This window comes from Mustela putorius, unplaced genomic scaffold (assembly GCF_011764305.1).
Source record: "Mustela putorius furo isolate JIRA1106 unplaced genomic scaffold, ASM1176430v1.1 tig00000081_pilon_pilon_pilon, whole genome shotgun sequence".
NCBI lineage: Eukaryota > Metazoa > Chordata > Mammalia > Carnivora > Mustelidae > Mustela > Mustela putorius.
The window spans coordinates 348,373-404,662 of NW_025421272.1; the positions used below are offsets into that span (position 1 = coordinate 348,373).

General features: G+C 52.4%; 3 protein-coding genes across 10 annotated transcripts; 1 reads left to right on the forward strand and 2 right to left on the reverse strand.

Moving 5' to 3' along the window:
* Positions 1-531: 531 nt before the first annotated feature.
* On the reverse strand, positions 532-20,808 carry SF3A1 (splicing factor 3a subunit 1). The gene is made up of 16 exons (XM_004766440.3): positions 20,648-20,808; positions 17,797-17,918; positions 12,823-13,030; positions 11,489-11,746; positions 8,635-8,709; positions 7,760-7,910; positions 7,263-7,456; positions 6,281-6,398; positions 5,815-6,000; positions 5,047-5,168; positions 4,698-4,943; positions 3,928-4,135; positions 3,301-3,455; positions 2,203-2,304; positions 2,008-2,079; positions 532-1,223 (listed from the first exon to the last, which is right to left on the reverse strand). The coding sequence occupies exons 1-16, from the start codon at positions 20,708-20,710 to the stop codon at positions 1,122-1,124; spliced, it is 2,382 nt and encodes a 793-aa protein (XP_004766497.1). The 5' UTR covers positions 20,711-20,808; the 3' UTR covers positions 532-1,121.
* A 45-nt stretch (positions 20,809-20,853) lies between these two features.
* CCDC157 (coiled-coil domain containing 157) lies at positions 20,854-39,827 on the forward strand. Of its 7 annotated transcripts, XM_013063500.2 has the most exons (13): positions 20,854-21,126; positions 23,879-23,990; positions 26,436-26,694; positions 28,901-29,072; positions 29,780-30,058; positions 30,245-30,425; positions 31,117-31,194; positions 31,525-31,715; positions 32,926-33,102; positions 33,242-33,410; positions 34,494-34,633; positions 35,040-35,128; positions 35,218-39,827. In XM_013063500.2, exons 3-13 carry the CDS (start codon positions 26,447-26,449, stop codon positions 35,465-35,467), a joined length of 1,974 nt encoding a protein of 657 aa, XP_012918954.1. In that variant the 5' UTR covers positions 20,854-21,126; positions 23,879-23,990; positions 26,436-26,446; the 3' UTR covers positions 35,468-39,827. The 7 variants fall into 7 exon arrangements, 6 of the variants coding, with proteins under 6 accessions (XP_012918954.1, XP_012918951.1, XP_044919238.1 ...); XR_006601594.1 differs by having other exon boundaries at positions 29,780-30,425; positions 33,242-33,424; positions 35,218-35,271; XM_013063497.2 differs by having other exon boundaries at positions 23,879-24,008; positions 29,780-30,425.
* On the reverse strand, positions 37,145-44,118 carry RNF215 (ring finger protein 215). 2 transcript variants are annotated; one of them, XM_004766444.3, is made up of 9 exons: positions 43,737-44,118; positions 43,323-43,466; positions 42,818-42,889; positions 42,652-42,737; positions 42,074-42,230; positions 38,605-38,724; positions 38,385-38,528; positions 38,049-38,151; positions 37,145-37,957 (listed from the first exon to the last, which is right to left on the reverse strand). In XM_004766444.3, exons 1-9 carry the CDS (start codon positions 44,019-44,021, stop codon positions 37,935-37,937), a joined length of 1,134 nt encoding a protein of 377 aa, XP_004766501.1. In that variant the 5' UTR covers positions 44,022-44,118; the 3' UTR covers positions 37,145-37,934. The 2 variants fall into 2 exon arrangements, with proteins under 2 accessions (XP_004766501.1, XP_004766503.1); XM_004766446.3 differs by lacking the exon at positions 38,605-38,724.
* Positions 44,119-56,290: the final 12,172 nt, after the last annotated feature.

Here is a 56,290-nt window from a genome sequence, read left to right on the forward strand (position 1 = left end):
TCTCCACTGCCCACTGGCCCAGAAACTGCATCATACTTGTCCTTGTTCTTCTGTGGTCCTGGCATGCTGAAAGCATTTTGTAGCAGTCTATTAAATACACAGAGTATGCCTTTGAAGGATCCAAATATTTTAAGAGCTACAGAAATAAATGTAAGACAAATTCATAAAAGACTTGGTGGTGGTTAAGAATTTAGTTCAAAGCCCAACATTCCAGCGCACCTGGGTGGCTCAGTCAGTTAAGCGTCTGCCTTCAGCTCAGGCCATGATCTCAGGGTCCTGAGATTAAGCCCCACAGTGGACTCCTCTATTCCATGGGGAGTCAGCTTCTCCCTCTCCCTCTGCCCCTTCCCTGCCCCCCTCCTCCGCTTGTGTGCTCTCTCAAATAAAATCTTAAAAAACAAAAAAAAAAAACAAAAAAAACCTCCAACATTCTCAGAGTAGAAGAGAAGACACAACGTACTGTGCCATGTTCCCACTGTCTTGGGTCTGGACAGAGCACAGGTGGCCAAGGGACAAGTCTTACAACACTGATTTCACAAGAAGGATACAAGAGGTTTATTAGACAACCCATGGCAAGATACAAAATAATTGATAATGAGAACAACCATACTCTATCAGTCAGGTGCTACTTGGGACTATGACACTATCCCACAGGACATTTCTGGGTTTGTATCTCCTAATGCGCTACCTAAAGAAATGAATCCCCTCAAATCAGGACTCAAACACAAAGGGATTATACAAAATGATTAATAATGACAACCACCATACTCTCATCAGCCAGGTGCTACTTGGTTCTATGACACTATCCCACAGCACATTTTTGCATTCACATCTCCTAATGTGCTACCTAAAGAAACGAATCCCCTCAAATCAAGACTCAAACACAAAGGGATTCCAGAGACCACTAGGGAAGAGACTAGCTTTGAAAGCTCTCCCTTATCAATGTAGAGAAGGGATGGGGTAAGAAAACTTGGCAGGACAATTTGAATTTCCAAACTCAGTAAGAGGGAAACAAGTGTACAAGGCAGGGTCTCCTGGGACTGGGGCAGAGAGCAGGACAGTGGGAGACAGGAAACGGCAAAAACGGCAGTGGCTGAGACCTGACAGCAAGTTTCTCTTCTCTACTTCTTCCGCCCGCCTCTCTCCTTGAGGGCCAGGTGGATGATGGCGCCGTTGGCCATGTTGTAATAAGCCAATGAGTTGGAATCCTTGATGAAAATGCCCTGGAAAACAGACGATGTGCTTTAGCGTGGGGGCAACCTGGCCTTGAACAGTGTAGTTTTTTAACTCCCAACATCCATTCCCTCTGAACTCAGTGAATACAGGGGCCTGAGAGAAGACAGGGCAATGGCAGGGCATGTGGGTAGGGTTGGCACAGGGAGGACCGAAGATCTCCAGTTCCCCGAGAAAGCTCTGCTTTCCTTCCCTCCTAGTAACCCATGCTCTCCCTCTTTGTCAACTTCCCAAGAAGGTGGCCCAGACCAAACCCCATGGAATTCTGACCCTCAAATCTGAAGACCTTTCTGAGATCAATCCAAGAGTCTGAGACTGAGGCTCAGAGTAGCGATTTGTCAAAGTCCTGAGAGGGAGAATAAAGCAGCCCCATGTGGGTGGGTATGCACCAGGTGGAGCTAGACTATCACTTCTGCATCCCTGCACAAAGCCAGGCTACCCCAGACCACACTAGCTGGGATGGCTCCACCACTGGGCCAGAAACCCACCACAGCATTCCAAGTCTTGTCCCCAGATGCCCACCCTAGTCACTGAGGCATAAAGGTTTCTGGGGCTCCATACAAGGCTATAACATGACCCAGCTACCCCAAGCCTCACCACGTCAGGCTAACTTGCCCTGGTACTCCCAGCCAGCATCACTGCTTCTAAGAAGAACAGATTTACATGGCTGCCCCCAACATGTCTCTCCACTCCTTTGATTCCACAAGGGATTTAGTTTCTGGGATGGCAGAGGTGTTGAGACCCAAGGGGCAGGACCACCAACGTCTGACTCACCTCATACTGCAGCTTCTGTTTCCCTGCAGGCATACCCGTGGCTTCGTGAATCTTCACCTTGATGACAGAGACCTGTGGGACGGAGAGGTCATTCAACTCCTTGCTAAGGTCCGCTGAAGGAAGCTGACCTGCCCCCCCCCACCCGACTCCTTGGATCCCCTGCACCTGATGCCACTTAGCAGCAGCAAATCATACCTGGTCTGTGAGCGGGAGTGTGAAGACCAGCACCTGTCCGTTCAGTTTCCATTCAGTCTTATCCTGCATGTTGGGCACTTGGACTTTGATGGACACTGGACCCTACAAAACAGGACATGGCAATTATGCCCGGGGAACCCTGAACCCATCAGAAAATATGGTTTCCTATTCCTGGGCCACCATAAACAATGTCACCCGTCCATCTGGCCTCTTGGACCCTAGCCCAATTCACTAACAGCACTAGTGACATGGCACAACTCACTTCCCGTTTTTTCTTTTCTTTAAAATGGTTTCTTTTCTTTAAAATGGTCTCTACCGTGCCCCCTAGTGAGTCTAGAACTGACAAAGTGTTAAGAAAATGCCCTGTAAAAGCATCAGAAGCACCAGAGACAGAGAGCATATAAACTGCAAAGTCAGAAAACCTGGGCTCCCAACTCCTCTAACCAGGTCTCACTAAGCCTTAACACCAAGTTTATAAAGCAAGTGATCACAACAGCTCCACGGTACTGCTGTAAGCACTGCGAAGACACGGGCCCACAAAATGTGTAGCTCTACCTTGGCACTTCAGCTGGTACTGAGAAAATGGGAAGTGCTACCGGAAAGGGGAAAAAAAAGGCTTGGGTCAAATGGACTGGGGGAGTGGGGCTAGGACTGCTTCTGCCTCCTCACTAGAAGCCGACAGACTCCCTAGGCTCTGGAAGCACCAGGATTTCCCTTATTTCTAGTATCCCAACAGAATTCCCACAACAAGGGGAACTCCAAAGGGCTGCAGCCAGAGGAGGAGGCCACAAAGAAATTAAGAACTACACCCAGGCTTTCTTTCAGTATCCAGGGCCCCGTTCATACTCAAGTCCTGTCTGCTGGTCTCCACAAGAATTCACACCAGAGGGACCACCTACTCAGCCTGCTCCTTTCACTGTTAACTGTGCATCCACTGGGCGCTCAGAAGCCCTTCCAGGCCTCCAATATCTGACTCGGGCCCCTGAAGCCAGAGGAGTGGGAGCGGAACATGGTGGGGCAGGGAGTGTGGAACCACAGTGGAACTGGACCCCCCCAGCTGGGCATTATGACCATGGCTGGCACTCTGGTATCACTGACCTTGTTTCTGCGCAGGAACTCCTCTTCAGGCACGAGGCTGTCTTCTGTCTTCAGTTTTTTGGAGGCAGGCTCATCCTCCATGGGAGGTGGAGGGTGGACAGGGGGCATTGGGGCTGGAGCTGGGACAGGGGCCACGGGTGGAGCGGGCACAAATGCTGCAAGGACAAGAATAAGTGGTTGCGTGAGTGGGAGGAAGGCCCTGGGACTCAGGGCTGGTAAAGGATGAGGGGAGATTGCAAAGGTTTCCCACTTTTCCCAGTCGAAAGTGTGAAGGGTCACTCCTCGCCAAGTCTGGCAGCCAGCAGGAAACGGGGCAGCAGGGGCAGGATTGATAGACAGACTGGGTGCCAGCTGACAGGCAAGCATCACTGGGCCTCTGCACCTGTCTGGAGCCTGACTATCCTGGTGCACAGACCCCAGCTTTGCCACGTCAGCCCATCTCCCCCAGGACCTGTGGCTCCCCAGCTCGTAGCTCAGGGACCACTCATGTGGGGAAGCTAAGGCTCCCCTCTGGGTTGGCCCCCCAGTTGTAACAGCTGGGCAGTACTGCCAGCCACTGCACTGCTTGCAGTGCTTAGTCTACAGTCCTGACCCAACGGCCTGGAAGGTGGCACGAGAGACACTGACCTGTTGGCACAATCATGGGGGGTGGGCGGGGTGCCATAATAGGAGGGGCCGAGGGAGGCATGGGCACCACGTTGATCCTGGGCGCATGGATGATAGGCGGCATGGGGGCAATCACTGAGCCCGGGGGTAGTCGGACCACTGATGCCATTGGGGGGCGAGGCATGACAGGTACTGCAGACACAACTGTGGTACGGACAGGAGGCGGCATCTGCAGAAGAGGAGGGACCCAGAGGTGAAAGGAAGCCAAAGCTGGACCTCAAGGGCAAATAAGGCTGGTGATTAGCCCCCTGCAGCCTTTGACGATGGGGACTAGACAGCTCTGACGGAGTTCCCTGAGAGACTGCAGGCTCACAACCAGACTCTGACAGGAATTATGCTGAGAGGCCCAGAGTGACACTCTTTCCACTTGGGACTCTACCAGCTGCTTGTGGCAGATGCTGAAAAACCCACTAAAGAGGCCGACCTCAACTTAGCTTCCTGGAGACGGGCCAGAGATCCTCGAAGACCTGCTAAGCCCTGCAGCCCTTCTCTGTCCTAAGCCTGCTTCTCACATTTGCCTCTTGCCTCCCTCCCTCCCATGCTCCAATCCTCCCCCACAGAGGAAGATCAGACCAGAGGCTCCCACTTACAATTAAAGAGTTCTTTGTCTCTCAACTTGACCCAAACAGTGCCTGGGTCCCACTATAAGGAAGCTGTTCTTCTCAGCCAATAGTGTCCAACCCCAAGAACCAAGCTCTGCAAAATCAGTCCCAAAGTGGCTACTGGCTTACCGCGGGTGGCCGGGGCACGGAAGTAATGGGTGGGGCAGAGCTAGGAATGTTGGTGGCTGAAGACGGAGGTGGTGGCTGCTGGGGAAGTTCATTGGGTTTGCTAGGGCCAATCTTCTCTTTGGTATCATCCTCTGGCACCAGGCCCTTGGCCTTATGGATGGCCTCAATCTGCTCCTGGAGGGTAATGTTGGCCTGGGCAGCCTGCTGGGTCCGGGCCATGCTACCCGAGTGGCCGTCCCAGGTCACCTGCAAGGGAAAGCAAAGCCACAGCTTGTCAGGGATCCTAAAATGCAGCTCAAGTATACAATTATGAGAGTGGAGAAGGCACTAGAATCCATCAGAACTGCACCTTTTCCTCTGGCTTCTGGATTTCTTCCTCACCAATCTTCTTACCGATGGCTGTTTCTTCTACACCAAAGATGTCAGTACGCCGCTCAGCCAACTGTTTCAAGCTGCTTTCAATATCCAGACCTGGATGCAGTCACAGAACGGAGGCAGGGGACAGAAAGGAAACTAAAACCACGTGCCCTTCTAACAGAGAGCCCCAACTCTCCTGGTGCAGAGTAGAGGCTAGTCCTGTGGGGCAGGCTGAGTCTGGGTCCCAATATAGCATGCCCCATCTCTGAGCCTGGGGAAGCCCAACCAGCACTAAGGCTGTATGCTAGAGCTTGTCCAACCACATGACTTAAGAAAAGCAATTGCAAGGACTGTGTCATGGCAAGTGGCAATCAGGACTACAAGCTTACTCTCCTGCCTCTGGGACAGTTTTCTTCCCATCGTGTCTCATTTCAAAGCACTAAGGGTGCTCCAGCCAGCAGAGCCCTCATTCTAAGACAGCCCCAAGATGGTCAACTTCCCCGGCTCTGGTATGTCCGGGATGGCGTCCATGTCAGGTGCCTGCCTTTGGAGGAGCCTTATAAAGAGTGCTTCTGGAAAATGGGGAATTCTTTTGTAGCATCACAGGCTGTACCTATCCTCACAAATTTTTGTCTGACCTCAGATGTTGCTCTGTTTGGTTAAAACAAACTGACCACATTTCAGAGATTCCCATGGCTCAAAGTAAGTCTGGGCTGAGTCAGAGCAGGGGTTTGGACTGGCTGGGAGAACCCCACCTCACCTGGTGCATATACTTCATCATCGCTCTGCTTCTCCCGGATGGAGCGATCTCGCTGCTCTAGCCAGCGGGGATCGAGAAGCCCGATGCGCATGTGCTCCTGCATTTTGCTGGCGGGGATCTTCTCCCCCGTGATTGGAGACACAAGATACTCATCTGGAGCAGGGGCTGGAGGCAGGGGCTTGGAAGCTAAAAGGAAAGAGATTTCTGAATGAGAACACTGGGAAGCAGCCAGGGTTAAGGGACTACGGTTTTATTTGTGTCTCCCTCATCTGAGACCCATCCATTTAGTGCCATGCTGTAGCCCGCCTTGTGTAAGACACCTGGGCACCAGAGATGACTCAGCTCTGTTCCCCATCACCAGGCCTGCGAAAGAGGGGCTATCGATGCCTTGGTGATATGCCACCTCACCCCCTCCTAGAAACAGACAGCCCTGAGGAACATGTGAGGGCAGGAAAGAAGACCCTACCTTTGGGGTCATAATCCTTCCGAACAATGACCTGGTCTGGAGTTGGGGGCAGAGGAGGTGGCATGGGTGTCTCTGGGGGTGGGGGCACTTTCTGCCCTTCTTCTTCATCATCCGAACCCTGAAAAGCAAAGCAATGGCAGGACTCAGAAAAGAGCCAATAGGCCACCTCCCTGCAGCTAAGCCCTGGCGGCTCTCAGGGTGGCAAAGAGCCTAGGTCCCTGCCAGCCAGCATCCATGTGCTAAGCCTCCAGGGGCAGCCGAGGCCAGGCGGCAGCTGGCCAAGCTCCTTCCTCGCAACATGAATGGGAGTTCTGGGGGCCGTGGTGCTAACACTCCGCCCAGGCATTTCCAGCAGCTGGCACCAGGCAGTCCCAGGAGGCCAAGGGCAGTTAAACATGCTGGGGAGGGGTGCGGGGGGCAAGTCAGCACTCAATGGTAGCTGCTCATGGAGGAACGCTGGGAGGGAGAGAAAAAGTCAATTCCCACAGACACAGGGGCCATTCTTCTCACACACAAATTCTTTCCAAGGGGAGGAGAGCTGCTTGGCTCTGAAGACTCTATGCCTGCTGGGAAGGGGTAGAGGTGGCCGAAAGGAAGCAGAGGCTACACTAAGAAAAGCTCTGGGAACTGCTGATCATTTGGGCCTAAGTTCAAATGCATCAAAGCACGTGGTGCAAAGTATTCCCTTACTGAGAGTTGGCATGGGGGCAGGAGGGAGCAGGGCCTCTGGGCGAAGCTGGGAAGATCACAGAACAGAGCCAGCACAGCTTTCAGATCCTTGCCTATGAATGAATCTTTGTTGCCCAAGCTGGAAAGAGGCTCTATGCTCCCTGGGTCTGGGCAGCTGCTCAGCCAGCATGCCTTATTCGGGACCCACGCCTCCTCTCAAGGATCACAAGGGAGCTGATCTGAAATGTGAAGCGCACCCCCATACCAAGCTCCAGAGGGAAAGGCCAGCTTGTAAGCCCTCCCAGAAGCATACCTCGTCCATGTCTTGCACTTGGGTGTCCTGGTCCAACTGCGAAGGAGGCTCCTCCGCCTTCTCCTGTTTCTCGTCCTCATCATCAGACTCGACCTCCATCTCAACCTCTTCACTCTCCCCAAACTTCTCGTAGCGCTCCTGAATGAGAATTCGGGCCCCCAGCTCCTCTGGGGTGGTGGGGGGAGGGAAATTCCCTGGCAGGGGGTAATCCAGAGTCAAAAGGAGACCTCCACAGACACTCCTTATCAAAGGCCTGCCCCTTGATCTACCCTCTACACACTGTAAGCTCTCCCAGCTCCAGACCCAAGGTCTGGCACATTTGCTCAATTGGGTTAAGTGGGACAATGTGGCAAATCAGAAGTCTTCTGGCAGCAGAGATAAAACAGATAGATAAAACCCTCTGGGGGGACTATAGTGCTCTGTGGGAAGAGATGTATACCTGAGATATTCCAGATGGTTCCAAGCTCCTGGCTCCCCACCTGGAGTCACAGACCTACCTTGCTCATTGGGCTGGAAGTCTACTGTTTCCACCACCACAAAATCATGCCAGTCAATCTGCGCATAGGCCACCCGCTCCTTCTCCTTTTCCTCCTCTTCCTTCTTCCTCTCTCGCTCCTGGAACTTGGCCCACTCCACCCGGTAACACACCTGAGGAGATAGGAAACGGCACAATGCTAAGCTGAATCAGGGTCTGTTCCTGATGGGTCTGACCCCTCCAGCACCTTCACCCAAGCCAGCATCTCCTTTGGAACAGGGAGCTGCTCGGCCTACAAGGGCAACTTCCTGGCGGAAACTATGGTATTTGCATTTGGTTTCAGTCAAGCCCAGTGCCCAGACAGGAAAAAAAAAATCTAAATGCCACAGAAACCTTGTGTCTAGGCCTCAAGGACAGCCATTTGTTATAACCTCAGAGTTTTCTGCTTGAGTTGGCAAGGGGCATGATGCTCACAGAACAGCAAGCTCTGTCCCAGGAAGTCTGACCAAGTACCCATGAGAGAAGCAGTGGTCTGAGTGCCTGAGAAACAAAGCCTTCATGCAGCCACCCAAAACAGGCAGTGCCAACTGGCCTTCTCTCCTCAACTCTGAAAATGTGGGGCTTCAAATTGCATCTGGCCAGAAACAGGCCAGAAAACCTGTTCAGGAGTTGGCTTCTAGTAAGGGCAGAAAAGAGAAAGATCCAGTAAAACTGAAAGAAAAGCAGAAAGGGAGCAGAGAGCCCAGGATTCTTCAGCCTTTGTGGCCACAAGGTCTTTCTTTCCACCACTCCTGTGCCTAGAACACAACAAGGTCCTGCCCTGGAGCCCATTTCCAAATATGAAACAACCCACACAAGGTCACTTGCATTGAAGTAACTAGTTATAATTTAGTTTACCTGGTCCAAAACTTCTCGGGGGTTCTCAGCCTCTTTCTTGAGCTTTGTAAATAAGCCTTTAGGAGGAATCAAGATCTGAAACATGGGAAGAGTTAAAGCAACTATCAGTGCAGCACAACCCAGGACAAAGAGGGGGCTTCCCGGGGCTTGTGGAACAGCATAGGACAAGCAAAAGCATGGGGTTCCACGTCCCAATCCCAGCTCCACTTTGCGCAAGTCACTTAACCTCTGTAACTTGGCTGTCTTCTATAAATAGTAACATCACTGCTTAAAGGTGGCACAGTCAATGTAAAAGGCAGCTGCAAGGACGAGCAAGAAAATCCACAAAAGAGCACTACCCACTACCCAGCGTACAGTCCACATGCCCTGGCTGCTCTCAACACGGGGCTGCTACCACCCTCTGGCACATGCCACCAGGCCCTTTCGCACGTGCTCACCTGATGATCCTACTCCACACTACTGCCCACAGATCCCAACTCCCACATTCTGTCCCCTGCTTTCCGTTTCTCCATAGTATTTATTACCATCGGACAACCACTGACATTGCACTTGCTTTTCGCCCCCCTCACCAGACCAGAAACTCTGTAAAGACAGAGATTTCTCTGTCTTCTGTTCACTATTATATCTCTAGCATTTGAAAGAAAGCCTGACACTGAATATATAGTTGATGAGACAATGAATGATGGCATTGTTCAAAATAGCATAAATCCCAACAGTTTATCATTGGTAAAGTGGCTCAGCCCTACTCTATCATCCCTAGACCTCTACCTCAGAAATAAATCTGCCCTAGAGTCTCCAATGACTAGAGACCGACACCAGTGCCCTCAGGTTAGAGTACTAAATGTCAATACCCAAGTCCTGAGAGAAAAGGAATAATAGGAAAGTAACAGACTACAAAGGGATCTGGGGACGTTTAACCCTGGAAGTGGTCCACTAGGTAAAATCAAGGCAGGGCTCCCTTAAAATTGTTACCGTGTAATTAATTACACTAACCCTCTGGCTTTCCATGATTGTTATTTTAATGACTCTACCATTTTTTTACTTGATCATTTTCTAAATACACACATTTTTACAATTCTTTCTAGTTACATACTTAGAGTGAACTAAGTAAATTATTACAGTCCTTTCAAGCCAGATATTTAATGTGCTGTTTCTAAATATCAAGAACAGATGTACAAACCAGGCAACTAAAAAGAGAATGCAACCGCCACAAGAAGTTGGGGGGGGGGGAAGCACCAAAAAAACAAACCAAAAAAAAAAAAAAACCCCCAAAACCCAAGCCACTAGCAAATCTGTATCAGCGTGCTTTGCAAGAAATTAACAATCTAACTGTTTTTAAATACTAATACCCACTTGTCCAGATTCTTGATTACAACAATGTAGCATGAAATTAAGATCTTCTTGTTCCAGACCCTGAGGCCCAGATCTTAGGGGCTAGAGTGAAAATGCCAGAGTTCAAGTTCCCAGCTCAGCCCTGACAAAATTAATTCTCTGTGCCTACTTCCTCTTCTATAAAAATACGTACAGCAGTGGCTAACTTATCAATTACCACAGATTAAATGAGAAAATGCTACATATATAAATATTTCAACAATACTGTCTATATCTCCTTAAGTTACACTGTCTCCCAATGCTTACTTAAATTATATTTCTAATCCAAGGTACTTTTTAGGGTGAAGAACAACATAGATGTTGGGGTCAGTGCAGCTACTTACTAGCTGAGAGACCATGAGTAAGGAACTTCAACTCTCTGAGCCTATCTCTGCTTTTGAAAAAGGGGAAGGGGAGGGGGAATACTTCCTGGATTCTTATGATGATTAAACTGGGCAAAAGAAGGCAACTATTGGGACACCTGGGTGGCTCAGTTGGTTAAGCAGCTGCCTTCGGCTCAGGTCATGATCCCAGCGTTCTGGGATCGAGTCCCACATCGGGCTCCTTGCTCCGCAGGGAGCCTGCTTCTCCCTCTGACTCTGCCTTCCACTCTGTCTACCTATGCTCACTCTCGCTCGCGCTCTCTCTGACAAATAAATAAATAAAATCTTTAAAAAAAAAAAAAGAAGGCAACTATTAAGGGCTTCCTTCTTCTTAGGTCCCGTGCTAGGCAACTGAACATTCTGATGTACTTAAAAGCAGCTAGCACTTGGCCTTGTCACATAGCAAGCACCATCCTAATGGCAGTTATCAATCACATGTTTCACTGCTCTTTAAAATCAGCAGTCTAGGGGCACTTGGGTAGCTCAGTGGGTTAAGCCTCTGCCTTCAGCTCAGGTCATGGTCTGAGGGTCTTGGGACTGAGCCCCACATCAGGCTCTCAGTTCAGAAGGGAGCCTGCTTCTCTCTCTCTCTCTCTCTACCTGCCTCTCTGCCTACTTGTGATCTCTTTCTCTGTTAAATAAGTAAATAAAATCTTAAAAACAAACAAAGAAACAAACAAAAAAAACCCCCAGCATTCTATGCTACATTTAAATGGCAGAATGGAATAGAAATCAAGACTTTAGGGACACCTGGGTGGCTCAGTCAGTTAAGTGGCTGCCTTCAGCTCAGGTGATGATCCCAGGGTTCTGGGACTGAGCCCCACACTGGGCTCCTTGCTCAGAGGAAAGCCTGCTTCTCCCCTGCCTACTGCTCCCCCTGACTGTGCTTGTTTTCTCCCTCCCTCTCTCTCTGTGTCAGATAGATAAAATCAGAATAGATAAAATCTTTACTTAAAAAAAAAATCTAGACTGTACACTGAACTGGAATTTTTAACCTCTGCCCGAGGGCCCACAGACGAGTCAAGTTCTTAGAGACACAAGTAGATACAGTGCCTTCCTGCCCTAGGCCCAGCACCCCTGCCCCTGTCCTGCCCAGGCACCTTGGTGTACTGTTCCACCAGCTTCGTGAAGTAGTTGAAGAGGCTATGCTGCGGGCGGAGGAAGTCAAACTGGTAGTTACGCTGCTCCTTCTGCATCAACTGGGTCAGAAACTGGCGGCCGTTCCTGGCCACAAACTGAGCCGTCAGCTTCACCACGTCCAGGTCAAAGGCTGAGATGGAGGGGGGGTCTGCTATGAACTCAAACTCAGGAGGGGGCTCTTTCGGCACGATGGTCTCTTGTATCACCTGGGCTTGAACCTAAGACGCGGAGAGAATGTGAGGCTCGAGAGAGGGTAGGAAGACACTCCCGACAGGATGGCACAGGCCTCCACATTTCTGCCAATCACCTGCACACCACTGGCCCACAGTGTGAGAGAATCCTAACTCACAAGAGCACTGATTTCTTGGCCAACTGTGGCCTCCACTCCCTGAATGGCTTGGACCAAGAACCATGCCCCTCTGTATTTCTGTTGTGGCCATGAAACCGAGGGCCAAAATCGGGTGGCAGAAAAAAATCTGACTAACACATGCCTTATTAAATCCCACCCCAGGGGGATGAAGGATACAGTCAGCCCTACACTCTGCAGAGGACCCACTGGACAGAGGACTTCCACATTTGTTACCTCGCCTGACCTCCACACAAACCATGTGGTGGACAGAATTACTACTGTGAATCCCTTTTACAGATTAGGAAACTGGAGTAGCCTGAGGCTCTAGAAGTGGTAAACTACAATGGAAGGTCACAAAATCTATTCCAACCTTTATTTCCCACTGTAAAACAGGAGGTAGCCTTTGCCACCATGCTCCAGGAATATAGCAGAGAGAAGGGACTAGTCTAGGTCTATACAGGAGGCAAAATGTGCCAGCCCTTCTTGTCTTAACTGATAACCCTAAATGTCCCTAGTGATGGACCTAGAGAAGATTAGGGTATTAAGGTGGGCCACATGGAGGGACCCCAGGAAGGTGAAATGGATGGGAGGGATGGCTCAAGGGGCCCACAAGCCACATCACAGCACTGTCCTCGCTCCATGGACAAGGCAAAGAGGAGGGCCAAGGGCCTAAACTCTGGATTGCTGACCGTGTGGCCTGGGTCAAGCGTACTTCCCCAAGCCTCAGGTTCCTCATCTGTAAAATGGTCACTTTGCTGTCCTCCTCACGAGCTGCTGGGAGGTGCCAATGAGACTCCTAAAATACTGAGCACAGAGCTGGACAAGCAGTACTCAAGAAACATCAAAGGTGGTAGTGAGGTTTAGACAGCAGAGCTCATTACCTTCCCCTCCATGGCCTGCCTTCCCTCTCAGCCCTGGGGATATGAAGGAGGGGATGGCTCTAACCTTCTGGGGCAGCTGCTGCTGGGTGGCCTGCTGCTGCTGCTGCATGACCTTGGGGATGGCGGCCGAGGGCTCCTGAGCCTTCCCCTCCTTGAATTCGCTGACCTTGTGGCGGTAGTAGGCATGGTAAGGATCGTTAGGGTTCAAGAAGTTAAACTTGGGATTGTTGATCTCGTTCTGTCGTATCCTAGCTTCAAATTCAGGTCCGTTTCTACAAGGAGGAAAAGAGAGAATTAACATCACAAGCCTGACAATTGCCTAAATGCAGAACACTGCCCCTTCAAGCCCCCTACTTGCCACCACTTGCCACTCAAGCTAGCCCAGGCCTGAGCGCAACAGAGGTCCTCTTCGAGGTTCCTAGTGTCAGTGGCCAAAGTCCTCCACCTCCTCCAAGGTTGGGCCAGGCCTCCACAGGGTCTCCCAGACCTCTATTGCTCCTGTAGCTCTTCTGCTAGTCCTGCCATCCCACAACTATCTAAACTCATTGCTTTTTTCTTTGAATAAATTTATTTTAAAATGCAGTTTAAAAAGAAGACGTATTACTACTTCACATAAAAATCAGTAGAGCTTTACACTAACAAAAGGAAACATAAAATTAAACACAATGAAAATAAAGTAGTATCATTAAAGTCTCGCTCCAAGTTTGCAGAGATGAAGGCCAGTTCTCTTAGTTAAAAAGGGAGATGACAGAGGGCTGCAGTGGTATTAAGGATACTCTAGCACCAAACTGACACTTTGTCCTTTGGGTAACCACAAGGGTTGGAAAAAAACATCTAAGTGTAAACAATTTCATGTAATGCTTTGTCCAAGTACCACCTAGCATCACCTCATTTAGTACTGGGTGAGGCCCACAAAAGAAACACTGTGCTCTCCAAGGACCCGGATCTGTGCTGCTGCATACGGCACATCCACATGACAAGAGGAGAGCTTTAGAAGGGAGATCTCCCATCTCTCCCCGTACTGAGAAAGTTTACCACATATACCCTAGGTCTTTGCATGCCTTTAAAAACCTCAGGACTGGGGCACCTGGGTGGCTCAGTTAACGGGTTAAGTGTCTGCCTTTGGCTCACGTCGTGATACTCGTGTGCTGGGATCAAGCCCCACATCAGCCTCCTTGCTCAGCAGGGAGCCTGCTTCTCCTTCTCCCTCTGCTGCTCCCCCTGCTTGTGCTCTCTCTCTCGCTATTTCTCTCCCTGTCAAATAAATAAATTCTTTATAAATAAATATATAAATACCGCAGGATTAAAAAAAAATGTCCCTCTCATGATATTTGGGGAACCCTGATTTTAAGGAGTCCCAATGGTAACATTTCAAGGGTGTCTAACATATATAATACCTGTGTCACTCAAAAAGCACAATAAACTTAAAGACATAAGATATGGACACATACATGTTTTGAGTTCACTTCTGACTCACCAAGTTACCAAACCTTCCACTCTCTCTTTTTTTTTTTCTTCCTTACTAGATTACCAGGTTATTATAAAAGGATATTTTAAAGAATAAAAACAAACAGCCAGATGAAGAGTCACATAGGGATAGGTCTGGTAGAGTCCTGAGCACAGGAGATTCTGTCCCTAGAGTCTGGGGTACACCAGCCTCCTGGAACCCTCTCTGATGTGTTCTTGTTCCGACATGGAAGCTCTCTGAATCACTCTGGTTAGGATTTTTTTAATGAAGACTTCATGCCACAGGAATGATTGATTAAATCACTGGTCATTGATGACTGAACTCAATCACCAGCCCCTCTCCCCTCCCCAGAAGTCGGGAGTCCAAACTTCTCTGTCTCAAATTCCCATGTGTAAGATGCAGCTAATACGACCTTCTCTCTCTACCTTGGAGAACTCAGAAGATCAAATCAGTTAAGGAGATGGCTAAGTCTTTTGGAATCATACAGCAGTCTGAAATGCAAGGGCTGTTATTCCTATGAAGGCTAGAAAGGGCTGTTCCATAAACACTAAAGATGATGTGGGTATTAGATGTTTGTGGTGGGGCGCCTGGATAGTTCAGTCAGTTAAGTGTCCGACTCTTGATTTCAGCTCAGGGCATGATCTCGGCTCAGGGCATGATCTCAGGGTTGTGAGATCGAGCCCTGTATCTGGCTCTCCACTCAGTGCAGTCTGCTTCAGATTCTCTCTATCCCTCTCCCTCTGCCCCTCCTCCTTCTCTCTCTCTCTCTCTCTCACACACACACACATTCTCTCTAAAATAAATAAAATCTTTAAAAAAGATGTTTGTGTGGCCTCTTCCTTCACTCCTCCAGCCAGAGCCCCGCACTGAAAAGATGCCCTGAACATATCAAGGGATAGATGGTTCCAGGGGCTGCTGGCAATAGCAGCTTCACACTCTCAAGACTTTCACACCCTGGCCTTGCTAGCTGGAGGGCGAGACAGGGTACAGGCAATGCTGTGCCACAGATTAGCCTTCGTACCAAACTGTGCCATGATGGTGCTCATCAACACCCAGGCTAGGTCCTCTGCAAGTTCTGGTCACACTCTGTAGCATGAATAACGCCATGGGGTCTTAATTAGGCAATGTATGAGTCCAACTGGAACCTCATGCTTGGGGAAGAAGCACCTTCCACCTTCTGAAATAATGCAAACTACACACTCAGGTACTGATAAAGTAGGCCATCATGCCCAGCAAACACCCAGGGCAGACAAAGGGCTGCTCAAAAAGGGGGGGGGGCTCTGCTTGTCTCCTCCATCACTGCCTCCTAAGCCATAACCTCACCACATCTGGGAATAATCTGAAAGAAAATGAGAAGGCAGGAATGTTCATTCCAAGCTATTCTTTTCCTTTAAATTAACTTAATGTTAATTTTAGAATTATGTTCTCTAACACAAGGAATAGATTTCAGCACAAAAAGACATGATTCTGAGTCAACGCAGCTGGTGGGACTTTTTAAGGGTAATTTCCACTTCAGCTTCTTGACAGGAGAATGTAGGAAAGACCAAACCTAGAGAGGAAAAAAAACTTCTTTCGGAAAAACATACTCAGTGATTTTAACTGAATGCTCCATCAATCAATGTGTGAGATTCAACAGAAGTGGAAAGATGGTCCCATATGCTTCCTTTATCCCAGAGTGAGATGATGCTTGTCTGTCCCTCCATTGCAATGTAAACGAAAGCAAGTCCACAGATACTTAAAAATGCCTACAAGGCAATCACCTAAGCCAAAAATAAATCTAAAAATATGGATGCATACGTTTTTATTTTTAAGAAAACTTGGATACTCATTTCTGTGTCAGCAGAGGCTGGCACAAAATTATTGGAAAGCTACTTGGCAAAATGTTTAAGAAAATCTTTAAAAATGCTCTTTAAGCCAGTTATGTGCCACATAGAATTTTCTTCTAAGAAGACAATCTAGAAGGAAAAGAAAATGCTCAGATTTCCCCCACAGTTTTGTGTGCCAAACTGAAATGCTGGAAACAACTTGGAGGAAAGGAGAGAGGAGACAGCCAAGTCAAGGGAGGCCTGTCACCTCAACATGGTGCGTTGAGGACAGCGCAGCAGCAGAGGACTGTGGAGCAACAGGAGAAAATGCTTCTAACACAGCACAAAGGGGAAAAGCAGGATGTGAAAGTATCTACTAATATTACAAGGGTCTAAAAAAGGACGTCAAGGACCAGAAGGAAACAGGAAAGTGAAAACAGCTGGTAGAAACTATTCTGGTAATGAGACTGTAGTGATTCTTCCTCTAACACCCTTTTCCTATTTATTCTGTTTTTAAAATTATCAGGGCAAAAAGAGAAGCATGAGCGTTGCTATGAGACATTGAACATTTATCATAAACACTTACTGCCCTGAACCTAACATTGTTCCCCCAAGCACAGAGCAGATTTAATGCAATACCCTGGTTAAGCAAAGCCTTTGAAATGTGAGGCTATGAATCCGCATGGAGCCTGACAAGTAAAAGGCCTCAAAGTAACCTATGTTTCACTTTATTAAGAGGCTGGGAAGGAAGAAACCCTCTATTAAAATGTACTGTGATGGGGATACTGCCTTGGGATCACATGTGCCTCTGGAACACATGTGCCCTGACTGAGGGCAGCGGTCTGTTCAAGGCGGGCAGCTGCTTACATGCAACGAGTTGTCCAGTTTGTTGACAAAAGCCAGAAATCTAGATTTACTGTGCAAGCTCCTCATTTTTAAATGGTAGCAACTTATTCAAGTTTTTAAAAAATACATTATTGTGACGGTGACTGGGTGTTTCAGTTGGTTGAGTGTTTGACCCTTGGTTTCCGCTCAGGTCATGATCTCATGGGTCATGGGATCAAGCCTGTGTCAGGCTCCCTGCTGAGTGGGAGTCTGCTTGAAAATTCTCTCCCTCTGCCCTACCCTCTTGCTCCCTTCCTCCCTAATAAATACATCTTTAAAAAAATATGTATCATGAGGAAAAACAACAGCTCTATAGGCTGCATGTGGTCTGCTGGCTGCCAAAAAAAACACTTCAACTGGTGTGTGGGGGGTGCTGACCTTTGGAGTCAAGCGGCCAGAGGATTCCATCTGAGGAGCAGGTGTGTGTAAAACATGATGGGGAAGGATGAGAGGAATTCGCACTGACTTCCAAGTCATCCACAAAGACCACACTCAGTCCCATTCCCTCTCTCCTGCCTCATAAGAACTCTGAGCTCGTATTTTATTCCATCCTGCAGAGGCGTCAGTGGAAGCTGTGAGGAGCACAGTTCTTGCATAATGAGAATGACCAACTCCCTTTTTATGTCTTCCTCCGGCCAGCAGCTCAGACACAAACACAGACACAAATACTCTCCCTGACAAAACAGCTTTCCAGGCACTTCCTCAGGCCTATTTTGGAAGCACAGGTTCCTGGTGCTTCTGAGGCTGGGTGTGATTCACATTCTGTCACTGCCATGCCATGCCGAGACACTAATCCTGACCATGGCCCACCTCACCAGCATGCTGTGCTGTTAGATGAGCTAACGGGCCCAGGTTGACAATGCAGAAGCAGCTATGTTACCTGGCCACAAAGCTGGCAGTCTTGTCAACGATATTCCTGACTTCTGGAGGAGGATAAATAATTCCCACTACTGGCTTGGAGGGGGTAGAATCCTCCTTCGAAGAAGCTTCTTCTTCTGTGGGCTGTGAAAACAAGAAAAGGAAAATAACGTCTTGAGGTTCCTGATATGGGGGACTGAAGTCAAACTCCTCTAAAATCATTGAGAGCATGGACTCTCTCCCAGGGACTTTCCTTGAGTTAAGACCTTCTGCTCCAGAAAACCGGCTCTTAACTGCACTGTGCCTGCATGGGACTCTCCTGGGGAACCGGTGGAAAGAGCAGCCTCCTTGACTCTCACAAGCTAGCCAGTCTGTGACACCAGGAACCTGGATTTTTACCAAGTGGCCAGACGATTCAGATTTGGGGGAGAGGGGAAAGGATCTGACCACATTCTAAGAAACCATCTTCCAGAATCCAGAAGGCCATGTCTTTACCCAGGGATGTTCCTGGCACGGAATATTTAATGACTGCTGAATAAAGATGGGAAACTCCGCTGGCAGCGCCTTATGCCCTTTCCCTCTGCACCTATTCTTGTCTTAACCACCACTCAATGCTCAAATGTTCTGTGAAACCCCACTGAAATGCACAAATCAACTGTCCCATAAATTCCAGTATTCTTTCTTCACCAGCTTCTTTCCATTAGTAAACAAAGGGTGAGTCTCTCATCTGGAAAAAAAAGATAGCAGTTCCCTGCCTTCACATTCTTTTCTGCTGTTACACTCTCCCCCTCTTCCTCTGATAGCTAAATATCCTGAATTTCCAGTCTTGCCCTTCCCACTCCCCCCCCCCCAATCTGGTCCCCATCCATTTCAAGTGCCCTTCCAAAAGTCAAACATGACTGCCTAGAGCCAACTATAGCCAGCATCTGGTCATGTGACCAGTGACCATTCCTTCACAAAACTCTCCACTCAACTCCCATGCCCCATTATCTGTGTCTTTCCTTCCTGCTCACCACTCCACCTGAGCGAGTTTCCCTCCTGGCTCCTGTTTCACCTCCTGCCCTATATTAGGGTTCCCCAAACTTCTATTCTCCACAGTATTCACACTGAACTCAGGCACTCACAACTATGGCCTTTACTTCCCCTACCACCTTGGGACTGAACAATCCCACCCAAAATGATGCCTCAGATCACTGTTATGTGTCATAGAATTCTAGATTGAGCTGGCTCCGGGGCACTTTTCCTCTCAAACCGCTTTCCTCATCAACGGCCAACCACGCACTCAGTCATCCAAGTCAGAAACATGGCCCTCTTCTTCCTTCCTCGGCCTCCATATCCAATGGTAACAGTTATCAAGCACGCAGCAGGTTCCATATACCTTTCTAAAAACTAAATATATTAACTCCACAGCCCTTATGAGAGGCCCATGATGTGAATACTCATTACCGTCATTTTACCCGTGACAAAATCGAGGAACGTAAAGCTTAACTAGCCCAAATGGCAGAACCAGGAATCCAACACATCACTTGAGCTGAAGAGCCTGCACCACCAGTCATTGCGTGACTTGCGTTTGCCCATCCAGTCTGTCCCACCCCCGCCCCCAACACACCTAGGGCAGGCGCTCAGCATCTTTTGAGTAACTGTGCTCCTATATATTCTCATCACTACCTGCCTACCTGAATTTCTGAAACACAGATGTCAGTTATCCAGCTTCAAACTCCTCCTTTTCTCCCCACTGTGTACTAGGAGAAGTTCAACCGCCCCCAAAATGCATCTTTTGCTACCACTCTCCCACTCCTAAACTTCAACAACACTTTTTAATTTACTCTCCACCAGAGATACCAGGTGATCCCTACCCTGGTGTCTTTGTAATTATCTGGTATTACCTCACTTTTCCCCAAGTGACTGGGAAAATGCCAGGGATACAGATGTACTTAAAATGGACCTCTTCTGTCATGTACTCTGCTATATTCCCAACCCAAAGCAGTGGTCCCCATACAATATGTGCTCAATAAACGTTTGCTTAATGAATATAAGATGCTGTTAACCTTTCCAATCACCTGTCTGGCAAACTACTAATTCATCCTTTTAAAAGCAATTCACCTATCATTCATGTGGGTTTCACCTACTTTAATTCTCCCTTCACACCATCAAAGAAATGTTGATTAGTTTCTTTTGTACCTGATCCTTATAGGGCCTATCACAACATACTGCAATTATTTACACACCTCTTTCCCCCTCAGCTGATTTAAGGGCTGGCTGGTATCATTTATGGTGATCGAAACAATAACCATTTGTAGAATGTTCACTTATATGGCTCCCCACTTAGAACTGTGACCTCCCTAAACTAGGTATGTTTCATTCATTCTAAACACCAGCCTTGCATGGTGTTTAGCTTAGAGCAGATGCTGGGAATTAACAAAAACGTACCGTACAGGTTGGAAAACTAGGGATTACTGGGCAAAAACCGGCGGGCCGGGCAGGCGGCGGTGGGGGACGGCGACGGTGGGCCCAATAACCACAGAAAACCTATGGATGGGCTGGATCAGTGCTTCTCAAACTTTAATCAATCACCTTGAGATCTTGTTAAAATGCATAAGTATTTAGGTCTGGCATTTCTAATTAACTCCCAGGTGATGCTGATGCTGTTGGTCCGCGGACCACACTTTGAGAACCATTGTTCCAAGAGCGCTTCTTTTGCTACCAGAAGAGAGCGCAGAGCGGGAAGCGCGCTGCCTCCTGGGACTTGTAGTCCGTCCAAGCCCTCGTAAAGCGGCCGCTTCCTCCTCCGCACAAGTGAAGAGGGCCCGCACCGGAGGGGAGGACCCAGGCCAAGGATTGGGCTGCCGGTAGAGGTGCGGGGGTCGCAGTACCTGTTTGGGCTCGGTGGCCACGGGCGGTGGCGGGGGCACCGCCTGCACGGGTCCGGCCGGCATGACTGCGACGCTCAGGGCTGCCAGTCCGCCTCTCTGAAGGTGAGCGGTGCTGCGTCAAAGCAGCTTCCCGCACGGACGACACGACAAGCTCCCAAGATGGCGGCGGCCGACAGAGTCGTCGCGGAGGAGGGGAGGCTGACGCACTTCCGGGACTGCCCCTTCTTCGTGATGCAACGTCCTGCCCCCTCCCTGGAGCTTTCTGCGCGAGACGCCGTTGCCATGGCAGCGCTCAAGGCACCCGGCTGGGATTTGTGGGGGATGCCCTGAGGCGCTGGCGCGCTGGCGGCAGTTCCAAGAGCCGACCAGACCGCAAGGGCTGAGGCTGCGACGCAGGAGACTGGGGAGACGTTCTATACCACTCGCCGGACGCTCTCCGCACACACCCCACGGCCCTGGCCCCCTTCTTTACTCCAAAGGTGGGTTCCTCTCTCCCTCCTATTGGCCGGTCATCTTGGAGAGCCCCTTCCCTTATAGCCTGCTTCCTCAAAGTCCCGCTTCCCTCCTCCCTTAAACTCCTCTTCTTTCGCTTCACGCCTACATCTTCTGAACCCCCTTTCCAAACCAAGTCCCAAGGCCTAATTCTCTTTTAGGACTGCCTTTTCTAGGGTCCACTCTCTGCCTTCCATAGGCTGGCCCCCAAACCCCGCGGACCGTCTCGAATCAAGACTTCTTAAAGCTCCATCCCTCACACCCAAAGATGCGTTCTTGCTGAGTACTTCCCTAGCTTCCCCGAGCTCACCTCGAATCCCGCCCTTCCCATTTCCTCTCCTGAGATCCTGTCCTCCTTGTTCCGTCTCCGCTCCATCCCAGCGCCGGACTGCAGGCCGGTTTTTAGCCCATGCCTGGATAGTTTGTTTCTTCACCTGTGAAATGGAGGCGGGATAGGAAGAGATGCCCTCCCAAGTGTCTTACCCCATCCCTCTTTTACACACACACACACACACACACACACACACACACCATAACTGGTTTATGTCGTTGTAATAACGTAGAATGATGATAGCTAGGATTTATTGAACATTTACAGTGGCCAGATCTTCTGCCAAACACTATATGCATTACATCTCTAATTTCTTTTTTTTTAAAGTTTTTCTTTATTAATTTGTCAGAGAGAGAGAGTATAAGCAGGGGGAGTGGCAGGCGGAGGGAAAAGCAGGCTCCCCACTAAGCAAGGACCCTGGACTCCATCCCAGGACCCCCATCCCAGGACTGGGGACTCCATCCCAGGATCCTGGGAAAATGACTTGAGCTTAACCGACTAATCCATCCAGGTTTCCCTACATCACTAATTTCTTAGAGCAATTTATTTACAGACGAGGACAGTGAAGTGCAGAGTTGGTGGCGTGAGAATCCAAACCCAGGCCATTCTTACTCCTCTACTAGTGCAGCTATTCCTTTGTCTTCACTCGGTCCCTTCATTGTCCCCCAGGAATCCAGGCATTAGCAGTCCCGAGTCAGAGGCTGACAACTGGGATATATAGATGGTTTCAGAATTTCCAAGTGTTAGGGCAGCTGGGGCACTGACCAGGAGGTAGGCATAATCTTTACCAGAGGAGAGAGTCCTAGGACTTAGAGTAAGAAGGGGCTTGCATGTTGAATGGGAGTGGAGGAAAGACTCCTGCCCTTCTCTGCAAGTCAGAAGTCCACCTTAAGCATGAGGGAACTGGGGAGACGGCAGAGTTAGTTCCTTCCATTGGTGATGGCCCAATTAGTGCCATCACCCATATGACCTCAGGAATAGTCAGGGCAGGGCTGGCAGCCTCAGGCTCACGATTCCACTCAAGAACCAGGAATTACAGAGAAAGCCCACGTCACGTGCTCCTTCACTTGCCACACACCAAAGTGGTTCTCAAAGCCCTGTTTATAATGGCAAATCCCAATATTCAGAAGAAATGACATAAGGTAACCTTGGATATTTTTCAAAGTTTTGTTTTCCTCTTCCATATTGCTGATGCTTTGGCATTTGTGGCTGCTTCTCAGAACCAGAATCTAACAGGAGTTGGATCTCAGAGGGCCCCAGATGGCAGCTGTAATTATCTGAGGCCAGTGTTTCTCAGTGTCTTCACAGATAAGCTCCCAAGTCCTAGGTGCTTTGCCACCTGAATATTCCTCCTCCCAGGACAGCACTGCTTGCTTGCTTGCTTGCTTGCTTTCCTCCCTCCCATTCCTGGAAGGAAAACCAAAATGTTTCAGTCTGTTATTCTCGTTGGTTTCTGCCTCATTCCTGGGGTATATAAAATCTCCCAGGTGGCAATATCTCGTGAGAGTCCATCGCTGCGGCAGAGTATGTGTGCGGGGATGTGGGCCTGGGTGTGTTTGTGAGTGTTGTAGGGTGGAGACTCGTTGCCCTGGGGGTGGAAATTTATCCCCAGTAGAGATCCTCAGAGGGAAATGGTGGCCTCTAGGGACAGGGCTCCACGGGTCTTTCTCTGTCCCTATTCTTGATGTAGTGCCCAGGATGCCAAAGGCATGCAATCACCATTTGCTTACCGAACACACAGGATCTGACCCTCTACACCTCCACTGTTCAGTACGGTGGCCAGCCATCCATGTGGTGGTGCATTTGAAAATGGTGACTGGTCCAAACTGAGATGTGCTGCAGGTGTCAAAGAGACTGGATTTCAAGACTGAATGTAGAGAAGACTGTAAAATAATTTTAATGGTGTTACGTTGATGTCATGTTGAAGTGATAGTATTTAGAGTTTATTAGGTTAAATAAAATATTTAATTAAAATGAATTTACCTGTTTCTTTTTACCTTTTTTATTTGGCTAGTAGAAAATTTAAAATCCCATGTGCAACTAGCATTATATTCCTTTTGGACAGTGCTGCCCTAGAAGCATCATGGCTTCAAGACAGAGCAGAGATGTTGGACTCAAGAACCCTAGCTCCCTGAGTGACCTTGGCTTCATCCCCTAATTTCCAGAGCCTCAGGTTCCTCATCTGTATAAAGGAGGCAGATTCAGGAAGTAGTGCACAGTAGGACCTGTGGTCAGAGCTTAGCACTATTAAAGCACCTCTGTGCTCAGGCTCAAAACAGGTGAGCCCACATGAGCTTTCCCTCACTTCAGCCCTCTGGCCCTCTCCTTCTGGTACAGCCTCCTCCCTGTCCCACCAGGAAACTTCCCTGAGATCACACTCACTCACTCTTGCTTTCATCCCTTCTCAGGGACTGAAGAGTGACTCCAGGCCAGCCCTGCACTGGAGACAGGAAACTAGGCATCTGGGTGAGCCTCTGACCTGAGTCCCAGAGCCCACAGACCAGACATCCAGCCTCACAGGCAGGTACCTTTGCAGAGGTGAGGACAGGGCCCAGTCCTCTGAGAGGCCTGAGAAGCCGGCTCAGTCTTCAGGAATCACCCCTTGGTGCCTTTGAGTGTCCCAGGACCTGTGGGCAGCAGCTGGCTCTCAAGTCCTTTCGCCCAGATGGCCCGATCATACCATAGCGAAAGACAGTCCATGTGCTTGCAGGGAGGCAGATTGCCAACTGCAAATAATTACTCAAATAATAATCAGTGCCAGTGTGGCGTATGCTGGGAGGGAAAAGCACAGAATGCTCAGAGGGGTGACAGGTGAACTCACCTGGCCTGGGGACATGCGTGAGCTGCGTTGTCTGAAAGAAGTGTGGGGAGGAAAAGGCACACTCTGGGTGAGAAGATGCTGGGGTGGGAACAGACCACACAGGGCCAGAGCCCAGGGAAGTATTCCAGTGTTTATACTATGAAAAGCCATTCAAGGGCTCGAAGCAGGGGGATGAGTTGCCTTTTAAATGATCATTCTGACCATATACAGATGGATGAGGTGGTGCTGGACAGAGGGATGAGGGTGGCCCCTCCGGGAGGCTGTGGCAGTGGTCTGGGGAGAAGAGGGAGCATGGAACAGCACGACGAACACAGTGGTGGGTTTTCAGTGTGGTCTGGACACAGGACTGGCAGACTTAGGTGCTTGGATAGGGGGTAGAGAAGGGAATCCGAGGAAGTGCCCAGTTGCACATAGTAGGGGCGCCCTTTTGTTACTGAGTGAGGTTGGGCTGGAAGTAGGTCAGAGGAAGAAAGATTCCTCCACCAGGCCTGGACTTGCTGAGGCTCAGGGAGATCAACCATAGCCTAAATACTGCCTAGGCAGCCTCCGCACTGTAGGGAGGAGCTGTGGTACAAGGAAGCACTTTCTGCAGCTGAGAAAGCCACAGAGAACAAGAGACCCTGCTGTGGGGTGGGGAGAGACCAGGGCTGCCCAGCTCTGAACAGAGAGAAGAGGGTCACACTGGCAAGGCCTGTGATGAGCCACTGGAGGGGTCAGGACAGTCATGCTTTTCCACCTTCTGAGTCAAGGACCAGGGGCCAATCATCCAAATCACTGGCTTCAGAGGTCCACGGACTCCAGAGATGGATGAGAAGCGCTCCGTGTGAGCTGCAGAGGGAAGAGGGGGAATACAGAAGGCAGGCAGTGGCTGCAGACAACGATGGTGTTTGCTGTTGTTACTGCTAATAACAGTAATCACCAAACTAATGGTCACTATTTCTCGAGAACTGTTACTCATGTCTTGCCATGCACCAAGCGCTTTACATGTGGATACTGTTAATGACCTCACAACCGCTCAGCCTGTTTGGGGATGGTGTCCCCATCTTACAGCTGAGACAGCTAGGGTTCATAGGGGTATAGTGACTTGCCTGAGGCCACATAGCCAGGAAAGGGCAGGACTGGAACTCTCTGCATTCACATATAATAGGGCCCCTGTCACCAGAGTGACAGATTTTCAGGTTTTCCTCCCTTACACCTTAAGACAAAGTTAAGGTATTTAAATTTTTTTGTGTGGGTTCTTTTCATTTCCCTGTTCAATTACTCAGTATTCACTTGCCAGTGAATGTCTACCATGGGCTAGGCCTTAGGCTTGCCATACTGGGGATACCACCTTGGCTAAAGTGAACTGAGGACCTGGCCTGGAGTGTGGAGGCCATTCCAGCAGAGAGGGATCAGGGTCCAGATGGGGGAAACCCAGAGAGATGATCTTGCCCAACCTGAAGAGTGCTCAGGGAAGGTTTCTTGGAGGAGGTGATATCCAGGAAGCCCAAAGGATGGGAGGAATTAGGCTGATGATGGGAATTGGATGGGGAAAACATGATTCAGACAGAGTGAACAGATGGGCCCAGGTTCAGAAATGAGTGCCTACACCTGAGCTGCTGGTGGAGCTGACTGGGGCTGAAATACAGAGTATGGGGTGGTGGTGTGGGGACCAGAGAGGGCTGCGGGGAGAACTGCGGCCAGAGGTGGCCTTTCTCCCTTAGGAGTCCTGAGGGGGCGTTGACCAGTGTGACCCGATCTGATCAGATATGGCCCAAATCTCTAGAGCTGAAGTGTATCATTGGAGGGGGCACCCCTGTGGCCCCGCCAGAGACAGCTGCAGTGGTCCAGGTGGGAGATAGTGGTGGCTGGGTAGGATCCAGCACTTCCTGTCATGCTGTAGCTACAACTCTCTCTTAGTTGACTTACGGAGCTGGGACTTGGGAGCGTGGACGTGGGGCAGGGGGATAAGTGGAATTCTGGGGAGGTCTCTTTACTACCCAGGTATTAAAGGGCCCATGGCCTGGGCCTGGGAAAGACTTTTTCCCAGGCTCTAGGTAGGGCTTTTGGCCTAGGACCCACTGGGCAGAGCAGGATTTTGGGAAGTTACCTCCAGCAGCAGCCACATGGTTCTGGCTAACAGGGATCCTCTCTGCTCACCCCAGGAGCCACGAGGATGGCCCACCTGCTGGGCAGCCAGTCCTGCATGGACAGTCTGCGTAAGGACCTTACCGACCTGCAGGGCGCCATCGTGGATGTGTTCTCTCGTGCCGGACCCGTGCGCTTCCCCTCCTGGAAGTTCCCTGATCGTGTGGCCTGCGACCTGGACATGGTGGCCCTGTTAGAGCATTATGACCACGTGCCAGGTGACCCCGAGTTCACGCAGCTGTCCCATGCTGTTCTGCTGGAGCTGGTCATCGACAGGTGAGGGCCTTGACCAAGCCCAGTGATCTTGGGGTGCTGGCATCTGCCCCTTAAATCAGTAAACCAGCCTCAGGATCCGCCCCTTCCGCCACCATCAGGGATCACATCAATATCAATAATCACCTTTAACTGCGCGCCTGTCAGGAGGCTGGCCAGCCCAAGGCCCTCACTGCGATCTCAGCTTCTGTCATGTGCTGTGCTTTCCCATCCTGTTCACCTTTGGGGAGCTGTGGGCCCCCCTCTTGCTCCCTGCAGCTGTGCAGCTCCGAGGGCCACCTCTCCAGCTTCCGTCGGCCACCTACTTAGGGCTTCTGTGCATCGGGGACACCACAGCTGCTGCTCAGAGTTTCCATCCCAGGCCCTTTGTCCTGGTTTCTTGAGAGCTATCGCATTGTCAATGTGGGTCACAAGGTCAGACACAGGATGTGTTTTTCCAGATTCTGGCCCTATTGGGAAGATTGCCTCGTAGCCCCGCCACTTCAACACTCTCGTTAAACTTAACATGGCCATCAGCTTTTCACTTCCTGAGGACCACCACCTGGCTCCCTGTGACCAAAACCGTACATGGACTGAAGTCATGGAGGCCTGATAGGCAAGAATAGTTTGGGGATGACTTGCCTGGGGATAAAGAAGCTAGTGTTAAAAAACAAAAAGAAGAAGAAGAAGAAGAAGCTAGGTTTACCACTTAGAGTCCTGGAGGCACACTCAGGATGAAAGTATTCTTTGGAACCCGTGAGAGGCTAAACATGTATAAGCACAGAACACACTTCCTTTTTTTTTTTTTTTAAGACTTTATTTATTTATTTGAGTGAGCGCACATGAACAGGGGAGGGGCTGGAGGACCTGAGGGAGAGGGAGAGGCATGCTCCCCCCTGGGCAGAAAGCCAAACATGGAGGGGGGACTCCATCCCAGGACCCCTAGGATCATGACCTGAGCCAAAGGCAGATGCCTAAGCAACTGAGCCAACCAGGTGCCCCAAATATACCTTCCTCCTCCCTTGCTTTTACCTATGTTATGCTATGCCATCTGCTAGGAACCCCCTGCACACCCCTTCCTGGTCTGGCCAAGCCCCACTCAGCCATCAAGGCCCAATCTTGCCACGCCCCTATAAAGCTGTTGCTGACATGTTTTCCCCACCCCTCTGTCAAGGCCATGCTCTGACTTCTTTCCAGGCATTTTCCCATCCCACCCCACCCCTAATGCTGCCCAACACTGTGGCAGGCACAGTTGTCCCCATTCACAGAGGAATACACCTCAGCTCAGAGAGGCAGTTGGTGTCTCCTCCTGCAAGGTTTTGCCTGCCCAAGATACCCCGTGGGTTTAGGATGACCCCTCTGCCCCCAAAACAAGGCAGGGTCACTTACCTGCTCAGTATGTTCTATAAATACAAGACCTCTTCCTTTAAAGTAGCTTGGTTCCGGGGCACCTGCGTGGCTCAGTGGGTTAAAGCCTCTGCTCAGGTCATGGTCTCAGGGTCCTAGGATCGAGCCCTGCATGGGGCTCTCTGCGCAGTTGGGAGCCTGCTTCCTCCTCTCTCTCTGCCTGACTCTCTGCCTACTTGTGATCTATGTCTGTCAAATAAATAAATAAAATCTTTAAAAAAAAAATAAAGTAGCTTGGTTCCCCTGCAAAATTCAAACTTGTCCTTCTAATGCCTGTCTTCCTTAGAGCAGCCCGACTCTAATTTTAAGCACTGAAGTTGGGATAGACCCCTAGCTATCTTCATGCCCCTGATGTCACAGAAGCAGCTTGCCCTGCAGGAGAAGACCCTGACTAGAATCCGGAAGCTGCAGGGTGCCCCTGGCCTGTGTGCTTGCCAGGCCCTTCCACTCAAGGGTCTCAGCCCTGTCCTCTGTAAGGAGAAGGCTCTGAGCTACCTGACGTAAGGCAGCCACCCACCCAGCACTCTCGGAGCACGCGCAATACAACTGAAGCGAGACCCAGTCTGCCAGAGCATCCCCGTGTGGTGGGGAACAGCCAGGCTGAAGTGCTGATAGCCAGGAGGCCCAGAAAAGGCCCCCACGTTCAGCCCTCAGGGAGGGCTTCCTGGAGGAAGTGACCCCTTGGATTGGGTTTGAAGCTGGTCCAGCAGAGCACGTTCTAAGGCCCTCAAGGTCCCCAGAGTCGGAGGCTGCTGGTTGTGGGGTGTACAGGCATGCTGGCACCAGGCTCTACCCTAGCTGACCCTGCCATCTCTGCCCACAGGCTCCTGCTGCTGCTTCAGAGCTGCACGAGCTACTTGGAGAACCTCAGTTCAGAGCAGACAGTGCCTGCTACCCGGGCTGTGGGGCCCTGCATGTCTGTGGGGCTCACGGTGCGACGCTTCTGGAACAGCCTGTTGAGGCTGCGCATGATCTACCAGCAGGCAGCCCCCCAGGTGGGTTAGTCACCCTCACACCTGTCTACCCTGCCCCAGTCCCAGCCTTGTGGCACACCATGTGGGCAAACCACCCAAATTCCTGAAGGAGATGGTGTCACTGTCTGGGCTCACACCACTCAGAGGAGATAGTGTCCCCTCCAGAGGCAGGCCTTGAGGGATCATGTCTGGGCTCCCAGGGTCTGCTGTTTATGCTGAGCCTACCCTGAGTCTCAGTTTGTTCATCTGTACAGTGGGAATAATAACAGTCTCTCCATCTCGGGGCATTGTTGGGTGATACTGTTAATGTTCGCCCCATTCGTTATGGCTTCTCCTATAATTTTCACAAATCCCTGTGAGAATGATCACCATCACCATATCGGGGAGGAATGGAAAACTGAGAGCAGCTATGGTGACACGAGAGCAAGCAGGTCCACTGGGCAAAATCTCCGGAACCAGCAGCTGTGGCTTCACTGTTAGACTCCTTGTCCCATGCACAGAACGGCACAGAGCCTGGGGGTTAGGGGGAACAACAGAGAGTTGGCCCAGGCTTGGTAATTTGAGGCAGTGAAGAAAGAAGGTTCTCTCTCCTACTCACGTTGGTGTCAGATATCTAATATCTAAGGGTCTGAACATCAGAAGAGGCTGTACAGAATACTCACCAGGAAACTGATCCCCTCCTGGGTCTGTCTCCTCCATCTGCTTTCCCTTTCTTTTCCTGACCACAGAAAAGAGTAAACCAAGGGGAGAACCTCACCTCCAAGCCCACCGCCAAGGGCGAGCCAGCCAGGAGCCCTGAGCTTGTGACTGCCAAGTTCCTCAAGCCCCCCTCCCCAACGCCACGCTTGTCCCAGACCTGCCAAGAGCCGGAGAGCCTCCCCATCAGAGTCTTCCCACAGTGTCCAGCCAGCACTGCCAAGAACAGCAGGAGTATTCACTCCCAGACGGTGGAGACAGCCCTTGTGCCCTGTGATGCATGCACCAGTGTCCAAAGCAGCCTGCGGGAGGTGGGTAAGGCGGTCATCAGCCTGTGTCAGAGCCAGAACCTGCCCTCGTCCTTAGGCCAGTTCCAGCAGCTGGTGCGGGACAGCATGGGCCTCAGGCCGCTGCCAGCCGCCACCATGGGCCACTGGGCAGCCGAGCAGAGCAAAGACCTGACACGCCTCACTAAGCACATGGGGGCCCTCACTCAGCTCGTCGGGCCGCTCAGAGCCCAGCTGGAGGAGGCCGAGGGACAGAAGGAAGGACTGCAAAAGCAGGTGGGCCAGCTGGAGCAGGCACTGCAGCAGGAGCAGGGGGAGCGGCAGCGACAGGCGGACGAGGCCACACAGCAACTGGCAGAATGGGAGTGCCACAGGCAGCAGCTGCTCACAGGTCTGTGCTGGGAAGCGGGGCCCTGAGCCCTGGGGCTCTGCCGCTGCCTTAGCACAGGCTCACTGGGAGGCAGACCCCGTTATAGGGCTGCAGGGACACGTCCGCTGGGGTGAAGAAACCCAGGCTGGGGAGTGGGGTCAGAGGATGGGCAGCTCTCCAATCTGGTTACCCTGCAGGCGGCCGGAGCTTCATCCCACCTGGGGAGCACTGGAGCTAGTGGTGTGGAATGCGTGCCTCAGAGTTGTCCCCTCAGAGGGCAAGGGGGCCGGGGCGTTCATCTCCTCACTCCCATGTGTCCCCAAAGGGGACTCCCTGGGGGAGCTGCTCTCTGGCTTCCATGAAAGCCACCAGACAGAGAGACAGCTAAGGCACTCACTAGGAGCAGGCCAGGGCCCACTGAGGTTGGGAGGCCAGCGGGATTTAGGCAGATCACTGTCCTTTCTGAGCCTGTCACCTCTGTAGAGGACACAGAGGCCCAGAGCAGTGCAGAGACCTGGCAGCCAGCCAATAGGAAACAGGAGGAAGAGGGGTCCAGGCCTCCCGGCCTCTCTGCAGAGCTCCAGTTGGCCCAGGCAGCCCCTCCATACAGCACTGCCTGTCATGACGCTGCAGGGTGCACTGGGCCTGAAGGCCCTGGCCAGGCCCATCGGAATCTCTCTCTCTCTCTTTCTCTCTCTCTCAACCGCTGTAGAAACAAGTGACCTCAAGACGAAGGTGGCCACCCTAGAGGGGGAGCTGAAGCAGCAACAGGAGGCCATGCAGGCCTTGGGTGAGGAGCCCCCTTGTGTGGCCCTGTACCCCATGTCCTGTGCCCAGTGGTGCTGCTAGATGAGCGGTACTGTCTCTGTCCCCTGGGCTTCTAGGAGCCCCAGGGATGGGCCCACCTGGCCACACTGAGTTGGGCTGCCACCACCTCCCACCCAGAGAGCACCTTCTGTTTTCACGGAAGGGTTCAGAGCAGCATTTTCTGGGACACTGAGGCCCAGAGACAGGCTGTGACCCCTTCCGCCCCACCTCAGGTCCCATCATGGGTCAGGGGCAGTGCGGAGACTCGCACCCAGGCTTCTCTGGCTCTACCCCTCCCCACTCAATCCTGCAGAGACGAAGGCACGGCAGTTTCAGGAGGAGGCTGAGCGCAGGGCAGAGGCCGAGAGGCAGGTGCAGCAGCTGGAGGATCAGGTGCAGCTGCTGGCCGGGCGGCTGGATGGGGCCAGCCAGCAGATCCGCTGGGCCAGCACCGAGCTGGACAAGGAGAAGGCCCGTGTTGACAGCATGGTCCGCCACCAGGAGGTGAGGATCGAGGGGTGTCTGTGACATAGGCTGCAGGAAGAGAGAGCCCCACTGGTTGGGGGGGTACCTGCCCAGCAACACACAGACCCAGGCTTTTGTTTTATCTTTATCAAGAACCTGAGCCTTCCCCTGGGCCCCCGGCACTGGGGAAACAGCGATCCAGGGACAGATGCAGCCAAAGGTGGCCTTGCTCTGGAGGAGCTCCCCGCCCAGCGAGGACAAACAGCTGGGTCACCACAGCTCTGCTGCCAGATGGCTAGGAGGTGCAGGGAAAGTGCTACAGGTGTCCACAGAGGGACAGTCACATCTGTGGGAATCCAGGATGGCTTCTGGGAAGGAATGGCCTTTGAACTGGATGCCAGGAGCTGGAGAGGAGTCCATCAATCAGAGAAAGGATAGGGATGACAAAGAGCGAGCCAAGGCCCAGGTTACAGCTGTGCCCTGGGCACAGGGGCCCTGCAGGAACCCTCAAGGGTAGGGCTGAGGGAGCAGGTGACCTGCCACCTGAAGTAGTTATGGCCCAGGCCGGGAAGGCCTTTCAGTCCCAAGCTGGTGTTTTCCTCAGTTCCCTGTGAACGGTCATGGTCACCAGGTATCAATGTGTGCTGTGGACAAGGGGCTAGGCCTCGGCCTCTGTAGCCCCCTTGTTCTTATTCCTCATCACCACAGTAGGAGGTGGACAGTCTCGTCGTCCCTATTTTATGGAGGAGGAGATTGGGGCTCAGGGAGATTATGGCAATTATGCAAAGCTTCGCAGCCAGCCGGAGCTAGAGCCCAGACTCGGAGCAGACCGGCACTGGCTTTTCCTGTATTGCACTCAGTGGGTGTCAGGAAAAGTGGATCCCAAGTGATATGGGCTGACGGGACACAGGAAACCTAAGGAGAAAAAGAGAATGTATTGCCCAGAATTCCTCCCCCAGTGGAGACTGTGACTGGAAAGAAGAGGGGACAAGATTGATAGTCAGTCCCTTGCTTTCCAAAGTGGCAGGGGTCTGCAAAGTGGGGGGCCTGGGCCTGACCGGGTGGGGGGGCCCAGTGGGATGTGCACCACTGGGCCCCTCTGCGCCTTCTGCTGCACACGCATGCACAGCCTCCCCTGTACACAGACAGGCACAAGGGGGCGCATCAGAGATACCAAGGCCTCTTCTGTCCCACGCTGAGCCTTGCCCCATGGGCCTCATGGCCTCCCTGCCTGCCCACCCTGCCTCAGTCCCTGCAGTCCAAACAGCGAGCCCTGCTACAGCAGCTGGACAACCTGGACCAAGAGCGTGAGGAGCTTCGGGGCAGCCTGGATGAGGCCGAGGCCCAGCGGGCCCAGGTGGAGGAGCAGCTGCAGAGCTTACAGAGCGAGAGGGAGCAGGGGCAGAGCCAGCTCCTGGCCCAGCAGGTGGGAGCCGGCAGGGTAAGGGTGCCGATGGCTCCCAGACATGGGCCTGTCCCATGTCTGGACTGGTGGGGAGAGGGGTTGTCCCCAGGGGAGCTGGGAGCCATTTGTTGCATAAGGCTTGAGCCTCCCCCTGCCCCAGGAGCTGCTGCAGAGCCTGCAACAGGAGAACCAAGGCCTGGAGCAGGCCACGACGGATCTGCGGCTGACCATATCAGAGCTGGAACGTGAGCTCACAGAGCTGAGGGAGCGGGAGCGGCTGCTGGTGGCCTTCCCAGACCTGCACAGACCCATCGAGGCCCAGATCCCAAGTAGGGGCCCAGAGGTGCTGACCAGGGCGTACTGGGGCCTGGACAGGGAGCTGAGGGCTCACCTGGGCAAGACACTGGAGTCTGCAGCTCCCTGGCCTGCAGTGTGGTCCCTACTGAGTCCCCAGGACACGGAAGGCGCTTCGTGTGTTAGCCACTCTGTAGATGGGGACACAGAAGCCCCGAGGCAAGGAGACTGCCCACTGTCCGCATGCTGAATCCTCGTGCAGGTCTAACCACCTCTGTAACCACCTCATGTGCTCTTCACCATGTCACATGCCAGTCCTTGCTCAACATCCTGGTGTCCCCCGTCCTGGTGTCTCCCCAAACCACAGCATGGGGCCAGCTCCATGGGCACCGCCCCAGCTTTCCAGTGTCCAGTGTCATGCCCCCCATGCCCTAGGAGTACTAGGTACCCATCTCAGCAGAGAACTGGATGCCAGGCAACCTAGGTTCTTTGAGGCCCTCAGCCCTCATCCCTGGGGGGGTGAATCCATTTGCAGGGCTGTCGGGTAGAGTGACGTAATTTAGCTTGGTCATACTAAGTCATTGGTCCTGTGCGCAGCGGGCCAGGGCCTTCCATTGTCTTTTGATCCACCCCATAAGATGGGTAACAGCCCTTTCACAAGCCACAAGACCGAGAAACACAGCAGGCAGCAACTTGCTTAGGTTCAGAGTCAGAAAGCAAGCATCCATCTCCCCAGTGGTGGGAAAGAACGTGCTTGCTGAGTTCTGTGACTCATACACAAGAGCTGGCTGCGTGGCCTGAGACAGCTTGCTGTCTCTCTGAAAACAAGCGGCTTTGGAAGGGATTCACTCTTACCCAGTTACAGCATCTTCAGTGAGCCTGAGGTCCCAGTGAGCTTGCCGTGGTCACCTCCCAGCAGGGAGGGGGTGGGAAACCGGGACAGGACCTCAGGAGAAGGATGATGAGGTCGGGGGTGGGAGGAGGTAGAGCACGGGCCCTGCTCGGCTCCCCTGTGCTCGCCAGGCCACCAACCTAAGGTACACCCCAGCTAGCGTGTGTGCCCTCGGCACCAGGGTCAGCCCTGGCAGGGGGAGATAACAGATGGTATATCCCTGCAGGCTCCAGCAATGTTACTGATGACATGGAGAGGCAGATACAGGCCAACGACATCCGCATCCAGGTCCTGCAGGAGGAGAATGGGCGGCTCCAGTCTATGCTGTCCAAAATCCGGGAGGTAGCCCAGCAGGGAAGCCTGAAGGTGAGCAGCCTGGCTCCCCAACCTGAGAGGGCCGGCTCTTGGGGACTTGGGGGAGGCCCCTGACCCAGCAGGTCTTCAGACCCTACCCTGGGAACCTACCCAAAGCCTGCATCATCACATGTGGTTTCCATGTTTCAAGCAGGCGTGAGAATGGTACGGTGCCTTTCCATTTTCCCCTTCTAGCTCTTGTTCACTTTAAGGACAACCAGGAATCTTGTCAGAAAGCCAAACTTCTCACATTTAACTGCAGCTGGGGTGGCCCTGGAGGGCTTCCCAAACCCTGCACCTGAGAGGAGGGGGCTGATGGTATGGGTTTCAGCCCTCCCTTCTCCTCCATGGCAAGAACACCCTTGCTGAAGGGTGCAGAGAGATTTCCAGGGCCTTTCTGAATTTGCTTTCTTTGCAGCTGATTCCACAGGACCAGCTTTGGGCCCCTCCCAGCAAAGGAATCCAGGGAACAGTGCCCCCAGCCCAGGCCCAGAATGCTTCTCCAGGGTGAGTAAGGCTTTGAGGGAGGTGGGGAAGATGGGGGTGGGTTGGTCCTCCTCACTCACGGGAGATCTTGTCATCTGGTCCTCCCTCAGGCTCCTGGGCAGGCGGCACCTGCCTAGCAGCAGGACAGCCAGCGTGGGCAGGACCCTCCCATGCCAGCTCCGGGAATCCCCACCTCAGCAGTCCTGCGGTCGGCCCGGCAGGTCCTCCCTGGAGGACATGACCCACTCAACCAACTGTGCTCAGAACCCCATCCGGGCCTTGGCCAGGCTGAGGAGGAGACTGTCACCAGGCCAGAGCCAGGCCAGCCCTGCATACCAGCCCCAGGAGCGGCCCATGTAGCCTGCCGTGTGGTGGGGCTGGAGGGCAGGTGGCTGGCAACCCGTTCCATGTAATAAAGCCCCGGCCATCTGCCCACAGCACCCTTGGCCTCACAGCACTGGCTGAGTCAGAGGCAGAGTCCTTCCTCCCCCATTCTGGGTGGGGACCACTGAGTCCCCAGCCATGTAGGTCGTCTGCTGGCAGAGGCCTAGCACACTGTCCTGACAGGACAGTGGGAAAAGAGGGTACACAAAGGACAGCAAGAAGCTTTAGCACCTGGGCCAGGTGAAAGGTAGTCTTTTGATCCCCAGAGCAAGCACAAAAGGTTGACAGACTCAGTGACCCTACCCATGGAGCATAGTAGGGTCAGGGTAGGGGTAGGTCAGGGAAGGAGAGCAGCTGCCAAGGTAAGCCTGGTGAGGAAGGAGTCAGAGAAGGGGTTCCTGGCTCTAGGTTCCTCCTACCCCCAGCTCTGAACCCAGGATGGGGACATTAAGGACCCAAAAAAGTCAGTTATCCTTTTTACTAAGAAACTATTCACCTTCAGGAAATGTGAGTCAAAAGGATTTCTCTAAATCTGGGAGGTTGGATCCCTAGAAGGCAGGGCAAGGCCTCACCTAACCCGACAGCAGGACCCTCAGCAAGCCCTAGATTTCCCAGGCCTGTCTCTTGGGCCCTGACACTCATGCCACCCAGCCATGCCGGGCCCACAGTCCAGTTCTCTCCACGAAGCCTCCAGCCTGCCCTGGGTCACCTCAGCAGTGAAGGACAGGCTCTAAGGCCTTGCTGAGGACTTCTCAGGGTGGGCACTCCCAGCTTCCTGTGACATCTTCCCCAGGCGAGGAGGCCAGCAGGGAGAGTGCCTCAGTTTACAAGAAAGGTCAAGAGGGGCCATGTGTGTAGCTAAATGGGCATGGCCGCTACCTGCCCAACTCCAGCTTCTGTGGAGCCTGGCGTTGTGGAGGGAGGCTGGGATGCCCTGGCCCTTACGGGCGAAAGCCAGCCCTTGGGGTGGGGTCTCTGAGGCAAGACACGTGGGTCCAAGTCCAGGGTAGGACCAATCACAGCTCATCTCCCCTCTGCTCACAGTTCTGGCGGTCAGGAGTTCAGGCCCTGTATCTGGGTTTTCTGTTCAGAATCTTAGAAGACTCAAGTCAAAGTATCTGCCAGGTTACATTCTTTTCTGACAGCTCTGGGAAAGGACCCACTCCCAGGCTCCTTCTGACCGCTGGCAGAACTCCGATCCTTGCAGCTGTAGGACTAAGGTCCATCTCCCCGATAGCTGCTGTCAGCAGGGGCCACTCTTAGCACTCGGAAGCTGTCTGCCTTCCTTGCCACGTGGCCCCCTCCATCTTCAAGTCAGCAACAGAGAATTTCTCACACACTGAATGCCCTTCTTGCTTCAACTTTCTGACTTCCTATTCTTCCACCGGGCCAGTGAAAACTCTCTGCTTCTAATGGGCTCTCATGGTTAGGTCAGACCCTCTTGGATACTTTCCCTATCTTAAGATCAACCCTGCCATATAACCTCATCATGGGGGTAAAATCTATTACACTCCCCATTGCAGGTTTACAACAAGGCATGTCCATGAGGGCTGGGGGCAGGGTATCTTGAAGCCTGTCTTAGAATCCCCCCTCACAGGCAGCAGAGCCTAAGGCGACTTTTCTGTCTTAAGACCTCCACACAAATATGATCTCTTTATGTTAAAATATATCCATGTTTATTTCAGTATTAAACCTCCCCTACCCCAAGTCTTAAAAAACCCAGCTGCCCCTAAAAGATGCACCACGTTTATCCTGCAGCTCAAGTACTCTGGTCAGCAACCCGTAGCCTGGCCAAGCAGCACAGGACTGGATGGCTTCTGAGGCCTCTGATCCCAGCCAGGCCTGGGGAGGGAGTCCAGCTGGACAGGCAGCACTTGCTGCTCCTTGTGTCCAAGGGCTGAGGGTGCTATCAGTTGAACATCATAGCCTTGACCAAGATGTGTCCTGAAAGACAGGCCAGGATGCCCCCAAGGCCAGATAGCTCCTCTCACAACCCAGCGCTCAATAAATAAGCACACAACTCGACCAGCCACCACAGCCTCAGTCCCCAGGGATGCCCCGACAGGCAGGTCAGAGAGGCACCAAAGCCCTGGGACCAGCTGCGCTGCCCCATCTGCTTCTTCCCCCAGGCCCCTAGCCAGGGTCCCAGGAGCTGCCTGCGAGGAGGGCAGACACAGACATTCCAGGATGGTAGAAGAAGGGCCCCAAGGTGGCTTCTCTTGAGTTGGCAGGTCCAGACCCTGCATCCTCGGACTGGGGAGTGTGGTCCCTCCTTCCCAGAATGAATACGATGGGGTGCCTGGCCCCTCAGCAGGGGAGGCCCCTGTCCTTCCTCCCACCGGCTTCCTGTCCATCCTGCGGTTCTGTTCCGGGAGCCCAGGCCTAGGGCCAGGGTGCAGGTGGGAGGGTCCTTTGCCCACATGCAGAGACCCAGCTTGGGCAGCTAATCGTCTGAGTAGCGGTTTCCTGCATGGGAGCAAGAAAACACCGGGAGGGAGGTGTCAGGTGGGGAGCGAGCAGGGAGGGCTGGCCAAGGGCCCCCACCCCTGGTGCTTACCCAGGACATTGAATTTGCATAGCGGGCAAGTCTGCTGGAGCATCAGCCAGGGGTCCACGCAGTCTCGGTGAAATTCATGCTTGCAGGGCAGCACCCGGAGCCACTGCAGGGTGTGGGGGGAGACTTCAGACCACAGGCCTCCACATGGGGATGCCTGGCCCCCACCTGCATGGGGGAACTGAAACTCCTGCAGCCTGTCACCACCCTCCCCACCCCCTAGTGGGTGCTTTCCTAGTTAGAGTAGGAGCTGGTGGGATAAAGGCCTGGTAGGAATGGTTCTGGGGGGTCTCGGAGCAGTGAGGGACATCACAGGTCAGCCTCTGCCCATGGCACTACCTGCTTATTGCAGAAGTAGTCCAAACACACGGCACAGGTCTCAGCACCTGGTTCTGGGGGACCCTGGGCTGCGCGGCCCAGACGGCAGCGCCGGGTCTTCAGGGATGCCAGTCTCCGCAGCACGCGGAGCTTGAGCAGATCCACCTGGTGGGGGAGGGCAGGCACAGTCAGGCGGGCCTCACGCTGGGGGCACCAGGGCTTCCAGGGGGCCGGCTCTCACCTGGCCTCCGGGTTCCTGCTGGCTTTGCCTGGCTGCCTGCCGCTGGGCCTGGACCACGAGGCCTGTGCACAGGAGCATGGCCACCAGCAGGATGGCATTCCACAGCTGCTGCAGGGGCTTCTGGGCAGGGGAGCAGAGTGTCAGGAAGGCTGGGGCTGCTCTACGCTCTTCCCCCAGTGAGTCCACTCCGAAGACCAGGCAGGTAAGGTCCATTGGCAGCGTGTCCCTGCAGGTTCCTGACTTCCTCTTCTGAAGCCTGCGTGCCTCCCATCTGTGCCCCCAGGGTCAGTCCCCGCTGTCTATACAGCTCCTCGTCCAGCTGCTGAGGGGACCCACCTCTGCCCCCAGACCGTCTCCTGGGAAAAAAGCTTTTGCATTCTTGGAAGCTTCTCTCTGGCAGCCTCACAGACTCCCCAGCCTAGGACCCTAACACTTTCCCACCCTCATGCCTACCCCACACTTCTCCTGGTCTACTTTCTTAGGTGCCATCACCCACCCACTTCCGTCTGAGCCGAGCATTCACGTGGTCCCCTGTGGTTTTGCTCTTTGGGGGCCCGTGCACCCCTCCCCTCCATCCCACTCCTCTGCCCTTTGGGGGCCCTGCTCCAGCCTCACCAGCCCACTTCCTACAGTGACAAGGATCTCACCTGCAAACCTGATCACCCAGGACCCCTGCTTGCCCCCCTTCCCTGCAACATCCCCGCCCTCAGGAGAGACCCTGAACTCTTCAAGCAGCCATCTGGCAAGGCCCTATATCGCCCACCCCCTGTCCTTTCAGGGTCCCATGCTCCGTGTCCTTTCTTGTGTTCCCAGTTCTTCCTCACCCCTTCCCTGGGCTAATGCCTTTGGATGCCCCCTGCTCCTGAGCTCTCCCCAACCCCCAGCCCTTCCCACACTCTTTACTGTGTGTTTCCTTGTCGCTGCCTTCGGTGGTCCTCAGGCTCCCACTGCGGGGAAGGAACCACATCAGCCCTGCCCTTGGCCCTTGAGAGGGCCCCTCAGAACCTCAGAGTTCCTGGGCTGGGGATGGGGGGCATGCTCTGACCTTGACTTAACTACCCCTACTCCCTCCCCAGAGCAGTGTGGCAGCTGGGCTTTGACTATAGGAAATGATGTGGCACAGTAAGCAAAACCCAGCCGGCTCACCCAAACAGGCGCACCGGCTCTCAGGGTCTCTGCACATGTCACGACTAATAAATGCATTCATTTAAAAGCTTTCTGCATTCCTGGTAGCTTTCTGCCATCGTGTTCTTCCCTGGCCAACAACGAAGCTCAACTACCATCGTGTTACAAGGGAGAGGGGCCAAGAAGTGACTGGCTCTTAAGAGAAGAGTACTCCAGACGAGGCTGGGTGCTGCTGGTGTCACAAATCAAGAGATGACCGTGAGCCCCAGCTGCCTGTTCCTCACCCTCTCTCCTCTGGTCTCTGGACCCCCATCTTTCCTGAGGAGTGGGAGAAGGTAGTACCTCCTACTGCAGGAAGCTCTTCCCCAAGCCCCCAGGCCGAGCTCAGATGCTTCTGTTGTGTCCTGGAGGGCCTGTCCCCCCTCCCCTGCTCAGTGCTGACCCCGGTAGAGTGACCGCCATGGCCTTTTTCCTCGCCATTTGGGGACCCAGAAGCCCAGGGCCAGAACTGCCCTGCCTTTGTGGCCTGGGCTGTGCGGAGCCAGGCGGACATGGGGCAGGACTGAGTGGCCACTGTAGTGTGAGCTCACCAGGGCAGAACCTGGAGCTTTGAGATCTGGAGCAGCCTGGGGCACTGCGTGGGCACAGGGCATGGCCAGCTTGGGACCCTGCTGCAGGCCAGAGACCCAGTCCTCTCAGGCTCAGCACATCTATGGGACCCCCAGGTGAGCAGATAGGGAGGGGATCCCTCTGACCTTTCCGGTGCACAGGTGCTGTAGTTCTGGGTTCAGACTCACCAGCATGGTGACCTGGCCCTAGGGCTGGGGCCGAGAGCTGGCCCCAGCCACCCTTAGGCCACCTTGACGTCTATCATGGCTATCATGGCTATCATGGCTACCCAGCACTTGACAGGCTCAGCTCTGCCCCCTGTACCAGACAGACTGACCTGCACACTGCAGGCATTCCCACTCCCAGGCCCCTTCCCCAGCCCGCTCTTCCCCGGGCTCCAGGCTTTCTGCAGGCCCATCCCCTCTCATCCGACAGTCCCTCACCAAATGCCTGCCCCACCCAGACGTCTGGGTGGGCTGCCCTCCAGGGGAAGACCCAGTGCAGCTCCCTCTTCTTCCAGAAAGCCCTTCTGTTCCCCTAGTCCCACTGCCCCCTCCCTTCACACAACTGTGGGTCAGTTCCTGCTGCTTGAATAGGAATGAGCACATGATGTCCAGGCTGAATTGCTGAGGCCTTTTCATGGGAGAGTTCCTTCCCTGCTTGTTTTTGAGCCCCTTCAGGACAGTGCCTGGGTCCCATAGGTTTTCTGGACCCTCCACAACCCTTCTCACTGAGCCCTACGTGTCCTACAACCTCAAAGATTATCTGATGACTGCTAATTTATTCCATCATTTATAACAAACACATTCAGAGAGTAGGAGCTGCCCACCTGCTCTGTGCCCACTGTGAACTTCATGCACACACAACACCCTGACGATCCTATGACCATGTCCTGTCCTTGTTCACAAAGGAGGAACATGAGGCTATAGAGGTTAAACACTCAACCTGAGATCCCTCAGCTAAGGCTGCAAGTCTGCCTCACACAGCCCAATCCCACTGACACCCCCGCCCCCCGAGGCTGCCCACCAGGAGACCAGGACATGCCTGCCCTGACAGAGCATCTGTCCACAGATGCTTGTGGACAAAATACCTTCGAACCTTCTCAATGCCCAGCATTGAGAAATCCAGAGACTAGTAAGACATAGCCCCAGACTTCAGGAAACAAAGTCACATTCCCAACACTTAGAGACTTCGGACTGTCCTGAGAACACTACAAAGGGCCTGACAAAGGACGACTTCAAAGACGGAGAGAGGAATGGTGAGCTGAGGCTGCAAGGGAAGCTTTCCAAAGAAGGCAAGCAGACAGGGATGTATGGAGACAGAGAAAAAGAGTGTCCATGCCTGCAGCCAAGCACAGACAAGGCCTAGTGGCAGGAGGCTAGGGCATGTGTGAAGACCAGTAAATGGCATAGGGTGAGCGTATAAGGAAGAGACTAGGGGAAAAAAAAAAAAAAAGATAAGTGAGTGAACAGGAGAGCTGTGAAAGCCAGGCTAAGGAGTCTGAACTTTATTCTGCAGGCAATGGGGAGCCAAAGAGGGCTTCTGAGCGGGAGAGTAACATAGCCATAGTAACTAACACTGATTATGCACTGAGCACCCACATCAATGAGCACTCATTTCAGCCCTGGGAGGTGGAAGAAGTGGTCCTGGCCAGCAAGGTGAGGAGAGGCCACAGGATCTGAGACAAGGCACATGTGCAGCCATACCCGAGCCTGCTGCACCCCCAGGTACCCACCTGCTCCTGGGCCCGACTGCCTCCCAGGCACACCAAGTCCTGCCATCCTCCGTAGCCATCCTTGGAGAGGCCACAGGTGGTCCACAGGGTCAGCTTCCACTCGATGTTGGCTGACAGTGACTCTCCACTAGTGATCTCGGCTGTGGCCTGAGTTCTCCTGGGAGGGAAAGCCACAGAGGGGCCAGAGAGAAGGGCTTTTGGCAGGAGATGACCCACCCGCCCCAGCCTTGTAGGAAAAAGATCCTCCCACGTATCATCCCACAGCCTTTCTGCTTTTGGCCCCCAAGCCTCTTCTGGTTATTGGTTCTTCCATTTCTCACATCAGCCAGACCAGGGAGGCCTGCAAGTCTTGGAAAGAACCTGTCAATCAGGAATCCAGCTTCCTCCTTCCTGAAACCAATTCCCCTCGGCCCCTAGAGCTGCCTCTTTGCTCCAGTCCCCTCACCCATTTTTCAGACCAGACTACAGCCTGAAGGTTAACAGGAAAAGCCCTGGTCCTGAGACCATGGCAGATTCAGGGACCCCCTCAGCACCGAGGTTCGCAAGCCCAGTCCTTTGGAGCCCAAAACCCAACTCACTGCAGCAGTGTCTCCAACAGCTTGGTGACATTGGAAGAGTAATGGAGGACAATCACTGGCCTGAGCAGAAGCTGCGATATATCTAGCTGGAGATGGATAGACAAGGTCAGCCGGTGTTGGTCCCCTCCTCCCTGGCCTGCATACCCCCACGCCTGAACCAGTTTACCTCTCGGACCACGTTGTGGTTCAAGATGAGGAGGAGCAGGGCAGAGGCTCCCAGGAAGAGTGCCCTCCGCATCTGTGAGGGACACAGATAGAAGCGAGCTGACCCCTGCCCACACATCTGTCTCACTACCCATGACCACAGTTCTTAGCTCCTGGTTCTGCAAAGTTTTCCTCCGGATAGATCAGCTGTACATTCCTTCCCCCAGATGTCCTGAGGATCCAAACAATTATGTGCCTTCCCTGGTCCTAGTAGGACAGGCCTGCCCACCAACTCTCAGCAGGAACTCCTCATCTGATACTCTCAGAGCCTGGTGGAGCTTCCTGACTCTGGCCACCTCCCATCTCCCTGCTTTCATTCCATACTGTCTCAATTTTCCAAACTCAGGTCCCTCACCTCACCCAGGCCCCAGGTTTCTCTGCAAGCTCCTTAGGGGCCCACCTAGTAGTCTGGCTCTGGCCTTGAAACCCCTTCCTCCAGACCCCTTCCCCACATACACCCCCTGCACCTGCTGGACCAGGGCCTTGGGATAGGCCTGGGGACCGCTGCCCTGACTCTCCTGGTGCAACTGGGCCGCCTGCTCCTTGCCCACGTATGCCACTGCAATCCAGCCTTCTACGGGTACCTCCTGCTCAGCATCCACGATGTCCATCTGTGGGGTAAGGGACCACAGGCAGAAGGAGGAAGGGGAGGAAGGGGGGTTGGACACACAGGCGATGTAAGGTCAGGGTTTGAGAGCGAGTTTGAAGGGAAGGGCATCTGGATCTCAGGTTTTGGAAGCCGGGGTTTGAGGCCTGGGCAACGTGGGGAGAGGGCGTTGGGAGCCTAGGGCTTGGTCCAGGATAAAGGCCGGATCTGGGTGCGGGATCTACGGCGGGGCGGGGCGGGGCGGGCCGGGACCAGATGGCTCGGCTGCGCTCACCAGCAGCAGGCGGCCGCCCAGCGCGGGTGCGGGGTCGACCTCGGGGCCAATCCTGACGCCCTCCAGGACCAGCGCGTCCTGCCGCGGCAGCCTCACGTCCACTCGTACGGCGCGGGCCCCGCCCCGCCCCGCCCCGGCCTCAGGCTCGCTGCAGTCCGCCGCGGCCCCGGGTCCCGCCAGGCCCAGCCAGAGCGGCAGCAGGGGCAGCAGCAGCAGCAGTGGCGAAGGCGGCGGCGGAGGAGGCGGCGGGGGCGACCTCAGCGGAGGGCGAGCAGCGGGGCCCATGACTGGACCCGGCGAGCAGACGAGACACGGGTGCCAGGGGTACCGGCGCTCCCGGGAGCGTAGGGAGCGGGGCCGCGGCCGGACGGGGCGGGGCGCCGGGAGGGGCGGGGCCGGGGCCGGACGGGGCGGGGCGCCGGGAAGGCGGGGCGTCCTCGGCCTCACTGCTGCTAAGACCAGGCCGCGCGCGCCCCCTGGTGGCCGCGGAGAACTCCGGCGCCGGCTGCCGAGGTAGCTGGAGTGGGGCGGAGCCCGGGAAGAGGTAGTCAGCTTGTGGCCTGTCAGACTGGCGGAGACCCGAGCGCGAGCACGGGAGACAGAGGGAGATAGTTAGCAACATGGGGAGGCAGAGGCACGATCAGCGCCCCCAGAAGGGCAGGAACAAGGGACGTTTTGTGGCCTGAAGGCTGGCTGGCCCTTGCTGTGCGCCGGCCTTATGGTCACTTGGTGTGGCCTTGGTCAAGTAACATCCTCATCTTTCTGGGCTTCCATCTCTCCACCAGACCAAACTCCAGGAAACAGAGAACCAAAGATTGGCGGGAGAAGATGATGGGAGATTGAAACAAGGGTCCCGGAGGGGCAGAAAAGGGGCTGGGGACATTTGCCTGAACAAAGCAGGCCAGACACAGCTACTCGGGGGGCCCAGAGGCTAGGTCTTCAGGCAGGTCACTCTTCTGGGCAGTGAAATGGGCATGATATTAAGAGCAGCACTGCCTCATCTCCAGCAAATAATCTCTGATGCCCACAAGAATGTGAAAAGTCCACACACTGTCCTAAAACTCATCTTTTTCTCAAAGGGCTGTGGCTGCTGGGAATCGCCTTGTCTGAAACCTGAGCCTTTTAAAAAGTGTATCCTGATAAAAGGGTAAAGGCCAGATAAGCCACAGCACTCTTTCCCCCTATAATTTTTTTATGATTTTGTTTATTTATTTGTCAGAGAGAGAGAGAGAGCGAGCACAAGCAGGGGGAGCAGCAGGGAGAGGGAAAAGCAGGCTCCCCACCGAAGAGGGAGCCCGATGCAAAGCTCAATTCCAGGACCCCCCTCCATTATGACCTGAGCTGAAGGCAGACACCTACCTTAGTCACCCAGGTGTCCCTCCCCCAATATTTTTTTAAGGAAAATTTCAAACATACTGAAAAATGAAAAGAATTTTATAGTGAACACCCATATAACCCCTAATGTTGAATTGTCAAGGGACTCCTGAAGAATAAGATGGAGAGAACAAGAGAATCTGATGTAAGTCCAAAGACAGACAAATGGGGCATGAAACAGAAAAGCCAGAAACCGGCCTACACACAGAACTGTGGCTTTGTCCGAGGGACCACTGCAGTTGGAGAGAGGAGCCATATTATGGACTACTTGACAAATTGTGCCAAGGAAATGAGTTAACCCCATAACAAAAAGCAATGAAATTGGACCTCTACTGCACATTGTACCGGAAAAATCAATTCCATGTGAATTAAAGATCTAAATATGAAAAGCTATATTTAAGCATTTTTAGAAAGAAACGTAGAAGACTATCCTGTTTACTTCAAGGTCAGGAGAGATTTCTTACTATATAAAAACAGATTATAAAGGAAAAGATTGAAGAAATTAATCTGCAATAAAATGAAAAAACCCTTATAGTAAAGTGGTAGGGAAAGCAACAAACTGGGAGAAGGTATTTGCAACCAAATTATTGCTATGCAGAATATACAAATGTGTAGATAAGGGCCCAAGATGCAAGTAAGCATTTGACAAATAAGAAAACAACAATGGCCAATAAATTTGAAAAGATCCTCAACCTAATTACTAATTAAGGAAATAAGAGTTAAGATCACAACTCGTCAGTAGGAGAAGAGAGAAATCTGTGGTACGTTCATATGTAAAATATCATGTAATAGAGAAAAACAAATGGTTTAGTTGTGTGTATCATGGTGGATAATTCTAACAGAATGCTTAGCACAAAAAACAAGTCTCCAAATAATTCATATGATTTAAACTCAAAAACATCAGTATTTATAGCAACAGTACACGAAAATCAGTTGTGTATCTCTATGCCAGCAATGAACGATTTTAAAAGGACATTAAGACAACAATTCAATTTACAACAGTTGCCCAAAAAAAACAAAAAACGAAAAACCCACCTGGAAATAAACTTAGGCAATGAGCTGAAAGATCTGAGCACTGAAAACTACAAAACATTGCAGAAATAAATGAAAGAAGATCCTAAATAATGGAAAGACATCCCTGTTATTGGATTGATAGACTTAGTAATGTTAAGATGGCCATACTACCCAAAGCAATGTACAGATTCAGTGTATTGAAATTCCAATGATCTCTTTTGAAGAAATGGAAAACCCATCCTGAAATGTACATGGAGTTGGAAGGAGCCCTGAATACCGTGGACAAAAAGAAGAACAAAGAGTACTAACACTTCCTGATTTTAAAATGTACGACAAAGCTACAATAACCAAAACAGTGTGGTTCTGGTGTAAAGAGACTCATAGATCAATGGAATAGAATTGACAGTCCAGAAATATGCCCAGACATCTATGGCTGATTGATTTTCAACAAGGGCACCAAGACTATTCAATAAGGAAAAGAATAGTCTCCTTAACAAATGGTGCTGGGACAATTGGACAGCTACACGCAGAAGAATGAAGTTGGACTCCTACCTCACACCATATACAAAAATTAACTCAAAGTGGATCAACGGCGGGAATGTAAAATGGTGCAGCAGCTGTGGAAAATAGTATGGTGGTTCCTCAAAAAATTAAACATAAAATTACTATATCATCCAGCAATTCCAACTTCTGGGTATATATCCAAAACAAATGAAGACAGGGACTCAAACAGATACTTGGACACCAACATTTATAGCTGTGTTATTCACAATAACTGAAAGGTGGCAGCAACTGAAATGTCAATTGATGGATGAGTGGATAAATTTTGATATGTCCATATGATGGGATACTGTTTAGCTATAAATAGAAATGAAGTCCTGACCCATGCTACAAGATGGATGAACTTTGAAAACATTATGCAAAGTGAATTAACCCACACACAAAAGGCCTAGATGTCAAATGCTAGATCCAGAATAGATAAATCAGTAGAGAGAGAAAACAGATTGGTGGTTGAAGGGAAGGGGAAATGATAAGTAACTGCTTACTGGGTACAAGTTTTCCTTTTGGGGTGATGAAAGTCTTTTGGAATCAGAGGTGAAGGCTGCATAACATTGTGATGTACAATACTTTGTACTGAATTTTTTTTTACTTGAAAATGGTTAATTTCATGTTATGTGAATTTCACTTCAATTAAAGAAAAAAAAACATGGCAGACCAACTACATTTTGAAGAGAGAAATTCATCTGTAACAAAACTATCAAGAAAATCAAGGGACTGAGAAGTACAGACATCCGTTCACCAGGTGGGATATAATTGGGGAAGGGCACCCAGGAGTGTTCTGCTTAAGTCATGTGGGTGTTTCTTGTATCATTCTTTATTCTTCGTGCTAATGTTTTTTCATACCTTAAGCAATCTCTCTTTGTAAGTTGCAAAAGGCACTCTGCAGGTCCCTAGGTGTCCATGGAGAGTCTTGCTTCTCCAGGTCCGTGAATGTCCCAGTCCATCTATCAGCCCCAATGACAGGGTTGCAAGGTCACACCCTATAATCAGTGAGGCTGTTGGCTCCGCTGTCTGCCTATCCCTATTGCTACAGCTTGTTCCCTAACCCCATCCTGCCCACTTAGGCAAAGGGTCCTCTCTGTCCCTTTAACACACACACACACACACACACACACACACACACACAAAACAATGAGGCACAGACCCTTGCCTGGAACAAGCTTCTGTTTCCCACATGAATATCCACATCCTAGCTTTCCATCAGTGGGAGCCTGAGGTGTCCTGTAAACTTAGTGAGTAACCAAAGTAACTCTGTGGTCTGTCCTCCTACCGGGGAATGGTTAGTTATCCCAGAAGGAACAAGTGCTTGGAGAGATAGTCTAAATGTGGCAGGGCCCTTCTGCTATAGAGAAAGAGTGTAGATCAGAGCTGCCATTGGAGGGAGTATTAGCCCAGGGACAAGGCAGCAAAGGCCAGGAGACTGATAGCAGGGAATGAGTGCTGGGAGAGCATGTGAGGAAGAGGTGACTAGAGGACCACAGAGGGAAGGACGAGATCCCAGCTGGGAGTAGCAGGCCTGGTGCTGAACCTCGGCCTCCCTGCTCTCAGGGCTGGGCAGACAGGATGCTCAGCCCAGTGGGCCCCTCCAGAGGAGCCAAGCCCCTAGAGCCCAGCTAGCTTCCCTTCTGGGGCTGAGTGGGGAGCTGGCATGGACAGGGCTGTTACTCTTTCTGCTGTGTTCCTCCCAGTAAGCCACTTCCTTTTTCTTGCCTCATGTCCCCAGCTGTAAAGGAAAATGAGAGTTGGACCAAACGATTTGGGGGCAGGGGGTCCTTTCACCAGACATGCTGTGATTCCAAGTGACTTGTGCCTTGGATTACAAGGTTCCCTGGCCCTGGGCTGGGCCGTGAACTGGGTGGAGGAGGCCCCAGTGTCCCGTCTCCTTCACCCCCTAAAGTTGCAGGAAGACCTAGGAAGAAAGGAAGCTGTTAATGAAAGTGTGAGGCATGGGCTGTGTTACCGAAGTGGAACAGGCTTGAGGCAGTAAAATGTTCTAGAATTGACACCAGGAATAGAGTATGTGGTAAGGCCAGTGAATTCCATGGGCTTGTGCCCACGGTGTCTCTTCCTCTGCTGTGAAATGAATTCTTCGCTGTGATGCCAGGCTGTGCATAAAAATGGACAAAGCATTGCGTGAGCGATGCTGGAAGTGGGATGAAGGCAGAAAGGCAAGTCCATATCCAGAATCTGGGTCTGCCCCCTCCCCCCCACCTCCCCAGCTGCGAGCACCCTCCCAGATGGAATAGGGCCAATGCAATCAAGCTGCCACCAGGTGGCAAGATAGTCCCAAGGGAATGGGACCACGCAGGGGCCCAGTTTTGGGCTCTGCTCTTTTTACAAAGGGCCGTCAGCTAGACAACTCCCAGCTCCTAGGAGTGCAACCCACCCCTACAACCGTGGGGGCTTTCAGGAACAGTGACAAGGAGAGAGCTAGGCTGGCGACTGTTATTTTGAGACCCCAGAGATCCTTGAGGTCCTTCCCCCTAATCGGCATGAGCCACAGGATGTATAACAGATTTTCTTAGAAAAACCTTAGATCTGGGGGGCTAGGTTGCTCAGTTGGTTAAGCATCTGCCTTTGGCTAGGGTCATGATCCCAGCGTCCTGGGATCAAACCCCGCATCAGGCTCTCTGCTCTGCATGGAACCTGCTTCACTCTCTCCCTCTGCTGCAACTCCTGCTTGTGTTTTCTCTCTCTCTCTCTCTCTTGCTCTCGCTCTCAAATAAATAAATAAAATCTTTTTAAAAAAAGAAAAACCTTAGATTGTCTCTTGGTTGCTTAGTTCCACTGCTTCTTCCCTTTCCTCACCTGGATGTCCAGAGAGGGGTGGTGACATGCCCAAGATCACACAGGGCAGGTACAGAGTAGCAGCAGATAACTGTGGTTTGGGAGAGAGGAAGAGCTACTGAGTGGAGGGGTGGCCAGGGGCCTGTCTGTCCCTGGGCCCAGCCCTCAGGGGGCAGAGTGAGTGTTGGCTCATCTGGGCACTGGACATGGAACAGCTCCTGCCCTTTAGAATAGCTAGGAAACCATAACTACATATACAAGCAAGGTCATTTCAGACCACGGTAAATGCCACACGAAGGAGGTAAAATAGCATGGGGAGAGGGAGTTGCTGGGGGCTGCTTCAGCTTCAGTACCAGGGGAAGAAAGGCCTCTCTGAGAGGTGGTGTGGGGGGTAAGAATGGCAGGTATATCAGGGTTGGGGGGGGGAGAATAGGAAGCACAAGTGAAAACAGCTGATATGTTTACTCTGTTCCGCACTAATAAAGGCCCTTCGCACTAATAAACTTGTTTAATCTCATTACAGCCATATGAGGTAGTAAGATTATCATCGCCATCTTATGGAATGAAAATTGAGGCATGGCAGTCAAGTAACCGTGGTATATGTTGGAATCAGAACCTGAACCCAGGTAGTCTGACTCCAGAGTCAGGAGGGCTCATCCCCCACTGTTCTGTTTCTCAAAGTCACTGACCTACACTGAACAAGTCGGGTGGTAGAATCTGGATTCCAGGGGAGCCTGGGTGGCTCAGTCGGTCGAATGTCTGCCTTTGGCTCATGTCATGATCCTAGGGTCCTGGGATTGAGCCCCGCATCTGGATCCCTGCTCCTCAAGGAACCTGCTTCTCCCTCTCCCTCTGGCTGCTGCTCTCCCCCTGCTTGTGCTTTCTCTCTCTGTCTGTCAAATGAATAAATACAATCTTAAAAAAAAAAAAAAAGAATCTGGATTCTATCTCAGATGCAGGGTACAGGGCTAGAAATGAAAACCCACTCTTCCCAAGAGAGGTCTCCAGGCTCATGCTAGCCAGTCCAGAGCCTGGGCAAGGTCTCCAGCACCCTTCCTGCCCTCCTCTGCCCTCCCCTCCACTCCAGGGGAGTCCGGAAGTCCCTGCTCCCTGCCCCCAGCTCTGGGTTCACAGTTAACTGGGCCACCTCATTCTAAAGGGATTTGACTCCCTGAGACAACTGGAGACCGGTGAGAAAGGGCTTAGGGATTAGACAGTGATAGCCAGGAAGGTAAGGGACTTAATTAGAGGGGTTTGGGTGTGGGAAGTGGGGCGGGGAGGGGATTTGTGTCTTTGCAAAGCCAGGGTGGACTGCGGAAGTGACAAGGAAGTGGGCTCCTTGGGAGGAGCCTGGAGGCAGGCTCCGTTTCTCCTGTTCTCTTGTACCTTCTGAAAAAACACATAATAGTACTAATAATTCTCCACTTTGTGCACCCATCACTTTTCCAGCCATTATTCACCTGGAATTCTCACAGCAGCCCCCAGAGAGAGGCAAGGATTATTTTTCTCCCCAGATAACAGGAACCTGGAGAAGACAGGTAACTTTGCCCCACCCATCCCCCAGGTGGGGTTTGGTGCCTGGCCTCTAGCTCCAGGTCCTTGATTGCTTCATTGGCTCTCATGCATTGCCTCAGGGGGAGACCCCAGAAAGAGCCAAAGAGCTGCCAAGGAAGAATGAAGTCATTCATTCAGTGCCATGGCTGCCACCTCTGCCACTGAAGTTTCTGAAGACCCCTGCCCTCCTCACTGGGGGTTGGGGAGGGTGGAAAAGAGTTAGGGAATAAAGGGATTGCCCTCCTCTATCCTGGGCAGCAAGGCAAGGCTGGGGCTGGAACATGAGGGGCCTGATTAGGGGCTCCTTATCCCACCCCTCTCCTACACACACCCCACCCTCCTCAAGGGAGACTCATTTGCCAACCTCCACCCTTCAAAAGCACTCTCCACCTGCAGTCTGAAGGTATCCTGACTGAGGTTCCAGTTCGGTTCCACACCAAGGATGCTGAAGCCCCTGAAGGAGAAGGATCTGCCCACTTCCATGGCTCACACAGAACATACTCAGCTCAAGCTTCTTGGAATAGCCCCTCCCCATCGCTCAAAGTCCCTCCTGACACCTGCCCTCCTACATGCATGTGCCCCTAAGTGCTGATTCTTTATCTGACCCCGTCACTTATCTAGCCCCTCTCACTTATCCACAGACCAAGCTCAGGCTGGGCATGCCCCCAATCTCGAGACTGTATGTTCCCGGAGGGCAATTTTCCTACTCCAGGACTTCCAAAGTGTTCAGTGAAATATGTGAAGGAAGGAAGGGAGGAAGGAGTGAGTGGTTTCCAGGCCTCCTGTCCCCTCCAGTGTGGCCAACTCCTGCTTAGTCATCAGGTCTCTGGGGAACCTGAGATGCCCGCCCCCCTTGACCCGGATGGGGAGCTTCCTGACTGCACCAATATGGCAGCACCAGTCGCACTGGGCTGGAATGACCTGTTGCCTTAGCCATCTCCCCGTGGACCAGGAATTTCTTAAGGGCAGGGCCTGGTCAGCCTCCTTCCCCCAGGTATCCCTGTGCCTGGCACCATACCTTCTACTTAAATACTTTTGGAGCGAAGGAATGAAAGGTGCTCTGGCTCCCAGCTCCAGTTAGGAGCTGAAGCCTAAACCACCTGGAGGAGAGTGAGGGCAGGTACAGGAGTGAGCCCATCACTGTCACTTCCTCATTCTACTGCTGTTACGGCCATGTCATCCCGGGGAGGGTGGATTTCTTCATTCCTTCCCCACTTTGTTGGAAAGAAACTTAAGGCAGCTGAAACCCCACATGGCAGGACTGGGATAAGGAGAGGAGCCAAGGAGGCTGGAGTCAGGGTCCTTCTGCACGGTTGCCTGCAAGCACAGGGTTTTTCCAGAGAGTTCTGCCGTCCTGGCCCATGGAAGTAGAGTGTTCCACAAATATTTGTTGAAGGGTTTGAAAGACTGTTTTCTCCGACTCTCGAACCACTGTGCCAATCTCGGCACCACCCCCTTTCCCTGAAGGCACCAGAGAATCAGGACAAGGTCCCCCAGGGGACTCTGATCTGGAGGTCAGTGCCCTTGTTTTGGAGAAGAGTCATCCAAGGTCCAGAGGCAAAGGCAGGTAGCCCAGAGGAACACCCCTTTCCTCCCCAGTGCTCACCGCTAAATAGTCACTGAAGCACATTCGCTTGAGAACATGGTTGAAAGCCCGGCCCTGGACTCCCAGTCCAGTGCTCCCACCTGATCCCACAGCCACCTCCTAGAGGTATCTCAGCCCACTACCTGGCAAGACTAGAACCATTAGTTAGCCCATGCTCCTCCTATATCTCCTAGGCCTGGCAGCCTTCTTTCAGGTGTAACACTACCTTGCCTGGCAAGTTATACTCCACACAGCACTCTGGTTACAGAGCTGGAAAGTGGTAGAACTTGGATCTCACCTGCGGCCTGCCTGACTGACAAGGCTGGGCTCTTCCTGTCGGGCCAGCCTGTTACCTGACAGTCAACCACTGCAACACAGAGCAGTCGGTGTCAAGGTTGGGAGAGAGGGGCTGCTGTTTAGTAGGGCTCATGTTGGATTGGTTAGATCATGGAGAAGTTCCTGGAAACAGCATTTGAACAGGGCTTTGAAGATCAGGGAGGATCTGGCAGGAGGAAACAGGAGAGGGAAGTAACTATGACAGAGGCAGGAGGGCCAAGGAATGTCTGAGGAATAGCAGGGAGCTTCTGTGACTAAAATGAAAGTGTGTTGGGGACGAGTGGGTGGCTTGGTTGGTAAAGCATCTGCCTTCAGCTCAGGTCATGATCCTGGGGTCCTGGGATCAAGCCCTCCGGTGTGGCTCCCTGTTTAGTGAAGAGCTTGCTTTCCCCTCTGCCCCTCCCCCTGCTCATGCTCTCTCTCTCTCTCTCTCTCTCAAATAAATAAATAAAATCTTAAAAAAAAATGAAAGTGTGTAGAGGGGAAGAGTGGCAGTTGAGGCCCACAAAGGATGCTGAGACAGGATAGGCCTTGGCCTGGAATGCAAGTTGGTGAGATTGTGCTGACTCCTGAAGGAGCTAGGGAGCTACTGCAGATTCTTGAGCAGGTGAACAACATACCAAGCAGGGAGCGAGACTTGCAGGACAGGGGTAGGGGATGAGAGGGAAGGTGAGGATATGGAGGAGGGACTCTCTCTTAGTAGCCAGCTCAAAGGAGGTGACCAGATTATTGGTCTAGGATTTATATTATCAGATTAACTAGCTGTTCCATATTGGGCCAGAGCTAGGTAAGTTTCAGTGGAGGAATCAGGCAGTCACAGGATCTGAGAAAGGCAGACTGGAAGAAAGGTACTTCACTTAGACCTTTATCGGGGGTAATTCTAGATTCCCGGAGGCTTGTTTAGGGCTGAGGATGACTTCCTGCTGGGTGAAAGTTTTCCTTGTGCTTTCCTGGGGAGCCTGTGTAGGCAACTCCCAGGCCAGTCCATGCTGCAGCGGGTGTGGGTGCCTGGAAGCACTTGGCCCAGAAGCCAGAGACTTGGGTGCAAGTCCTAAATCAGTATGTACTCTTACAGGATGGCCCCCTTCCTAGGTTCCTCAATAAATCACCTGACTTAGAGGTTCACCACAGGCTTAAATGAAAAGCTAGATTGGAAAGTAACTTGCAGAACTATAAAGCACCATGAAAGGGCTATTGTTCTATTTTGAATAGGCCCTACCTCTTGCCCTGGAAGGGTCTTATATAAAGATTTCAGCCACGTGTTCAACAAGGAAGGCAGCCATGCCTTCTGCCTTAAGCCAGAAGCCCATGCAGGATTCCTTAACTAGGGAAGAACTGCAAGGACAGCTAAAAACTTCTCTCAGGGGTGAGGGGATTCAGCAACAGGGCTGAGTCGAGACCCTCAGCTCTGTGCACCTCGAGGCAGACCTTCACTGTGTGGACCATTTCAGGTGCACAGTCCTCCCAGCGACTCTAGCACGCCTGCTATAGCCTGCCTCTGCCTTCTGACCCAGAGAGTCTGGGATCATCCTGCTTTCTATGCCCTTGGAGACCTGAGTTGTAGAGCTGGCAGGGGCCTCCCCACCCACTCCCCCTTGAGAGGTGAGATGCCCTTGGGCTCCTGGCATGAATTCCTTGGGCTCTGTGTGAATTCCAGGCTGTAAGTGGAGGCCTTCCATGCACCAGGAACCAGGCAAAGCTCTCCACAGCTGTCATACCACTCAGGATTCGGGGCCATGCTCTCTCTGGGTCTTTCCATGGCTGTTAAGTGAGGTGAGCTGCCGCATCCCTGAATGATCTGTGCTTGTGTTTCCTCCCCAGGGCTCCCTCAGCACCTGGCTCTGTGCCTGTTGGAGCATTTCTTGCATTCATTCATTCAGCATACATTTCTTGTCAGTCCCTGTGTGTAGGCTGCTGTTCTGGGGGTTGGGAGCTTGTGGGGATTCAGGGCCTTTTGCCCAAGGACCTCACACTCTAGCAGGGATGATGCTGCTAAGCAGGGCCACACAGGGTCTCTCTGTGGGTCCTCCCTGCCTATTCTTCCTCTGCTTCCCGTCAACCATCCACACTTGGCTTATGCCATTGTGCCAGCAGGGAATGAGTGGATTTCCTTTCCCTTTCCTTCCTACCCCATATTTTAGGGCCCAGCTCCAATGCCACTCACTCCACATAGCCTTCTAGGGTTCTTAGAACACAAAGCAAATTCACCTCTTTTAACCTCCTCACCTCTTTTACTCTCTTTGACACATTTATCTCTCTTATATTCTGGATGATGGTGCCATATTTTACCTCTGGGAGGGCAAGGTAGTGTCTGATTCATTTCAGGGTTCCCAGAACAGTGCCTAGGGCCTGGCACACAATAAGAGGAAAGAATGGCCCAGGGCATGTGAACAGCTACTATCATGGAGGTAACAATAGAGTATGTGGTTGAACTCAGAAAGGAGGAAATGGCTTCACTGGATAAGGAAGGGGCTGTGAGGCATGGCAGGACAGTCAGAGGGCATGGAGGCATCCATCACACAAGTCAGACTTGCAGTTACAGGAACCCACAGCTCTAGCCTCCGGGCAGGAGCAGGGGAAGCAGGTAAGTGGACCGCAGGGTGGCTTTCACTGAGTTTTCCTGTGACTTCCTGCATGTTCACCCTACCCAGAGGCCAAAGCCTGGCCAGGCAGGGGGCAAAGGGAGGCTGTGCAGGGCGGAGTAGGGCGGGATCACAGACCTGAACCCTTGGCTAGGCACCACCTGTGCTGACCGACTTAGGTACAGTAGCTCACTTGATCCTCTCAAGCTGACTTGAAATCAAATCACCTCCTGTGGAGTGATTGAAGAAGCTCAGGTTCACAGGAGTGAAGCCGCTTGCTGGAGTCTGACAGACGGAAGTGGAAGATGTAGGGTTCAGACTCAGGCCTTCTGACTCCAAAAGAGAAAGCCCTCCTACCTGCGAGGAGGGGTGGGTGTGAGCATCTCAGGAGCAGCTCTTCGAGAGCTGGGAAGGTTGGAAGCAGAGGTCAGGGCCCTGGGTGGGGAGAGGGGGTCTGTGCTTGCTTGTCCCTTAGGCCTGACTGCCTCACAGGTGGAGGGGAATGCCTGTCAACACGGAGAGGCTCCAAAGCTGGGTTGGCAGCAGTGGACCAAAACTTGAGGCAAACAGGAAAAGAGCAAGGATCCCGGGGAGAAATGGCCAATACCACAGTCCATCACAGGGTGCAGATCGATGCTAGGCTTCAGGACTTGTGTCCCCCCCCCCACCCACCCAGTGGCACAGGGCAAGCTCCCTCCCATCGGGAGAGTGAGGTTCTGGACTATGGGACCCCAACTCGGGAGAGCTCATTAGATAGCATC

What these genes read in the sequence shown, in the direction of transcription:
- SF3A1 (XM_004766440.3), bottom strand. Translation starts at nt 20,710, where the DNA reads ATGCCGGCCGGACCCGTGCAGGCGGTGCCCCCGCCACCGCCCGTGGCC. An exon ending in CCCGAGAAGTTTTGGACCAG is followed by an intron (nt 7,911 to 8,634) that starts GTAAACTAAATT and finishes CTATCTCCTCAG; the next exon opens with GTGTGTTACCGGGTGGAGTG. An exon ending in TGATGAAGTATATGCACCAG is followed by an intron (nt 5,169 to 5,814) that starts GTGAGGTGGGGT and finishes GACTGCATCCAG; the next exon opens with GTCTGGATATTGAAAGCAGC.
- CCDC157 (XM_013063497.2), top strand. Translation starts at nt 26,447, where the DNA reads ATGGCCCACCTGCTGGGCAGCCAGTCCTGCATGGACAGTCTGCGTAAG. An exon ending in CAGGCAGCAGCTGCTCACAG is followed by an intron (nt 30,426 to 31,116) that starts GTCTGTGCTGGG and finishes CAACCGCTGTAG; the next exon opens with AAACAAGTGACCTCAAGACG. An exon ending in GCATGGTCCGCCACCAGGAG is followed by an intron (nt 31,716 to 32,925) that starts GTGAGGATCGAG and finishes ACCCTGCCTCAG; the next exon opens with TCCCTGCAGTCCAAACAGCG.
- RNF215 (XM_004766444.3), bottom strand. Translation starts at nt 44,021, where the DNA reads ATGGGCCCCGCTGCTCGCCCTCCGCTGAGGTCGCCCCCGCCGCCTCCT. An exon ending in ACTACTTCTGCAATAAGCAG is followed by an intron (nt 38,152 to 38,384) that starts GTAGTGCCATGG and finishes CACACCCTGCAG; the next exon opens with TGGCTCCGGGTGCTGCCCTG. An exon ending in ATGCAAATTCAATGTCCTGG is followed by an intron (nt 37,958 to 38,048) that starts GTAAGCACCAGG and finishes GCTCCCATGCAG; the next exon opens with GAAACCGCTACTCAGACGAT.